General features: G+C 44.8%; 1 protein-coding gene and 1 long non-coding RNA gene across 2 annotated transcripts; one reads left to right on the forward strand and one right to left on the reverse strand.

Annotated features, from left to right (window-relative positions):
* Nucleotides 1-13,555: 13,555 nt before the first annotated feature.
* On the reverse strand, nt 13,556-17,758 carry LOC133440820 (uncharacterized). Its single transcript, XR_009782363.1, has 3 exons — nt 17,696-17,758; nt 13,764-13,965; nt 13,556-13,643 (listed from the first exon to the last, which is right to left on the reverse strand). It is a non-coding gene; the product is annotated as an uncharacterized LOC133440820 (long non-coding RNA).
* A 4,234-nt stretch (nt 17,759-21,992) lies between these two features.
* On the forward strand, nt 21,993-50,978 carry LOC133424587 (aldehyde dehydrogenase, mitochondrial-like). Its single transcript, XM_061715275.1, has 13 exons — nt 21,993-22,186; nt 32,365-32,469; nt 33,275-33,415; nt 34,690-34,769; nt 36,698-36,809; nt 37,679-37,807; nt 37,899-38,012; nt 41,454-41,556; nt 42,871-43,055; nt 43,867-44,031; nt 45,338-45,495; nt 47,533-47,647; nt 50,691-50,978. Exons 1-13 carry the CDS (start codon nt 22,058-22,060, stop codon nt 50,721-50,723), a joined length of 1,569 nt encoding a protein of 522 aa, XP_061571259.1. The 5' UTR covers nt 21,993-22,057; the 3' UTR covers nt 50,724-50,978.
* Nucleotides 50,979-72,089: the final 21,111 nt, after the last annotated feature.

A 72,089-nucleotide genomic window follows, 5' to 3' on the forward strand; every position in this document is an offset into this window, starting at 1 on the left:
AGCGGGAATGTTGATAGGTGTAGAGAGATGCTCACCTAGTTTCTGCGAAGTTGGGTTGTGCGGGCAGGCGGGGTGGGCGTGTCCGCCGCCGCAGTAGGAGCAGACGTGGAGGAAGCGGCACTGGGACATATTGCAGCCGGTGTCGTTAAAGTTGTTGCAAATGGAGCGGCCTCCTTGATGCATAATGGGCCTGCCTTTAGCATCGATGCCCTTGGTTATGGGAATGCTGACGGATGGGGTGGATGATGTGTGCGTTGGAAGTAAGGGTGCTGGCGGCGCTGCTGACGACAACCGGGAGAAAGCTGAAGGTCTCGCTCGGGTGGAATGAGGCCCGGCATGGGCAGGAATGGAGCAGGATGAAGCTGGGTGCGAAGCGGCACCGCACAAAGAACATGTTAGGGCTGTGCAGGCAGCGAAGATGCAGCAATACAGTTCGTTGTCTAGTGTGCCCCAGTATGTGGCTTCGTTGAACTGCTGAAGGCGAGCTGCAGCTTCTGAAGCGAAGTGGATGTGGTAAAGGTAGAAGCCGTTGCCTCCGAAGCGGAAGGCCAGATTGAGGATACTGGATAGATAGTCGTCCAGTTCCTGGCGACGTAAAGGAAAAGTGGAGCACATGACGTCTCTGCATACGCGTTCTCTCTTTACAAACTCGGTCGGTGTGAGCTCTTTGGAACGGGTGGATGACTTTCCTCTCAGGTGGAGGCACCCTTCATGGTCTTGCAGCTGTCTGTCTGCGGGTGGTTGGTGGAGGGAAGGCATGAGGAGGAGTGCGAGATTAATGTAGTTACCCTCTATTATTTGTTTGCGCAGGTTGGCCGGAACTGGAGAAGGGCGGGAAGCGAAAGCATTGGGATGACGGACGGCGGGATTTGCTGTGGACAGGGTGAAATGATTAGTTGCCTGTGGGGCCGGAACGGGTTGAGGAAGGAAACTGGGTTCAAATGCGGTGGGAGGGAGGCCGGGTACCAACATCCCGATGCCGGTGGCTCCAACCGAGGGAACCTGCTGGAACTGATGGAGCTGGGAGGCAGAGGATCCTGGCAATCCAGTGCCGAAAGCCCCTTCAGCCGCTGGCAGTTGAGGCTGCTGGAAGGGCATGGCAGGGGGTGCTAGCATCCCAGTGCTAGTGACCCTGGCCGAAGTTAGCTGTTGTAGGTTCTGGATGTGGGCTAGGTGCTGGAGGTGGGCAGCGGGGGGTGCGGGCATCCCGGTGCCAGAAACCCCGGGCGGATCTAGCTGCTGTAATTGCTGGAGGTGGACAGCGGGGAGCGTTGGCATCCCGGTGCCAGTAACCCCAGCTGAAGTTAGCTGTTGGAGGTGCTGGAGGTGGGCTAGGTGCTGGAGGCTGGCAGCGGGGGGTGCGGCAATCCCGTGCCAGTAACCCCGGCTGAAGTAAGCTGTTGTAGGTGCTGGAGGTGGGCTGAGGGGGGCAGTGGCATCCCGGTGCCAGAAACCCCAGCCGGATCTAGCTGCTGTAGTGGCATCCCGGTGCCAGGGACCTTGGGGAGGGAGGGAGGAGACTGCTGGTGTGGGTGGAAATCCGGATGGGAGGTGGAAGTTCCAGAAATGATGAGGCTGTGTGCTCCTGCTGAAGTAGGTGATTTACCTGTATTTCTTGTTCCGATGGCTATTTTTTGACCTTGCTTCCTTTTTATTGGTTTTTTGCTTTTGATCCGGAGGGTTTAGTTGGAGTGGCCCTTTAATGGGGGCGTTGACGTCACGGCGCGCCGTCGGAGTTGGCGTGATGACGTCATCCGGAAGTGAACTTGTGTCCGCAGGGCTGTTGGCATGGCAGGCTGACATGAGGTGGTTGAAAAGTTTGGCTTTGTTATCCGTGCGGAGAAAGGGGATTCTTTTATACCGGAGTGTTTTCTGGAGGGTGGCAACGGTCCAGTCCGAGATGTTTGCAGAAGGCCGGCCGTCGAGGTTTCTCGCTGGAGCGTGGTGACGCTGGGACCTCCGGCGCGTTGCGCAGCCTGTGTCGTCGGGACGATGGCGCAGAGCTTGAGTTAACCTCGTGGGAGAAGGAGTTGGGGACCTGCGACGACGGCTATGGGCTGATCCGGATTGTCCGTGTCCTCTTCCCTCCGATGGCGGAGGTGGGCTGGAAAGGCTGGAAGATGGTGAGGTGCTGTAATGCCGGATGTTCAGAAGGGATGAACCGGGTGGAATGTGGACGTCTGAAGAGAGAAGTTGGCCTTTCTGGGTGGCTGTCGAGCTCCGGAGAGCGGTGTTTCGGGCACGGCGGCGGCTGAGGAGTTTTCCTCCTCCGAAACTTGTTGGAGATCACCTGAAAACAGGTCGTCGTCTGATGGCGACAGCGAGACGAGATCCATGTCTGAAAGGTAAGAAGTTTTTCGAGATTCGAGATGCGAGTGCTGGTTTTGACGTTTTTTCGGCTCTGGTGCAAAGAACGAGAGCGAAGATGAACTGAGGTTTAGGTTAGTATTTGAAGGTATGCCGGAGAGGCGTGGTGCCGGAAGAGGCGTGGTTGAGGCGTGGTCCTGCTCCTGAAACTCGCTGGTTAAGCTCCAATCAAACTCTGATGCATTATTTCTCCCTGCTCAGCACAATTAGACAGTCATAATAACAACCAGGAATGCATATGCAGATGGAAATCAGACAATTAGGGGAGCTTAAATACCCCTCCCAAATTGGTCAGCTGATTGCCACTTGCAGTGTGTACGTGTCTTGTATAACACTAAATCCACATACTACAATGCAGTGTATTAACCTCTCAAGTGTATGCTCCCTGAACTAACGTAAACTACGAATCACTATCATACAAGTAAAAATGCATTATGTCCATGTGCTCACCCAGTTTGATTGTAGCATCATCTTTCGTCCAAGTAGTTTTGACATCTATTTGATGCAGAACCATAATTCAGGCTTTATGGATCCGCGTTAAACGCCATAGGCTCTGCGTCGGTGTAACGCAGAACCATAAATCAGCCTTTACGATAATAAAATGGTCGCATTGCGTAATTGGGCGCGCGGTACATTTAAAAAAAAAAATACGGTAGTTGTATGTGTGGCGAGGCGTAGTGCAGAGGGGGAAGTTGTCCAACAACGCCACCTGGGGAATTGCACCCCAGGAAATAATCTCGACTCGGTACTGGGTCTACTATGAGGTCACACAGATTCGTTACACCAAGGTTAAAAGAGGACATGAGACGGACTTCCAAAAATATATAACTTATTTTTATTCAACAATGGTTTACTAAAATTAACAGGTTTTCTACAACCCGAGTGTCTGCTAAAACCACAGTAGGTTAAGGGGGAAATTACACAAAAAAAAGGGGGAACAGGGCCACGCTCAGGGAGGCGGACAGAGTAAAGAAACTTAAAACACACAACACTACAAACCAAACCACCACGTGCCACAGCAACTTAAGGGATGTGAGTGGGGACCACCACCAGGGAGTCTGCCACGCACTACCCAGCTCCTGTCCAGGGGGAAAAGAAACAAATTTAGGTGAAGTGACACTCGAGGGTTGGGTTATACAAATATTTAAAAGGGCCTATTCTAAAACACTCCCACACAACATTCACACCCACATGCACACCAACATAAAGAATACAAATTAATTGTTTTAAAGTAAATACAAACACTTAAATAATAACTCAGCTATGGGTGGCTACCCATAGCTCAATAGACAAAATCAGAAATGTAACCAAAATAAAACTAAACAAAATAACCAGGGGCCTGTACTACGAAGCGGGATTTGGGGTTAGCGAGGTAACTTCAGGTTTAACCCTGGGTTTTCAGGACTACGACGGTGGTTCACTTCTTACCGGGGTACATCGCCATGGTAACTTATGCTGAACAGCTAACCTGCTCCGGAGCAGGTTATGTTCGAGATACAGATCGCCGGGTATAAAAGCACCGCCCACTGACCAATCAGCTCTCTTGGAAAATGGCATGCCCTTTCGAAGAGAATCCAGTGGAGCTCGGTGCGCGGATCGTGAGAGGATCCCTCCGAAGAGAACGCGTATTCAGGGACCACCAAAACCCCTTTGCTTTCCCTGATGAGTACCTGTATGAACGATCCAGTTTCTCCACCTCCAGTTTAACTTTCTTTATTTTGTATTTCTTGTACTCAATGTCAAGCTTTTTGTTTTCTATATCTAGCTCCAGTGTCCTTTTGTAAAGAGCTCTCACATTGTCTGCTCCAACCTGAAACAAATCAAACACATAATACAGTAGCTGTGACATTTAAGCATTGTCACTTTGCTATGGTAACTTGAAGAAAGGTGCAAATGTTACTCTTGACTACCCTATTTAAATGAAGGTTAATCCATTATCACTTGTGATCCCCTTGGCCTAGATGTGGAGGCCATAGGCTCAGGGGGAGGAAGATTTCCTTCTTCCTGCAAAATTAGGATCATAGCAATGGAAGCAATTGATTCATATTAGGATAGAGAGCACTTGAAGCAGTTTTTACTCCCATGTGCAGACCACCACCATTAGCAAGAAATTAAAGGGAAATCAATTACAGCCAAGTGTCCACACTCTCACCACCTGTGTTAAGATGGGCAAATTGACAACTGAATAAAATTGATTAAAAAAGACTTAAGTGTACCGCCAAAGCTCTCTCTGAACAAACAGACACCGTCTCATCATCCTCCACCTGAAAACACAGGACATGTAAATGGTCTATTTAATCCATGATCAGCAACCACAGATGACATGGCAGTGTATATGACAGGTTGTTTCCAGTGTTACCTCTGTATGGGACAGAGTGTATGTGGGTGGTGGCAGCAGCACCAATGTCTCCCCATCAACTGTAGAGAAAGTAAAACGATGTTACTTACTCCCACAATAATTTGTATATAATTTTGTTTTATTAGCAACTCAGTCTTTTAACATTGACACTTACCCTGTACAAATGTGGCCTGTTGGGAGCAGCTGCCACTGCCACCAGGGTCTGAAGAAACACCCCCTTCTACTCCATCCATTAAGGGGCGACCTTCATTGTTGGAGAGGGCCAGCTCCTCAGCAGGAGTGTACTCCTGCGTAGGAGGGCCCCCTCCTGTCTTCTTTTTGTCATTTTTCTTCTTGTTTGCTGCAAGTAATGTCAATGCTATTTCATTGTGCTTTTGTATACTGATATCATCCTAAAACAGAGAGTGATAGAAACACTAAAGCCTTGTACTTGTTGTACTTCTAAGATATGAAAGTGAGCCTACTTACCGCTTTGAATTATGTTTTTATATTTATTTTTTATTTGCTCCCATGTGCGTTTCACTCCGCTGGGGTTGCAGCTGAAGCAATGAGGCTACAATTGTCATACACGCCATACGAATACATCTAAGCAACACATGCATTTAACAGAATAGACAACTGTAATTATAGTCAGATCTACTTATGCCCTAATGATGGGGCAGTGATGTTTATATCCCTATGAACTTACGCATTTATACAGTCAGCGATCTTTTGCCAGCTGTCTTTCCTGCATTTTGCAGCTGCAACTGTGTTGCTTTTTGCCTGTATAATGTTCCTATACTCATCGTATTTCTGGAGAATTAAAGTTTGCTCTTCACTGCTGAAGTAAGCGGCTCTGACAGCGGACTTCTCCATGCTTGCGATTGGTCATGCGCTGAAAACACCGCCCCTTTTATGTGCACGCGCTCATATCCAGATTGGAGAAACCTGGGTTGATATACCGAGTTGATAACCACCGTCGTGTGACCGCTTAGCGTGATTGCAATTGTCCGGGTTAGTGAATCTGGATAAGGAAAAGATATCCTGGGTATGTTGAACTTGCTTCGTAGTACAGGCCCCTGATGCGACTCAAAAAAAGAAAATAAATAAACAGAAAGAAAAATGCTTTAAACAGCTGGCCCAAGGAGGAACCGGAAAGCAAATGAATAATTAACCAAAAATAAACAAAAGAAATAAACCAACAAACAAAGAAACAACGATTGCGGTGGGGCTTCCGTCTGATGCTGCGTGGAGAGCCGCAACCAGAATTAAAACAATGGCGTGGAAGACAGAGTGAAAACGGAGCGGCTGCACCAAAGCTGGAGGCCGCGGATGTTTAACTTAGATGGCCGTGATGGTCAGCAATAAGCTGTGCATCCTCAGAGCGCAGGAGGAGAGACAAAACCTCTGCAGATTCCGCAGCTACAGCAGGACAGAGAAGAGGGCAACAGCTGTTAGCATAGGGCTACTATAGCCAACAAAGATGAATAAAAAACGAGCATGCTTACTGATGGACAGCTTTAAAAGTCACGATCCAGTCCCAGTCTGCAAAACAGCAGAGAGGGGACACCACACTTCCTCCAGCTGCAACACACGGCCAACACTGAGAACAACAATAATCACGGCGGTTGTTAAACCATAATGTGCCAACGTTGCACAATGTTGGCACACCCACACTTACCTTGCGAACGACCACACAATAATCACACCAACACCAAGCGAACAGAGCACGACAAACAACCGGAGCACGCCGACACAGCCTTTCCAGTTCAAAGCCAGGGAGAGAATGCGCCCTGCAGGAGCGCAGTGTTTAACAGGTGATGCCAATCAAGCACCTGTGATGCCGATTGAGTGGGAGGGGGTGGAGCAGAGCAACACCCGACCTGCCACATTCTGACAATATTTATGAATTACACAGGCACATAAGACATACCTTAACGTGCACCTTGAGGTTTGACGGCGAGTTGCTGAACGCAGACAGTTCCTTGTTTGCAGGCGCACACAACTTGCATTTCAGTCGGTAGGAGGATTCTTCCCTCCGAATGAACTCAAACATCGTCGCGAGGTAAGGCCACGGGTGTATTTCACCTTCTTCACAATCAGTGATAGAAGTTGTTGCACTAGTGGCAATGACTTCTTCTGAAGAGGAATCCATGTCCAGGTCGGAATCTATTCTTTGCGGAGTTTGCTTTTCTTCTGAGAGCGTGTGTCGTTCCTCCTCCATTTTCAGCACTGCTTGTCTTCAAAGTAGCCACGCAGCAGAACTCCACCCAACTTGGAGTGCAGCCCCTTATCGACTACTCTATGAGCAGCCCCTTATAGGCTACTCTATGAGCGCAGCCCCTTGTAGGTTACTCTATGAGCAGCCCCTTATAGGCTACTCTATGAGCGCAGCCCCGCTGTGCTGTTCTCAAGGCAATAGCCTACATTTTCATTTAATGTAAGACTTTAATTTGTAGCGAGTAACGACGTGTCCAATTTTAAATATAGCGGATTAAAAGTACGATTTTTTTTTTTTTTTTTTTTTTTTTTTTTTTTTTTTTTTTTTTTTTCTTCCCTTGAAAATGTAACGAAGTAAAAGTACAGAAAAATAAAAGTATCTATAAAAGTACAAATTCTCAAAAATCTTACTTAAGTACAGTAACGAAGTACTTGTACTTCGTTACTTTACACCACTGAAACAGGACATAATCTTTCCTCTTCAGGAACAGAGTTATACCTGTTTCTATGGCCAGAGGGAGAATCCCAGTTCGCAATTGGGCACTTAATTATCTTTTTGATCTATCCAGGGGTAAAGTCGCATAAGGTTCAGGACAATAAATATTCTTCATCCACCGGTAAGTTCTGGTTTATGCCAAATGTCATTAGCCCATTTTTCTTTATACTCAAAGAATAAAATACGCTTCACATACTGAATATTACACCGCTGACCATTTATAAAAATATGTTGTAGATCGATTTCATTAAAAATAGCATTTATTCCCTGACACCAAGGATAGTTATGTGTTTTATCCCAATTAAAAACTTTTTGGGCTATTCTAGCCTCTGGCATAGAAGACAGACGATTCCAGAGTCTAAGCATTTCCCCCTTCTGCTTGTTTAAACACGCATATATTACCATATTACCTCGGAAAGCCAGCACAGGAGTAAATTTGTGCACGCCTAAAAAAACAACGAATAGCCCGATTTTGGATAGCATTCACTCTGGATAACTCTTTACCCCCTGTAGCAGGGCGAGTGCTACCGGGGCCGACCGAAGGATGGAGAGACACGGAGTTTCGTGCAGACCCTGTTTATTTGTCACCAAAACACCGCCAACACGTGCACAAGCATCACACAGCTGCACCGAACTCCTTGCTGCTGTCCTGCTCCGCCTTATAAGGCAGGGAGGGTGAAGAGAACCAGCCACTCAGGCGGATGGGACACAGGTGCGTGTCCCATCAACTTCTCCATCCTGCCTCCCCAGCCAACTCCGCCTCCGTCTCCCCCTCCGTCTCCGTCGCCGACTCCGTTCCAGGAGCCGTCGCCTGGCGGCCCGCAGCTTCTGCCTCCCGGCCTCTAAGCTGCGCCGCCAGCGCTGCCGCGGTGAACCTCAGGCGAGGTGCAGGGATGGGTCGCTCCGTTGGCCCCGCCGTCTCGGGAGCCGTCGCCTGGCGGCCCGCAGCTTCTGCCTCACGGCCTCTGAGCTGCGGCGCCACCACCAGCTCCTCCCGCGCTGCTGCGGCGAACCTTAAACGTGGCGCAGGGGTGGGTCGGCCCGCGGGCATCGAAGCCGCCAACACAGCGAGCTGATGCCCGCCCTGGTCCTGGCGCAGGGTGGCCAGGTCCGCCAAGACCTGGGCGAGCGCGTCCAGGGCCCGCTCCATGCCTCTCTCGTCCGTCCTTCGCGCCCCACGTTGGGCGCCAGATGTAGCAGGGCGAGTGCTACCGGGGCCGACCGAAGGATGGAGAGACACGGAGTTTCATGCAGACCCTGTTTATTTGTCACCTAAACACCGCCAACACGTGCACAAGCATCACACAGCTGCACCGAACTCCTTGCTGCTGTCCCGCTCCGCCTTATAAGGCAGGCAGGGTGGAGAGAACCAGCCACTCAGGCGGATGGGACACAGGTGCGTGTCCCATCAACTTCTCCACCCTGCCACACCCCCCCATACCCCAGCTGCATACAAAAGAATTGGAGAAACCAATTCACATACTAACCGCTCTTTATTTGCACAGTGGAGAGGGCAAGTTACCAACAGCAACAAATAATGCAATTATAAAAAGGAGCAGGGAATCAAACAACCTTAATGCAGAACTTAAAAAAAAAGTACACAATGTAAAAATGTTGGAAATGTAACTTGGAGACTGGTACTTAGGTTCATTGCCTTTGGTCATGCGTGATGCTACAAAGATACTGGTCGCTGTAGCACGGCAAGTGCGATGGGGCCAGACCGACCGGATAGAGAGGACACGGAGTTTAGTGCAGAACCCTTTTATTTCACCAGACACACCGCCACACGTGCACAAGCACAGCACCAGCCGACATCAGCAGATTCAGCTTTAGTCTCCCACCGACAGCTTCTCTGTCTCTCCCTTTATAAGGCTGGCAGGGTGGAGAGGTTGACGGGCCACACCTGTGTCCCGTCAGCCTGAGTGGCTGCACCTCCTCCTTCCTGCCACACACCCCCAACGCCAAACTCGCGCCAGGGTCCGTCCAGCCGAGCCTACTCCCCCCCGCCCCCTCGGAGCGGGAGAGGAAGCCCGGACGGCTGCCGGGACCCGTTGGGAGGCCGTCCTCGGCGTCCGGCCGACCAGCGGGAACGGTCGGGGGGTCGCCCTCGGCGCCGGGCCGACCAGCGGGAACGCCGCTCTCGGGACCCGGCCGATGGTGGCCTCGGGCCAGACGGTGTGTCCATGACCACCCCCTCCTCCGCGACGCGGCCCCGCGCCGGCCGCTGGTCCGCCTCCAGGACCGCCTCCTCCACGGCGCAGCCCTGCTCTGGAGCTGGTGTGTCCAGGACCGCCTCCTCCATAACACCGCCCTGCTCTGGCTGCTGGTCCGCCTCCACCTCTGCAGCCTCTCAGGCCCACGCTGTCATCCACCTTGCTACGGGGATTCCCCAGGTCAGCTTAGCCCAGTGGTGTCAAACTCCAGTCCTCGAGGGCCGGTGTCCTGCATGTTTTAGATGTCTCCTTGCATCAACACACCTGATTCAAATTAACGGTCGTCACCAGCTTGTCATCAAGGTCTGGACAGCTCTGTTGGTGTCACAGCTCCTTTTATCACGGTGTGCTGAAGCAGGGAAACATCTGAAACATGCAGGATTGCGGCATGTTAGCCCTGGCTTAGCCTGTTTATGTGACTTTTCTCAAATGTTCACTGCCAAATGTGTACTTTGTAGCCTTATGTCTGTATGCCGTCCTCTGGTTTTCATTTGAACCAGGGCTGGATTTAGTGAGGCCCACTAAGGTGGGCAGACTGAAATGTAGGGGGGACGACGCTGCCTGCGGCGAAGAAATTTTGGGGGGTCAAACCCCCGAAATGCATAGAAAACTATGCCATCATCATATCAGTTCATCTACCTTCTCCTTCTTTGACCAACAGTATGTTAACCCAATTGCCCTTCCTGACACTACCCTGCATTACCCCGGGCCTGGGACCGGCACTAATAGGACACTGGCTTGTGCCCTGTTGAGGCTGCATTTATTTTGTTTTTTGCTCTCTTCTTTCTTGATTTTTAATTTTTTTTTAAATCAATCAATCAATCAATCGTACCCTTTGGCGTAGGCTCTGCGTGGATTTAAAAGGTCCCGCGGCAGGCTGGCGTCTCCAAAGCCTGCACGGCACCGCAGCCACCGCCACCCGCACTGGCGCTCTCCACCCTCGCCGGGATGGAGAGAGGCGTCTCGGAGGCTTTTCCTTATAGGCTTAAAGAAACGATGCATGTCGGCGAATCGGCGATGTCGCTCTCTTTCTTGATACCAGCAGAGTGGGCAGACGAGAGCACCGAGGCAGTGATTATAAACTTTATTTTCTTTTAGACAAAAAAACACTGAAACGTATTTTCTCATTTTCTGTGTTTGAGCATGTAGAACTCCTGATTCGTGGACCTGTTGCTGGAGGCGTGGTTATGTGTAGGGGGTTTTCCACGCGGCTCATTCTCCCTCAAGGCTGATTTATTGTTCCGCGTTACACCAACGCAGAGCCTACGACGTAGGATACGCCGCGGTACCCTACGGCGTAGGCTCTGCGTCGACTTAACGCAGAACCATAAATCAGCCTTTAGTGCGTGCTCTGTGCGCTGTTCCGAACTCTGTTGTGCTCATTTTGCTGGGATGCCGGGTCCCTCCACCGAGACATAACTTAAACCAGCATGCTTACCACGTGAATCCACCCCCACCCTGGACTCACACCAGTTTTCATACCGGGCAAAACAAATCAACAGAAGACGCGATATCCATCGCACTCCACTCCGTGCTGAGTCACCTGGAGAAACGGGAGAGCTACGTCAGGATGCTCTTCGTCGACTTCAGCTCAGCCTTTAATACAATAATACCGGACATTCTAATCCCCAAGCTATCCACCCTGGGGCTTCCACCACCCACCTGCTCCTGGATTAAAGACTTTTTGGTGAACCGACTCCAGTGCGTGAAACTCGGTCCTCACCTCTCCTCCTCCCGCACTCTCAGCACTGGCTCTCCTCAGGGCTGTGTGCTGGGCCCACTACTGTACTCCCTCTACAGAGATGAGGTCCTAAAACTTGGTGAGTGGTGCGCACTGAACAACCTGGCACTGAACACCACCAAAACCAAGGAACTCATCCTGGATTTCAGGCGGAACAGAGCCGCCCCCGCCCCCCTGCACATCAACGGTGACTGTGTGGAGCAAGTGCAGTCCTTCAAGTTCCTGGGCGTCCACATCACTGCAGACCTCTCCTGGGCCCTCATTTATCAATCGTTCGTACGCACAGATCTGTGCGTAAAGCGTGCGTACGAGCTTTCCCACGCAAAGTATGGTATTTATCAACATGTACCTGTGCGCAGAAACACGTGTAAATATACGCACAGCTCCGACCATGCGTACACACAAAACCTAATGGTAGAACAGTGGAACTACAAATAGAACCCATTAAAAGAGTCAGTGTTCAGCGATCTCAAAGACATGTTCCCCGTTTCCTCTAATGTGTACAAGTACCATGGCATATCTCGTACTTTTGGATGATTTGGAGGAATTTGAGGATATGGAGGATTTGGATAACCGTGCGCTCCGCAGAGAGCGCGTATTCAAAGAGTGCGCTGACCTGTTCAGCGAGAGCACGGAGTGGCTTCTCAGCAGGTACTGCTTCCCAAAACATATTCTGATGGATCTATGCAGCGACTTGAAACCAATGTTGGAGCGAGAGACAAAACGCAGCAAAGCCATTCCTGTGCACATCCAGCTCCTGTCCACCCTGGGATTCTTGGCCACCGGGACATTTCAGAGAGAGATTGGAGACATATGCGGCATTTCGCAGCCGACGATTAGCAGGATCATGCCGGCAGTGTTGGATGCAATAATTTCTCTCGCCCCAACTTACATCCAGTTCCCATTCGCACATCAGCAACAAGTCGAGATCAAACGAGGATTTCATGCCATCGCCGGATTCCCAAACATAATTGGAGCCATAGATTGCACCCACATTGCCATAAAAGCACCATCACGCAATGAATTCAGTTACGTCAACAGGAAAGGATTTCATTCAATAAATACACAAATAATCTGCAATGCAAATATGTCTCTGACAAACGTTGTTTCCCGGTGGCCTCGAGGAACGCACGACTCGTTCATTCTGCAGAACAGCTGTTGGTTTGGACCTCCAAGCAGGAGCTGTTGAGGATGGCTGGCTTATCGGTGAGTGTTGCAACATTTCGAAATTATTTTCTGGGCGTCGTATGGCTTATTATAACATCTCTATAGGTGATCGGGGATATCCACTAAAGCCATGTCTGATGACCCCCGTACCCAACCCGAGGACCCCGCAGGAGCAGCACTACAACCGGGCCCATGCACGCTCAAGAACCGTTGTTGAACGCACAATAGGCCTGCTAAAAGGCTGATGGCTGTGCCTGTCCAGCGCGGGGGGGACACTGCAGTATAGGCCTGAAAAAGTCTGCAACATCATCTTGGCTTGCTCTGTGCTTCACAACGTAGCCATCAGACAAGGTGTCCCTCTGCAGGAACCCCCCAGAGCAGACGAGCCCATGCCCGACGCAGAGCCTTTCCCACCCCCTAATGCTGCTGCCATTCAAACGAGAGAGAGGATCATACAGGGATTTTAGGTAAGTCTGTATGGAGCCAGATCAAGGCCAAACGTTTTGTGATTGAAAAACTGAGATTTGAACCTGAGATTTGAACAAGTTTTGATCATGAACTTATGTTTCTACCGTTTCTTTTTTCAGTATCAGATCCTTTTTTCAGATCACAAAGAAAGGTACATGATCAAAACTTGAATTTTCAGGTTCAAATCTCAGTTTTTCAATTACAAACCTTTTTGCCTTGATTTGGCTGCATAGGTCTGCCTGTTAGCCGATCTTTGAAAAGTGAGAGATTTCGGATCGACGGTGTGCGTGGGAAAATAATGTCAACATCATTCAACATGTTTTACTTTATTTCTTCAACATCTGCGCTGCGCATGCAGCATCTGTTTCAGAGATTGGTTCATCTGAAGCAGGGTGTTAGATATGGTGCTCAGTTGATCCCTTATGTCATTGATGGATCTGGTGGTGTCCTCCTGATTCTGATTCACTGCCTCCGACAGCATCCTCACCCTCCCAGGGCGCACCCAATGGGTTCTGGATGGCCCTGGCTGCTCCTGTTCCTCCAGCTCCTCCTCCGCCTCCGGCTCCTCCTCCGCCTCCAGCTCCTCCTCCGCCTCCAGCTCCTCCTCCAGCTCCTGAGCGCAGGCTGGACTGGCTTGAGTGTCCGAGTTAAAGAAGCATCACATTGTTGTCACATTTATTTTGATTCAAATTCACACATTAAACAGTCTAAATAAATGTTTGTGAAACACCTCAGCTCAGCTTTTTATTTTACCTGCAGTGACTTGTTGATGGTACAGCTGGTGGGAGTGTGTTTGTGTCTCCTCCGGGAATTAGACCACACAGTGCTGTGTCCCCGATGATGCTGGCAACACGGGTATCCATCGCTGACAGCTGCATGGTAGCCTGTCCTCCTCCGGTTGCAGATGTCTCCTGTCGATGGGCTGCGACCCGTTTTTTGGCACCTATTTTGATGTCTGTGTGGATGTGAACAGGTCACACTTGAAAATGAGTCTTCGGACTCAAGTGTTTTATCTGTATAAATAAAGGATAAATAAAAAAAATAAAAATGTCAAACCACTTTTTTTTATCTCTGAGGGTGATCTTGCCTCTGACCCAACGGAATAAACGGCATCAGTGACCTTCTCCCACGCAGCACTCTTCTTTTTATTGGTCACACCTGCATTTAAGTTTCCAAAAAGTATTCTCTGGTTGCTCTCCACTCCTCCCACCAGAACCTCGATCTCAGCGTCGGTGTAATTCCTTTTCCTCGCCCTCTTTGCCATGATTTCGGTGAGGGGGAGGTGCTCGATTCACGCATTTTTGAAGGGAGTGTTGCTGCCATATATGGTTAATTGGAGGCGTTTCTGTATGCAAATGACCCTCACCCGGCGCAAGCACGGCAATTAAGAACAGGTGGGATTTATCATCACTGATGTGCGTACGACCAGCGTCCGCACGTTTAATAAATCCGGATCTTTTTGTACTTGCACACATTCTAAATTTCATTCCTACGACAGAATTTAGAACCTTTTCTACGAACGATTGATAAATCAGGGCCCTGGGGCCTTATGTACTAAGAGTGTGGCGCACAAAAAATGTGCGTTCGCCACTTTCTACGCTCACGGTCGGATGTACAAAGAATGACGTGAACGTAGAAAGTTGCGGTCTTTCACTCACACATTAAGGCTGGCGTACGCACTTTTCTGAGGTTTTGTCCATTAGCGACACTCACTGGTGATGCAGTGAAGTGCAGAATATGAGGAAACTTAACGTCAACAATAAATTCACGACCACACATGAAGGACACGACAGTCCCCACATCACCAAATAAGTGACACACAGGTGGAACTGCACCAATTACATAATTAACCACATGGTCTGAACATATAAAGGTCGCCGCAGGACAACGTAACCTGTGCAAATCTGCTCGTGGTAGATGACTGCAATATTGGCAGGATCAGGAGGGAGCGCGTCTTCAGAGACCACACTGATTTACTGGCCCACGATGATGACTGGCTGTTCAGCCGTTTCAGATTTCCAAGAGCAATCCTCTTGGAACTCTGTGCTGAGTTGGGTCCGAGTTTGGAGAGGGAACAAGGAGGAGCCACGCAATACCTGTCCCCCTGCAAGTGCTGACCACACTTGGTTTCCTGGCGACCGGGTCCTACCAGCGCGAGTTGGCAGACCGGTCAGGAATAAGCCAGTCTGCACTGAGCCGGGTAATGCCAGCTGTATGGGACGGGAATCACGGGATCATCGGCATTTTCGATTTCGATTTTCACAATTCGCAGCGATTGCCGGTTTCCCTAATGTAATCGGTGTGATTGACTGCACACACATTGCAATAAAGGCGCCATCGGTGGATGAATTGTCGTACGTCAATCGCAAAAACTTTCATTCCATCAACGTGCAGATCATATGTGACGCACAGATGCGCTTCACAAATGTTGTGGCAAGGTGGCCTGGCTCGATCCACGACTCCTTCATCCTCAACAACAGCCTGGTGGGGATGAGGCTCCAAGCTGGCAGGATGGATGGCTCCTTGGTGAGTGATCGCTTACAATGTCGACAATAAAGCCACTTCACAGTTCATAAGTGTCCATTGACAACCCGTCAGGTGACAGCGGCTATCCATTGAAGGGGTGGTTGTTGACCCCCCTCACCAACCCCCAGACTGCCCGAGAGCTCGCCTACAACCACGCTCATACCATCACTAAAGCTGTTGTAGAGCGAGCGATCGGGCAGCTGAAATGTCGGTGGTGCTGCCTGGACAGGAGCGGGGCGGGGGGATGCTGCTGTACCGCCCCAACCAGGGGGTGCTGTCTGGACAGGAGCGGGGGGATGCTGCTGTACCGCCCCAACCAGGGGGTGCTGTCTGGACAGGAGCGGGGGGATGCTGCTGTACCGCCCCAACCAGGGGGTGCTGTCTGGACAGGAGCGGGGGGATGCTGCTGTACCGCCGGACAAGGTGGTGCTGTCTGGACAGGAGCGGGGGGATGCTGCTGTACCGCCCTGACAAGGTGGGCCGCATCATTATTGCTTCTGCCACCTTGCACAATCTGGCACCGCCAGAGGTGAGGTGAGGTGAGAGCTGGCAGAGGTGGAGGAGCCAGCAAATGAGCCAGAGCCAGCACCCCCCCTTGTGCAACGCCATGCAGCTGCCATTCGGTCCCGACAACGTGTCATTGACTCACTATAGATGGAAAACTCAGGTTCATCAAGGTTCATTTTTTAACGTCTTTTATTATTTTACTGATCTGCTCAAGTGTGTCAGCCATGCGTGTCATGGTTCTATTTAGTTCCTCAATTCCCCGACTGATCCTGTCATGGATTTCCAGAACTGCCTGCGTCAACATGAGGCCGGTTGGACGGACCTCAGGACCGGAGGCACCGGTGGCGCGGGGTTCCTCAGATGGGAGGGAGGAGGCTGTGACCCCCGAGGTTCCCGGTTTGGCATCATCTGAATAAAATTGTCATATCACTTCAATCACTCGTATTATTTCAATGCAAGCATAAATACGTTTCCTTCACTGTGGGCTATGGTACACTTGGAGTTAATTTACCTTATGTGGATGCTCAAATGAGACGGTGTTGCCCTCACCGACAGGTAGTATGCCTGTGAGGACGGTCTCACCCACAATTGCGCACACGCGCTCCTCAAACGGCGTGAGCTCCTCCGTGCCTGCTCCACCACCCGTCATGGCCGCACTTTGCCGGTGTGCAGCCGCTCTCCTCTTCACCTCCACCTTCATGTCCGACCACTTCTTCTTGATCTCCTGTGTGCTGCGGTGTTCAGAGCCCACAGTGTTTACGGACGCAGCCACAAGCTCCCACTCGCCTTTTTTGCGTTTGGTGTTTATTCCAGAGGACAGGGAACCAAACAGGACGATCTTCCTGGCCTCCACCTCTGTCAGTAGTGTCTCCAGCTCACACTCCGTGTATTTACGCTTTTTAGTTGTTGCTTTCGCCATTTCCAACGTTTATTTGGATGATTTTCACTTGCTGTTTTATACTCTACTATGATCATGAGTCAGGGCGGAGTTTTGCGCTCCCGCATGTGCGCTCAATTCCACGCTGATTGGTACGTACAGAGCAACCTGCGTGGATTTGGGTGTACGCACAGCTTTGTACATCTGAATTGTTTGTTACGTGTAAATTCCACGCTCGGTTTCACGTTGAAATTCACGCACTCTTAGTACATAATCAGAATCAGAATCAGCTTTATTGGCCAGGTTCGAACATTGTCCAACAAGGAATTTGACTCCGGTAATTTCGCTCTTTGGTATTAAAAATAAACAATAAACAATAAACAAATGTATTTCTATGTACAGTATAAACATTTTAAAGGTGCAGCAGTTTGAGGTAGTGAGAATAAGTATAACCTGTTTACAATTTTAACAGACAAATTATACAAAAAATACAAGAAAAAAATTATACAAAAGAAATACAAAAGTGAAAGGTGCAGCAGAGTGAGGCAGACATGATTTAAAGAGGGTGCTAGATGATTTTTTTTTTTATTGCACGTGATTGGTTACTCTGAGACTGTTATTTGTGAGAGTTCATCAGAGCAACCGCTTGGGAGAAGAAACTGTGGTCGTTTCCGAATTCGCATACTGTACTACAAGTATACACTGATTTGGCCAAAGTGTAGTAAGTAGTATGCTGTATGTGAACAGAAGGAAATCTGCAGTGTGCGAAAAATACCTGGATGTTGTACTGATTTGGAAAAAAATCCTCAGCATGCTTCAGACCAGCGTACCTCGTTTACTATATCCCAGAATGCAATGCGGCCTCGGCCGGGCAGCGCTTTTTTCTTTTTTTTCTCAAAGCTTTATTGAGAAAACACGGCGACCGGACAGTGATGTCATGTGAAGGCAGAAAGGACTAATTGCACCGTGGAGAGGGAGAAGGAGGAATATAAATGTAAGTAACTTTAATATATAACCTTTTTAATTCAATTTAGTGTAAGGACAACGATTAAAAATTGTGGGTTTTTAATAGTATGTTAGGTTTTTGTTAGTTATCTTAGCGTGCTTGCTACGTAAATAAAAGTGAACTAAGTGTTATGACAACGTTATATATCGGTAGTTCGTTGTATTTTCATGAAATAACTACTTTTCATTGCTGTGTTTTGACAGAGAATTTGTCCGGGAGCTGAAATAAATAGATGCAGAGAGAGGGTTTGGACAAGGAGGAGAAGATGGAGAGAGAGCGACTCGACAGAGAGGAGAAGAACTTAATAATAATAATAATAAGTTAATAATAAAATGAAATGAAATTCAATAGACTGATATGTTCATTTCAATACATTTATTAAAATCCCTTTCCATCCCTTATGTCATTTCATCAATTAATGTGGTTTTACTGCTATTTCAACTTTTAAGATAAGATAATCCTTTATTAGTCCCACATCGGGGAGATTTGCAAAATATGGCCCGACTGGAATCAAACCCCCGTTCGCTGTACGAAAGTCGCCTACACAACCCGTTGAGCTATAGCTTTGTTTTGTCTTTAACAAAGCTTTAACTAGATAGATTATTAAGTTCTATCTATCTATCTATCTATCTATCTATCTATCTATCTATCTATCTATCTATCTATCTATCTATCTATCTATCTATCTATCTATCTATCTATCTATCTATCTATCTATCTATCTATCTATCTATCTATCTAGTAAAAACATGAAGCTTCACTTTATATTCAGACAAACTAACGTGAGAGCTACAACTGTTAGATTTCATCTATTAAACCAACATTTATTTTCCTAAATGATTTATTTCAGCCGGCGACAATTCTCCACAGAGCTGCAGTTTCTCCCCGGGACGACGCCGCAGTTTGACCCGGCGATCGCGTCTGTTCTCCGGCCGTGAGCTGCTGATGCGGCCGGACTGGCGGCTCTTTTGATCCCCGGAACATCGGATCAAATTACTTTTGTTACTTTTACGCCTGAAAAGATGTTAAAACGTAATAAAGTGGCATATTAACAGCGCTACAGCTGGAATTACAATCCTGTTCCTCGTGGGCCCCTGTCCTGCATGTTTTAGATGCTACCCTGCTTCAGCACACCGTGATAAAAGTACCTGTGTCATCAACAGAGTTGTGCAGACCTTGGTGACAAGTTAATGAGGACCTTTAATTAGAATCAGGTGTGTTGGTGCAGGGAAACATCTAAAACATGCAGGACAGGGGTCCACGAGGACCAGGATTGAGAAGCACTCTAGTCTGCTTTTAAATCTCATCTTTCGCTGACGTTTTGGTGCGAGATGCATTCTGGGATACACTGTAGCACACTGCTGTGTGAACGGTCTGCTGGAGCAGCGTACTGAATCCTTCATTCAGTAGACATGTAGTGCGGTAGTGTCCGAACGACCTGTCTCTGTGTCTGGAGGTTCTGGCGCACAGAGCTCTGTAGCGCCGTCTAGAGGAAAGGAGTTGGAACAGACTGTGTCCCGGGTGTGAGGGGTCTGCAGAGATTCGACCTGCCCGTTTCCTGGTCCTGGAGCGGTACAGATCCTGGATAGATGGGAGGATAGTCCCAACTATCCTCTCTGCAGACCTGATTGTCTGTTGCAGTCTGTGTCTGTCCAGTTTGGTGGCTGATCCTGATGGAAGAGCAGAGAACAGACTGGATGATGGCAGATGATGGATGAAGGCCCCTGGTCTGTCAACACCACTGCACTAGTGAAGAAGGCTCAGCAGCGGCTGCACTTCCTGAGGTGCTCAGGAAGGAGAACCTGAACACACAGCTGCTGGTGACCTTCTACCGGTCCACCATAGAGAGGCTGCTGACCTGCTGTGACAGTGTGGCACTCCAGCTGCACAGAAGCAGACAGGAAGAGGCTGCAGAGGGTGGCAAACACAGCACGGAAGATCATGGGCTGCCCTCTGCCCTCTCTGCCATCCCTGTCTGACATCTACAGTTCGCTGCCTCAGCAGGGCAAGGAACATTTTAAAGGACAACACCCACCCCGTTTTCCACTTCTTTGACCTGTTGCCCTCTGGCAGGAGCTTCAGGTCCATACGGACCCGCACAAACAGACTCAGGAACAGATTCTTCCCCAAAGCTGTGAACTTTCTGAACCAATAAGCTCCTCATACTGTGCAATATTCTCTATCCATTATGTGCAATATTCTTCCACCCATTCATGTGCATTATTATTCTCTCATTCACTCATTTTTATAGTGTGTATATATATTTGTTTCCTGTTTCTCATTTTGTTGTTTACACAGTCTTTGTTTACATAGTCTTTGCATGTGTGCACTTTTACAGAGCTGCTGCCTAATCTCATTGTACCATTATAATGATAATAAAGGCTTTCTATTTCTATTTCTATTCTATAAGCGTTGCCGGTTGCAAGAACAGGTTGACTATACGGTGGAAAATGGTATCGCTGAACAAAGCTGTAGCTCTTGGAGTTCACCATGCCTTTTTAGCTGGTAAATGGTAAATGGCTTACACTTATAGCGTTTTCCAGCTGTACTCCTACAGCCCCAAAGCGCTTTACACTGTAGACATTCACCCACCGGTTGTCGGCTGAGCTGCCACACAACGGTGCTGGCCTGACAACCGGGAGCTTTGGGGATTCCGTGTCTTCAGAGGTGTCAAGTAACCAAGTACAAATACTTTGTTACCTTACTTATGTAGAAATTTTGGTTATCTATACTTCACTGGAGTAATTATTTTTCAGACGACTTTTTACTTTTACTCCTTACATTTTCACGCAATTATCTGTACTTTTTACTCCTTACATTTTAAAAACAGCCTCGTTACTCTATTTCATTCCGGCCTTTAATAAAACTATCCAGTTAAATTGCTCCATCCGGATAGAGTGAATTTGGTTGTGGTTGTTTCAGATGTTCTTGTCCAGTTTTGTTCTTACATCCGTTCCCTCAGATTCCTGCAACTAAACTTGGATGTACATTCCAATAAAGGTTAGGATAAATGATAACATGAACATGAAGTTTGACTTTTTGCACCATTACAATACTTATAGGAACTAGTCATCATATCTCCTGCTCTCTGAAACACATGTTAATGCTCAATAGTACACATATATGCTTCTTTAATATATTTGCATTATACTAAGATACATTCATTTTCAATGGCTTTTGTCCTTAATTACTTTTTTCCCCCTTACATTACTTTTACTTTTATACTTTAAGTAGTTTTGAAACCAGTACTTTTATACTTTTACTTGAGTAAAAAACTTGAGTTGATACTTCAACTTCTACAGGAGTATTTTTAAACTCTAGTATCTATACTTCTACCTGAGTAATGAATGTGAATACTGAAGACACCTCTGAGTGTCTTGCCCAAGATCAGAGTCGTCATCAGAGTCACAAGTTGGAAAGAAACGTGTTTTTGCGGTGCGCCCGTTCGTCCAGCAGGTGGCGACATTACCCCGGATCGGCCGCTGGACAGGTGTTAAGCCTGAATTATGATCTGCATTAAACATACATACCGTACGGCATGTTAATATTTATTGCAAAAGCATTACTAGGTAAACTACCACTGTACATATCCAATTTATTAAAATATTACTCTAGTAGCTATAACACCAGATCATCAGAGAAAATTCTCCTCATGGTCCAAGCACTGGAACAGAGTTGGTAAATCAGCCTTTTCCTTTTATGCACCGCAACCTTGGAATGAGCTACAACACATACTCCACCTTAAATATTTACCGTCTCTTAACATGTTCAAACACATGTTAAAATCAGTTTTTACAGAACAATGTCATTGTTTTTAATCAAGTGTCATTCTTGTCATGAATTCTTTCTAAAGTTACTTGTCCTTGTATGTATTTTCTTTTATATGAAACTGAATTTATTTTTTGCTGCTATCTTGACCAGGACTCCCAATGGGACTTTCCTGAATAAATAAAGGATAAATAGGGCTGCGTCGGTGTAACGCTGAACCATAAATCAGCCTTTACGGGATCACGTGGTCCAGGGGGCGGGGCCACGTGGTCCAGGGGGCGGGGCCGGGGGGGACAGGAAGGGGCCGTGCAGCCTCGGATCACTCGGTTCACTCGTGTCCGTGTGTCTCCAGAACCGTCCACCATGCTCCGCTCCGCCGTGTGTGGGCTCGTTCCCCGGGTCGTGCGTCGCTCCGCGGGGCCGTCCGTGCGCCACCTGTCCGCCGCCGCCATCCCGGTGCCGTCCGCGCAGCCGGAGGTCCACTTCAACCAGGTAGGGGCGACGCACGGCTGGTTTATGGTTCCACGTTACACCGACGCAGTGCACTACTAGGGTGCATCGCCGCCGCGTCCCCTACGCCGTAGGCTACGCTGTCGTTTTAACGCAGAACCATAAATCCAGCTTCAGCTCTGTTCTGGCTGTGCGTAACAGTGTTGCGTAATACTGGTCCAGATCCAGGTGGAAGTGGAGCCAGCAGGTGTCAGGGGGCCGAGTTCAGGGGGATTTAGGGCAGAAAAGTATCAGCAAAGAGCAGATAAAGTTTTCCTGAGTGGATGTTCATGTTGACGTGACGGGGGCGTGTGTTCGTCCCTGCCTTTCTAATAATAAAGAGTAATAGTCGCTGTGTCGGTTCTGGAACCCTCGTCCAGAAACATGTTAGTTACCAGAGCTGGTAGAGGAGCCAAAGATTGTACTCAAGTAAAAGTACTGTTACTTCAGAATAATATGACTCAAGTAGAAGTAAAAAGTAGTCATCCAAATAATTACTTGAGTAAAAGTAAAAAACTACTAAAGTACTGAGTAACTGTTGAGTAACGTCTGATTTATTTTTTTAACACAACCATTCAAACAGACAAAAGTACAAAATAATCATCTTCAGGCAAATTAAATCAATAAAATAATACAATAAATTAAAATTAATAAAAAAATTGCTTAAATTAAAATAATCTTAAAGTAAATTCAAGTACTTTGATAAATAATAAATAAAATAATAACAGAATAAAAAAATAAATTAAGCACAAGTAGCACAAAATTTCAAGCCTTTGTACTTTTCTTTTTTAACCAGGCAGAACTAGAACAAACATGAACTCATAGAAACTCTGTGTGTGTTTGAGTCTGTGTAAATGTGACAAAACATGCAAAAACAAACATTTTTCCCAAAGAATCACCCAGTGATGTCATGAGATTGACGCGTACGTGGATAAAAGGGATAAAAGAAAAGTAACAGCTCAACGTAGCCTAATGTAGCGGAGTAAGAGGAACAGTTTCTTCTTCACAAATCTACTCAAGTAAAAGTAAAAAGTATAGTGATTCAAAACTACTCCTAAAAGTACAACATTTCCCAAAACTTACTCAAGTAAATGTAACAGAGTAAATGTAACTCGTTACAACCACCTCTGAGTATTTCACTGGAGTAAAGAGAAGGATCAGCTGGTACAGGTACTAAGAACTTTTACTGGTTCCACAGGAGTTCTACACTGCAAAAACTCAACATCTTACCAGGAATATTTGTCTTATTTCTAGTTAAAATGTTTCATTTTTATTCAAAACATTTTCATTACACTTAAAACAAGAGTCATTACCAGAAAAATAACTTGTTATTTGACAATTTTCACCTGTTTCAAGTAAATTTTCACTTGAAATAAGTAGAAAAATCTGCCAGTGGAACAAGATTTATCTTCTTATTACAAGCAATAACATCTTGTTCCACTGGCAGATTTTTTTACTTATTTCAAGTGAAAATCTACTTGAAACAGGTGAAAATTGTTGTTTTTTCCAGTGATGAGTCTTGTTTTAAGTGTAATGATATTTTTTTACTAAAATGAGACATTTTAACTAGAAATAAGACAAATATTCTTGTTAAGATTGTGAGTTTTTGCAGTGATCCATGTTACTTATCCTGTGAAGGACAGAGTCATATTGATAAGTTCAGAAAAGTGTTTTTTATTGTTGTGTTTTGATGTATTTGATGTAAGCCCAGTGGATATTTAAAGCTTACAGAAGGCTGCATTTAACTGCTGCTATGTCATTCCTGCAGTATTTCTGCAGCTGTTTTGGTCACTGCTATTATTTGTAATATATTATATTATTTGTAATCGGCACAAATTATCTGTCCCCATATGATAAAATCCACCATCCCCCCTGATTGTTTTTTTTTTACAACTCGAGTACTGGTTCTACTAGATGCTGCTGCTGGATGATGGGCTGGTCGGCAGGCGTGCCCTTAGAAAAGCAGGTGTTTTGCTGTTTTGCTATCTGCCAGTAAAGGGTCATAAAACCAACTGGGAACTATTTGGAGTTTTATGTTCTATGATGACAAAGATAATTCACAAAAAGAAAACATGCTACACAATTGTTAATCTTCCAAAAACATTATCATTAGGGCCCGAGCACTTACAGTTCGAAAGGCCCTATTGTATCTGTAGGAATTATTTTCCTTATTTTTATTTTTCTGACGAAATTAGGGCCTTTTTTCCCCCTAAACGTGCCCCAAAAGTCACCAAATTTTGCACCAAGCCAGGCCTGGTGAAAAATGTGATATTTAATGGTTTGCATTAATGGGCGTGGCAAAATGGCTCAACAGCGCCCCCTAGAAAACTTTGTGCCTCAAGCCCCACCATACGGTTTGACGTACATGCACGAAAATCGGTACACACCTGTATCATGTCACAACTTAAAGAAAAGGCTTCTTCGCCCGAACCGTAACGTGCACCCGGGTGTGTTATACATCAAAATGTGCGTCTCCATCCTGCACGATACACGCCAAAAAGCGCGCCCCCCCCCTCTTCTGATTGGTCGATATTTGACAGTCCGTTTTTTTCTGCCATAACCTTTGAATGGTTTGACATAGAGAGTCGTGGGTGGGGTCATCGGACTCAGTATATTTGTATGTGAATTAAACCAATTTGACAATTCTATGCCACAATGCCTGTTTCCAGGTAAAGGTAAATGAATCAAGGTTCTGGAATGATATTTCTGAGTTGGTACAGGAATCCTAGCTTTAAGAGGGAGGATTAACTTTGTGGCATGTGTAAACACTAATGTGTGTAGAAGTTGATCTCTGGGACTGTGTGTTTATGTATTTATGTGTAATGGGTACGACAGTAATAGAGAAGGTCTGTTTTTCTTGGTTAGTTAACGTAGGGTCAACGTAGAATCAGATGGATTTATTCTTTGATGGAAAGAGGGGAACAGGACGAGTCAAAACCATACTGAGTCTGCTAGCGGCACTACACTAGACACACACACACGTACCACCTGGGGACGGGAATGTGTTGCTAAACACGGTCAAACTGAAACTGGCTCAGCTCAGGTCTTATCAGCGGCTGCACCAGGGTGTGTGTGTTTGTCCTTGGTGGATAGGAGTGTGCCAGGAGCCCACGTTCCTCTAGATCAGGAGTCTGCAACCTTTATTATCTAAAGAGACATTTTACCTCCACTTCTACCAAAAAAAATGGTCAGGAGCTGCAAAAAATAACAGATTTTAAAAGTTTTCATGTTCTATTTATTTTAGCTGTTATAACCAATAAATATAACAGAAGTGCAGTGTGCATTTGTAGGCGTACTTTGAAATAAATGAAACTGTGAACTGTAGGCCTATTTAAGTCTATATTTGTGTAAAAGCAAAATAAAAACTACCCCAACTTTAATATGAATAAAAAATGTAGCTGCAGCTTTAAAAATAAATATGAAATAATAGAATAAAAGAATAGATGCTCTGGTATTTGTATTAATGAATCTTTCATATATTCCCTGTCTTTACGACCTCCAGAGCTGCTGCAGAACTGTTGGGAGGTTAATCCACTTCTTGAAAGATGGTTAGCTCTCTTCAGATTTTCATAGCAGTTCCGGTTCAGTCTGATATTTTTCAGCAAATGCAGAGTTTGTTTTGGAAATGTCTTTCAACGTTACATTTTTTTGTTGCACGAAGGGAAGCCGGCAACGTTGGCGATGAAGGCAAATGATTATGGCTGATGACGTTATGGGACTGACGTATATTTTAGTTGACAAATTAGAAATTAAAAAATAGTTCTTTTAAAATTAGATGGCATCAACTCAAACTCCAAGTTCCCAACAAAATAAACTAATAATATGAATAAAAATGCATTCGGAAAAATATAATTTATTTATGTTCAGGTTTTTTTTCCAAGGCCAAAGGGAGCCGCTACCGTGAGGACGAAGAGCAACATGCGGCTCCGGAGCCGCATGTTGCAGATCCTGCTCTAGATGAGGAAACAACCCACTCATTCATCTGCACTTCCACACCCTAGCCATTACTAGCTGAGTCATGCCGCGGTTCAATAAAAGGAGCAAAGGTCAGCGCAGGAAGCCTTGTGGCAGCGCAGGGGCTAAACGTTATCCAGTCATGGAGGTGACTGGTCAAACTGGAACTGGGCCGGCCTGCAGGTGTGTGAGCTCGGAACCGTCACACATGTACAGGGGACGGGGCCCAGCGGGCAGCAGTGTTGGGCTTTAACCAGTTCAAATGAACACGTTCATTGAACACGTTCATTTCTGTGAGAACGTTGAACTGAATGCAACATATTTGCAAATAAAGAACTTGAACTTGTTCAAGTTCTTTATGTGCCCAGGGTCCGTGCAGGACCAGGTACCAGGTCCTGCTGTAGCGGTTCTGAACGCCGTGAACCCAGGCTCGGTCGCCGCCCTGACACCACGTTTTAAGCCGAGAAAGAGGGGAACAGGACGAGTCAAAACGATCCTGCGTCTGCTAGCAGCACTACACCAGACGGGAACGTGTTGGTAAACACGGTCAAACCCAAACTGGCTCAGCTCAGGTCTTATCAGCGGCTGCACCAGGGTTTGTCCTTGATGGATAGGAGTGTGCCAGGAGTCCAGCCCAGGTTCCTCTAGATGAGGAAACAAGCCACTCATTCATTTGCACTTCCACACCCTAGCCATTACTCAGCTGAGTCATGACACTCAGTACGTTTACATGCAGCAGTTCAATCGGATTTCTGATCGTATAAAGGCTGAATTACAGTTCTGCGTCACACACCCGCAGAGCACACGGCGCAGTCGTGACGCCGTCACGAACCGTTCAGAGTTCTCCGTCTCTCCGTTTGGTCGCGGTGCAGTACCCCCCGCGGCCACTAGTTAGCGATCTTTTTCTGAATGGTTTATCCGACTTTTTCCGGTCACAGTAAATCAAAGAGATAAGGACAACTATTGTGCAAAAAACAAAAACAAAAAAAATCACATATAAACGAAGAAAAGAGCCCTGGAAGTTCACTACTGATTCAAACCGGAAATGCTTCGCTTTCAAACGAACCAATCACAGCCCTCTCGGTCTGCGTGTGGTCGGCGTCTCCTCGACGCGTAGTTACAATTTTCGGGAGGTGCACGTCACTGACGGCGCATGTGACGGCGTGTCCTCTGCGTGTACAAAAACCACACGCCGTAGACACGGCGTCGTTTTGACGCAGAAGCATACTGACACCTTCAGACATCGTTCTGACTTTGCATGTAAACACCTCAATCCGATCTACTTAGGACCTATTTCGGACATTTAATAATCGGAAAGCAACACCTAAATAACCCGTTCACAGTCTGAATATTAACTCCATGTATACAGAGACATCGGATATTACAGTCTGAGCAGCCTGCAGAATTTCCTCTGGGGAATTCACCCAGAAGTGAAAGGAGACGGCGCGTGTTACATAGTCGTTTAAACACAAACATGAAGATGGTGAAACAGATGCAGAAGCTTCATCAGGACACCGGAGCAGATCAAAATAAAGTGGAAAAATATACTGAAGGCGTAACATTGGCGCCAAACAAAACAACCGTCAACTCCGTGGCTCTTTGTTGAAATGGTTACCATGGTTACCATGGTTACAGCGCCACATAGCGTCACAGAGTCAGTCATGCTCTGGACATTTATCCCATTCTCTGAACAGCATGTAAACTCAGACCAGTGATTGGGTCTTCTGGATGTTTATCTGATACCATCAGAAATCACATCTCTTTGCTGCATGTAAACGCACAATAAATTCAATAAAAGTTCAATAAAAGGAGCAAAGGTCAGCGCATGAAGCCTTGTGGTAGCTAATGTGGCTAAACGTTATCCAGTCATGGAGGTGAGCTGTTCAAACTGAAACTGGGCCGTGCTATCAGTTCCCCGGGAGAACAGGAGTGTGAGCTGGGGAGGCTCGGCCGGCGGTTCAGGGTCAGCGGCTGCTCCTACCGGAGGGCTGCTGGAGCAGAACTGGGGTCCTTGCTAGGGATGGGCCGTATGGACTAAACAATTTATCACCATAATTTCTGGCATTTATCCCGATAATGATAAAACTGACGATAAAAAAAATATCAATTCAACTTCACCTTTGTAACTATAAATCTATCTCCACATTCAGTCTTTGGAGCCCCCAAATCACTGCTCTAAAAGATACTAAATACTACTAAACTACACCAATTACATTGAATTAATAAAAACCAATTAAATTAGTTACACCGGTACTGCAAAACTGTAACGACTCAAATGAAACAAGTTTGAAATGTAAGAACAGATTCAACATTTATTCAAACTGCATGGCTTAAACAGTGGGATAACAGTGCAAACATCAAAAGTACCTTGTCCTTCAAGTTTTCTTAGCTTCTAAAATCACAAAGTAGAAAAAAATACAACCTGATAAATAAAGAAACAGGACAAATAAATAAAAGTTCACTGAAAATAAAATCCAATCAGTGATGGATATAATCTAATATAAATAAAATGTGCAAATTAACCTGTGTTTGGAACATCCCACAAATTAGATACTATTGCAATTTTTTTTTCGTAATAGTCAAACGTTATTTCATAATGTTACACCATTTCCTTCTGTTTTTGTTCCTTCTGTTGCATAATAGATGATGTTTGCTCCTCGTCACTCTTTTTAAATCCAAACCAGTTCCAGATAACGGAGCTGGAGCCTCGTTTAACAACGAGCTCCTCGCTCTCAGATCCGCCTTCAAACATGTTTGTTACACAAAAACCTCATCAACGGGAATTTGTCGTTCCACGTGACAAAAACGTTGGTGTTTTCATGCGTTTTGTTCGTTCGTTTACACAAAAACGAAGCTCAAAGTCTCCAAAAACCATCATTTCTGAAAACTCCGGCCAAAGTGGAGATTTTTAAAAACTCCGTCTTCACGTTTGCTTGTAAACAGAGAGAAACTGATATTTAGTCTTCAGAACGTCACATTATGAGACAGAAACGTCACCAGCGTCATGAGTGCGACCTGTGGTTACAATTTTTTTGGCCACCGTCAATATTTTCTTGTATTTTACCTGTTTTATATTCTAAAGTTACACTTAAAAGTAACTCCACTTCTCTGTCACTCCAAACCAAAGACTCTCGTTCATCTTGGAAGTAACTGGAAGTTACTCGTGTCATTTGTGGATGTTTTTTTCCAGGATTCTGATTGGCTAGCATGACTTTATCTTCTCGTTACACTGCCCCCTGCAGGTTTGGCTGCTCATAGCACCTTAACAGTATTTATGCAGGTTCCTGGAAATGATGGGATTTTTCAAAACGTAGGGGGGGAAATATCCGTTTTTTTTAAATAAAAATGTGTAAACGTGGCCTCAGTTTCAGTGTTTAGGTCCAATTATTACGGAATATATTTCACCGGCTTGCGGCGCGGACATTTAAAATACTCGACGAGGCGACGACTTCACACTACATTACCCACAATGCAGTGTACACTAGCATAACAACGGGCACCAGCTCCATGGCAATGGTGGTCTGAGCCCGGTGCATCTTTACATGATCAGTGAAGAGAGAGACGTTGCAGACGCAGCGTCAGCGAGAATTAGATGATGATCCTTATCATTATCTGCAGGAATTTTACACATCGTCTCCCAAAGAGTCCGACGGTAAAATTAAATCTAACCTTTCTGTGACAATTATGTCCACCTGCACTGAGAAAACAAGTCCTAACATCTGCCTCGTCAACTTCACATTGTAAACGTCATGTGGAGTTAAAGCATCCGTCCAGTGTTCAGGGGTTGATTTACCTGCAACAGGTACACCAGGGGTCGGAAACCAAAAAGGTTTTAGAGCCATATTGGACCCAAAACACAAAAAACTAATATGTCTGGAGCCGCAAAAAATGAAAAGTCTCGAATAAGCCTTACGATGAAGGCAACACATGCTGCATGTTTCTATATTAGTTATAACTGAGGGAAGATTTTTTTTTTCATTATGCACTTCGAGAAAAAAGAAAAAAAAAGTCAATGTCGAGAAAAAAGTCGAAATGTTGAGATTTAAAAAGGAAAGGAAAAAGGAAGAAAAAAAGATGAAATAAAGGAAAAAACGAATAAAAAAAAGAAGAAAAAAAAGGTCAAACCTTTTTGAAAAAGCTCCAGGAGCCACTAGGGCGGCGCTAAAGAGCCTCGGGCTGACGACCCCTGAGCTAGACAAACTGATAATGGACTACATTGTTGGAGATTTACAGTCTCTGAGTAAAGTTGAAAAGCCACTAGGACAATAATGATTGTATAGTGAACAGTTTTTGGATAGGGGGTGTTTCATTCGTACTTCTCACCTAAACATATTGAAATGAACTGAATTTGAACTAGTTCAAAATCAAAATGGTGAACTATGAACGTGAACTGTTCATTTTTGAACTGTGTGAACTGAACTTTGAAACAGTTCATGAGAAATAGGAAGTTGCACAACAGTGTGGGGCAGTGACCTTGTTTGGGGCGGAGCAGACGGGCTGCAGCCTGAAGGAAACCCCCCCTGAGATCAACCAGCCTGGCTGTTCTCTGGCCAAATCCAGGAGGGATCATTAGTGGCCAGCACAAACCATCCAGAACAGAACACGGGACTGGAGAAACGGAGGTCCAGAGCTCCAGGAATGTCTTGAGCACAGTTTTTGATGTATAACTCACTCATAGTTCCATACATGACTAGTGAGTGAGTTAGGTTTAGGGTGTGGAGGTTTAGGGTAATACCTATAAAACAAATACAAACCCTATTTTCCTATTTCAGAAAGGAGCTTTAAGGATAATTGATAGATCTGATTATTATAAACCAACAAATAATCTCTTTATTAAATATAATACTCTAAGATTCCATGACATAATAGAGCAGAAAACTGTTCTATTTGCCTTTTAAAGCAGGAACTGCTACCAAACTACATTCAGGACCTGTTCCAGATAAAAGCTCTGACCTGAGGGAGAAACTCATGTTTGAGACGACGACAGAAAGAACCAATATTAAAAAGAGATGTACATCAATTAAGGCTAGAGAAATATGGAATAGTTGACCTAAAAATGTGCAGTTCTATCTTCAAGTTTAAGGAAATGTTTAAAGAAAATATTGTCAATAAATATAAAACACTATAACTATAAAGTATAGTAACAAAAACATTCTAGAATGTGAAATGTCAATTTTATATTTTGTCTTATTTACTTGTTTCCACGGATTAATGCTAATGTTCCTGATTTAAGTTGATCACAAAATAAAAAGGGTCGAAGCTTCGGCTTCAGCTACACCTTTTCAGCAAAAGCAATGTTTATTTTACTTTCTCATTTTGTTTTGTAAAATAACTTGTACTTGTCGAAATAAATATCATTCATTCATTCATTCTTCTGGTGTTTCTGTTGTTAGACGTGATCTCCCGAGACTAAAGCCTGGCAGATATAAATCAACATGCGTTCAAAAAGCAAATAAAATAAGCATAGTTAAGCTTCTGTTTACATGAAATCATATTAATTTCACAAGGATATTGACCACATTACCACATGAACGCTTAACACTGACAGTGAAACTGAACTAGTATCTTCATGAATGGAATAATAAAAGACTCCCTGAAACTGGGACGTCTCCCTCACATGACCAGGCCGTCGTGGAGACGGTTCCAGCTCTGAAAGAGGGAATTAAAGAAGTTTGTGTTCATCTAAGCCGGGGGGGCGGGAACCTAAGATGTTGAAAGAGCTGTATTGGACCAAAAATACAAAAAACAAATATGTCTGGAGCCACAAAAAATGAAAAGTCTTGTATCAGCCTTAGAATGAAGACAACACATGCTGCATGTTTCTATATTAGTTAGAACTGGGGGAAGATTTTTTTTTCATTATGCACTTCGAGAAAAATGTCGAAATGTCGAGAAAAAAGTAAAAATGTTGAGATTAATGTTGAAGTACAATCTTGAGAAAAAAGTCTAAATGTCGAGATTAAAAAGGAAGAAAAAATGAAAAAATAAAAGGGAAAAACAATCTCCAGGAGCCACTAGGGCGGCGCTAAAGAGACACATGCGTTTCTAGAGCCGCGGGTTGCTGATCCCTGGTCTAAGCAGATGCAAAGGTTTGGAAATGTCCTATTTAATCAACAATGGCGTCCAGGTGAAGCAGGAGCGCTTGTGAACGACGCCTGTTGCCGTTAGAGCATTGAAGTGTTTGTATGAGAAGTGTTGCTTATGTAACACTGTGGTTCCTGTTCCAGCTGTTCATCAACAACGAGTGGGTGGACGCGCAGAGCAGGAAGACCTTCCCCACCATCAACCCGGCCACCGGGGAGGTCATCTGTCAGGTCGCTGAGGCCGACCAGGTAAACCAGGAAAACCACACACAATCTGGAGTTTCACTTGAAGTCTTGTTTGCTTCTCCAGAGAAACCTCAGCTCACCCTGCAGGCTTTCATTTCACGTGTGCTTGAATCACAGGATGGATTTTTATGATTTCAAAACAAAAGAAAAGGTTTCACATTTCAACAGCTGAGCCCTCGTCCAGAGCTCTTGAGACATTTTAACTCCACATAATTAGCCCCAATTAAAAGTTTGAATCACTCGACAGCACAAATCAATACATCAATACAACAGTAGCTACACAGCCACTGTAGGCCTGTGACAGCACTGGTGCGTGCGTGTATACACACACACAATACACAATATTGTGATAAAGTTCTTTATTTTCTGTAATGCAATTTAAAAAAACAAAAATGTCATACATTCTGGATTCATTACAAATCAACTGAAATATTGCAAGCCTTTTATTATTTTAATATTGCTGATTATGGTTTAAAGTTTAAGATTCCCAGAATATTCTAATTTTTTTAGATATGATATTTGAGTTTTCTTAAACTGTAAGCCATGATCAGCAATATTAAAATAATAAAAGGCTTGCAATATTTCAGTTGATTTGTAATGAATCCAGAATGTATGACAGTTTTGTTTTTGTAATTTGCATTACAGAAAATCACAATATTGTAATTTTCTGAGACAGTCCTGTGTATATATAGTTACTGAGATGTTCTCCTTATGCTGCTCAGTTAGATGCTGTGTGCTTATCAATAAACAGATATTACCCCTGGATCATTCTCCACGTTAATGCCAGTATCTCTAACTGCATTTCCAGGCAGATGTGAACAGGGCAGTGAAGGCAGCACGCGATGCCTTCAGGCTGGGGTCGCCGTGGCGACGCATGGACGCCTCCCAGCGCGGTCTGCTGCTGAGCCGTCTGGCCGACGCCATCGAGAGAGACGCCGCCTACCTGGCTGTAAGTGGGAGCACCGGGGGGCGGGGTCTCCTCAGTTATTGATCTGGAGGAAAGGGGATGGAGTGGTCGCCTAGGTTACCCAGGGGGGCTCGGGTCTGGAGGACCCAGGGTCAAGGTGCTGTGAGCAGGGCCCTTAGGTAAACCTTCTCCCAGTCCTCTCTCCCAGTCCTCTCTCCCAGTCCTCTCTCCCAGTCCTCTCTCCCAGTCCTCTCCCAGTCCTCTCCCAGTCCTCTCCCAGTCCTCTCCCAGTCCTCTCCCAGTCCTCTCCCAGTCCTCTCCCAGTCCTCTGGTCCAACTAGTAATGGACCCATTACTAGGTGTTCAGTGAGATGGATGCTGGCCACGGTTACATGATGTTTTTTAATTCGGAATTAATTATTCCGAATTAAACTATTTTTTACATATCTGTCCAAACTGGCAGCGAGCAACGCAGCGCGCCGTTTTAAGCTGAACATTTGTTCAGCTTAAAACGCCCTGCTTCTATTCTCTTCCTGCCGCTCGTGTTGAAAGCGCTGTAGGAAACAGTCATGATGAGGAACGGCTGATCCCGTTAGTTGAAATGAGAAGTTATCTCTATGATTCCTCCTCATTTCACTACAAAAACCTCAATAAAGTGGCAGAAAGAAATATTATCCTATTATATATTATTTTATTATTATATCTTATCAGAAACTTCCAGCCTGGCGATCTCCCTCCAGCAGCTGCCACTTTATTGAGGTTCTTGTATTGAAATGACTGTTTCCTACAGCGCTTTCAACACGAGCGGCAGGAAGAAAATAGAAGCAGGGCGTCTGACAAATGTTCAGATCAAAACGGCACGCCGTATCGCTCATGGACAGTTTGGACAGTGCAATAAAAAATAAAGCATTGGAATTGTTTTTGTTGCTGACGCTCGCTCGCGTCGCATGCAGTTATGACACAGTGTTAGAACCTCGGCAGAATAGTTACAGTCGGCACGTTAGACCCCTTGTGGAAAAGCTCCATAAATGTTTCAGCAGAGCAGTTTTCCCAGAGAGAAATGGTTCTAGGTACAAACTAATGCCTTCAGTCATCTGGACGGATCTGTAGCAGCTGGGAGAACCGTCCCTGGGTCCGTCCACCTTCCCACCAGTGGACAGAAACAGATTGTCCACTAATACACAGCAGTGCTGTTGTATTAGTCCCATTTCCTCAGCCTGTCTCTGCGTCCGTGTTCTGTCCGGCGTTGGCCTGTAGTTGATGCAGTAGCTCCGTTTCACCAACGTTGAGCAGACATGATTGTGTTGTTGTTGCAGGAGCTGGAGACTCTGGACAACGGGAAACCGTATGCCATTTCCTACATGGTGGACATCCCCACCGTGGTGAAATGCCTGAGGTAACAAACAGAACACTGTGGGATTAGAGGAATGTTCCCCCTCTTCCAGCCAGGAATATGATCACCCTTCAACCCGTTAGACGTCTAATGCCAATGAACTCGTTCCACAGTTTTTGAGCTGTTGCAACCATTCAGATATCAACATATTCAGCTCGTTCAGTGTGTCACTGAGATGACATTTGGTCCTTTTAAATCAGGGATTGTCAACCGGTGGTCCGTGACCCTCTGGTGGTCCGTGGCGGTATTGCAGTTGGTCCGTGAAATTGTAAATGGAAAACAATAATAATTTAAAAAATATATATTTATTCTTTAGACTCAATTTATTTTCCATTTACTAAACATTTTTGTGAATAATTTACCCATCCAAATGATGTCAAATGAGTGAGAGTGAACTGTAATATTATAAGCCCTCTTGGCTTCCTATTGTTCATTTTTCATTGACTGTCTTGTTTTATTTTTATAGCAAAAGGTGCAAATAAAAATAGACACTGATGCAAATAAATAGCCTATATAGGCCCATACTCTTATTTAAAAGCAAAGTGCAAAATAAAACAAACATCCCCAAAAGCAGTTGGTCCCCGAGTTGCTTCTTGGTTATAATGGTGGGACTGGGACAAAACCAGTTGAAAACCTCTGCTTTAAATCCTTCAACTTCCAGGATTTCCAAGGACTTTTGAAATATAATGGGGAAATATTCAAATCCTTGAAAAAGCTCCACCCTTTTCAGACCTTATTACTTCAGCATACTTTCAGCTACAGACACCGCTCAAACTCTGAACTACTCACTAGACTTTAAACTCTTATCAGTTCATCAGTTTATTAAAATATTGTATTGGTTTTTTTTTAAATACAGGATTCTCTCAGAAAATTTGAATATTGTGATTTTCTGTAATGCAATTACAAAAACAAAAATGTCATACATTCTGGATTTATTACAAATCAACTGAAATATTGCAAGCCTTTTATTATTTTATTATTGCTGATCATGGCTTACAGTTTAAGAAAACTCAAATATCCTATTTAAAAACATTAGAATATTCTGGGAATCTTAATCTTAAACTGTAAACCATAATCAGCAATATTAAAATAATAAAAGGCTTGCAATATTTCAGTTGATTTGTAATGAATCCAGAATGTATGACATTTTTGTTTTTTTGATTGCATTACAGAAAATAAAGAACTTTATCACAATATTCTAATTTTCTGAGACAGTCCTGTACTGACTCAAAGTTTGAGAGCCACTTGTCGGGGTTAAGGTTGCTCTTTCTTTAGTGTCAGGAGGAGTCATAGCTGTATGTAATGTAATGTATGACATTTTATTTATTTTTTAATTGCATTACAGAAAATAAAGAACTTTATCACAATATTCTAATTTTCTGAGACAGTCCTGTATTCCTTTATGAAAAGATCTGTTTTTATAATGTATTTCAATTGTGGGGCCTTCAGGCATCCTTGAAAACTTTCTTTGAGAGCTCAATACATCAGTGAGATGGGTGGAACGCAGGTGGAAAGAAGATAAATTACATGTATCTTTTGACATTTTTAAGGAAACATGGCTCAGATATAAAAAAACTGTTAAATCTGAAAAAACTAAACATTTTTCTGATATTGTTGCACGCAATTGTAACAAACCTCATGTTCTTTTTAATACTATTAACTAGTGCTGTCAGGCGATTAAAATGAATCTAATTTAAAAAGCTGTAAACCATAATCAGCAATATTAAAATAATAAAAGGCTTGCAATATTTCTGTTGATTTGTAATGAATCGAGAATGTATGACATTTTAGTTTTTTTAATTGCATTACAGAAAATAAAGAACTTTATCACAATATTCTAATTTTCTGAGACAGTCCTGTGTCTCAATCTCATTGTGGGTTGTGTTTCTACCAGGAGCAGTTTATCAGTTTGATCATGTTTCCTGTGTCAGGTACTACGCAGGGTGGGCTGACAAGTGGGAGGGGAAGACCATCCCCATCGACGGAGACTATTTCTGCTACACCAGACATGAACCCGTCGGCGTCTGTGGACAAATAATACCGGTACTTTTTTTCTTCTGTCTTTAATGTCGTTCCTACGGAAGAGTATCAGGGCCATGCAGGAGAAAAAATGTTTGAGAGGGGAAGATTTTATTTTATTGTGCACTTCGAGAAAAAAGACTAAGTGTTGAGATTGTTGAAATACAATTTCGAGAAAAAGTCGAAATTTCGTGAATAAAGTCGAAATTTCACCTTTTTTCCTCAACATTTCAACTTTTTTTTTGACATTTCGACTCTTTTCTCGAAATTATACTTCAACATTAATCTCAACTTTTTTCTCGAAATTATACTTCAACATTAATCTCGACTTTTTTCTCGACATTTCGACTTTTTTCTTAAAATTTCGACATTTTTCTCGACATTTCGACTTTTTTCCTCAACATTTCGACTTTATTCACGAAAGTTTGACTTCTTTCTCAACATTTCGCCTTTTTTCTCGAAGTGCATAATGAAAAGAAAATCTTCCTCTAAAATATTATTTTAATTTTTCTCCTTCATGGCCCTAATACTCTTCCGTAGAAGAGTATTAGGGCCATGAATGAGAAAAAATATTTGAGAGGGGAAGATTTTTATTTTTTTTTTTTAATACAATTTTGAGAAAAAAGTCGAAATGTCGAGAATAATGTTGAAATACAATTTCAAGAATAAAGTCGAAATTTCGCCTTTTTTTTCTCAACATTTCGACTTTTTTCTCTACATTTTTACTTTTTTATCGACGTAATAATGACATAATGAAAAAAAATCTTCCTCCTCTAAAACATTAGTATTTTTCTCCTGCCTGGCCCTAATACTCTTCGTCCGTTCCAGACGTGGACGTGTTTATTATGTTAGTTGGAAGTTGTTGTCAGACAGAGCGGTTGTTTGTCCTGCAGTGGAACTTCCCCCTGCTGATGCAGGCCTGGAAGTTGGGCCCCGCCCTGGCCACGGGCAACACCGTGGTCATGAAGGTTGCCGAGCAGACGCCGCTCACAGCGCTCTACGTAGCCAATCTCATCAAAGAGGTACGTCAGTTAGTTAGTTAGTACGTGTAGTTTTTGTCTTCTTTTTTTCAGTCTTCAACATAACCGTGGCTTTTCCTTGGTTGTGTTCCAGGTGGGTTTTCCTGAAGGTGTAGTGAACATCCTCCCTGGGATGGGGCCGACGGCCGGCGCTGCCATCGCGGGACACATGGACGTGGACAAGGTGGCCTTCACCGGGTCCACAGAGGTAGGACGGCTGGAAACGGCCTGCATCCCTACATGTACCAGTTACACGAACAGGGCTGAAGTAGAGGAGTCCCAACATTTACCGTATTGGCCCCAATATAAGAGGGTGTTTTTTGCATTGAAATAAGACTGAAAAAGTGGAGGTCCTCCATTCAGGGTCTAGACGTTATACCCATTCACAACGCTAGATGGCGCCAGATATCTTTAAATGCTGAACTTAACCCTTGTGATGTCTTTGGGTCAAGGGAGGGTGAAGGGAGAAAAGAAGGAATGAAGGAAGAGAGAAAAGAAGGAAGGAAGGAAAGAAGGAAGGAAGTAGGAAAGGGAGTAAGGAAGGGAGAAAAGATGGAAGGGAGAAAGGAAGGAAAGAATGGAGAAAAGGAAAGAAAGAAGGGAGGGGAGAAGGAAGGAATGGAGAAAATAAGGAAAGAAGGAAGGAAAAGCAAAGAAGGTAATAAAGGAACGAATGACGAAAGGGAGGTAGGAAGAAAAAGGAGGAAAAGAGGAAAGAAAGAAGGAAGGAGCATGGCAGGAGGAAAGAAGAATTGGGTCATTTTGACCCAAAGACAGTACAAGGGTTAAAGGGGACCTATTATGGCATCTATTACCTATTTCAAACAGGCCTTGAATGTCTTAAAAACAAGCTTTTGATTGTTTTTGCTAAATAAATTAGAAATTCAGTCTCTGATCCATGTCTTTATCTTCCCATTCTCTAACCTCATTATCTATGCAGGATTCTGAGTGGGCGGGGCTATGATAATGAGGCTCTGTGCTGATTGGCTGTCTGAATGACACGATACACCGCTACGGAAAAATGGTGGAAGCTCTGGCCGGTGGAGTTAGTTGTGGGTGTGGTTTCACACATCGGGGGCCAACCGATGTAAATCACAGAGGGGGTCATCTTATAATCAGGGTCGTCTTATATCCGGGCCAGTACGGTAAATGTTGACCCAAATGAACGCACAGATGAAACATCCGTCCCAGAGAAGACGCTCGCCTCTGTTGGATGGAAAAACGTTGGATTTGAAGATTGAGATGTGCACAAAACCAAACGTGAACCGTTACCAAATTGAAGAGCCAGAAGGCGATAACCCTCTCAATAATAATGACCAGATGACAAACTAACATGGCTGTAACTAGACTGGGCGATATGGCCTTTTGTTAATATCTCCATATTTTTAGGCCATGTCACGATACACGATATACAGGACTTTCTCAGAAAATTTGAATATTGTGATTTTCTGTAATGCAGTTACAAAAAAAAAATGTCATACATTCTGGATTCATTACAAATCAACTGAAATATTGCAAGCCTTTTATTATTTTAATATTGCTGATCATGGTTTACAGCTTAAAGGAGCATGAGGCAGGATTGAGGCAGGATTTATGAAAAAAATTCGTATACGTTTTAAGTTTTCTAGTAATAATGTCAGATGAAGCGTTCCAAACCAAAAAGAATGATTCCTCTAGTGTATCTCTCCGTTGCCTTGAACAGGCTGTGTGCTGCAAAATGTGCTGCAATTCGGGCCCAAATTTCCCGCTTTGTCCTGTGGATGTGACGTCACATGATGCTGCATGCACGTTCTCCCCGTTCTCCCGTGCCGGCTTCGCTGTTGGCTGCAGTACCCCCGACGGCCGTCGTGGTGAAGGGTGGCGCTAGAGAGTCTCATTTCTTAAAAGGAGCCTCATGCTCCTTTAAGAAAACTCAAATATCCTATCTCAAAATATTAGAATATTCTGGGAATCTTAATCTTAAACTGTAAACCATAACCAGCAATATTAAAATAATAAAAGGCTTGCAATATTTCAGTTGATTTGTAATGAATCCAGAATGTATGACATTTTTGTTTTTTTTTAATTGTATTACAGAAAATAAAAAACTTTATCACAATATTCTAATTTTCTGAGACAGTCCTGTATAACTTGATATTTTGCCTTAGCCTTGAATTAACACTTTGATGCCTACAATCACACCAGTATGATGATTCTATATGTCTACATTCAATTTTAAACTTTCATGCAAAAAGGGGGAAATCACAACTAAGTCAAATTGACCAAAACTGTATTTATTTAACAGTTACTAAGCAGTGAGCGGCACAAACATAAAACTTGAAGTGAAGGAGAGACGAGAGGGTGAGAAAAGCCTGTAATTTAATGCCCGCGGCTAAAAGCAAATGTGTGACAATGTATACTTGAATATTCACGATATAGTCATTTTTTACATCGCACAGAGTAGAAGCCGAGATACATCGAATATAAAATCTTTTAGTTGTGTTCTTGCTTTCAGAATTTAAACTTTTTTTTTAATGTTTTATTTTTTGACGTACAGCATTCTTGTTTCCCTCTTTAATAATGTTTTTCCAGTTAACGTACTTGACTGGTTTGAGAGGCCGTCGGCCAGTAAACTGATGTATCAAATCAATCTATATCTGTATAGCGCTTTTCATACAAATAAAAAATGCAGCACAAAGCGATTTACATAAAACCTAAAACTTAATAATGCTATCTATATAATGTATATAATCTTGCAGTTTTAGTAAAGGTTTCTCTCTCTTGGCTTCAGGACCAATAATTAAAACTTCTGTTTTGTCCTGGTTTAGCTGTAGAAAGTTCTCCATCACCCATGACTTGATATCTAAAACACAGTTAACCCTTGTGCTGTCTTAGGGTCAAGGAAGGAAGGAAGGGAAGAAGGGAGGAAAGAAGGAAGGAAGGAAAGAAGGAAGGGAAGAAGGGAGGAAAGAAGGAAGGAAGAAGGGAGAAAAGAAGGAAGGAAAGAAGGGAAAGAGAAGGAAGGAAGGAAGGGAGAAAAGAAGGAAGGAAGGAAGGGAGAAAGGAAGGAAGGGAGAAAAGAAGGAAGGAAGGAAGGAAGGGAGAAAAGAAGGAAGGAAGGAAGGGAGAAAGGAAGGAAGGGAGAAAAGAAGGAAGGGAGAAAAGAAGGAAGGAAGGAAGGAAGGGAGAAAAGAAGGATGGAGGAAGGAAGGAAGGAAGGAATGGAGAAAAGAAGGAAGGAATGGAGAAAAGAAGGAACGAATGAAGGAAGGAAGGAATGGAGAAAAGAAGGAAGGAAGGAAGGAAGGAAGGGAGAAAAGAAGGAAAGAATGTACGAGGGGAGTAAAGAAGGAAGGAATGGAGAAAAGAGGAAGGGAGAAGGAAGGAGAGAGCAGGAGGAAAGAAGGAACAGGAGAATGAGGTCATTTTGACCCGAAGACAGTACAGGGTTAAGAAGGGTATCATGGTTTTGTGTCTCCAGGAGACAGTGATGTACAGATGTACAATGTTAGCATAACTATGAACACTGATTCCGTGCTCCTGGTGACGTCCCCAAGCGGAAGCACATATAAATTAAAAAATATTGGTCCTAAAAGTGAACCCTGGGGCACCAGTATGAGGTGGTTTCCGGTGACCTGCAGGGGGCGCTTACTCCTGTCTCTGTCCTCAGGTGGGCCAGCTGATCCAGCAGGCTGCAGGAACCAGCAACCTGAAGAAGGTGACCCTGGAGCTGGGGGGGAAGAGCCCCAACATCATCCTGTCTGACTCCAACAGTGAGTGTTCCAGCAGCCGGGGGGGCGGGGGGTCTTTGCTCCATCAGAACCAAGAGAATGGAGCTTTTCCACCAGTACCTACTCAGCCCGATTAGACTCGTCTCCACTCGCCTTGCCCTCGTTTCTTTTCAACACCCAGATCAGCAGTAGGAGGTTGGAGTGAAGCTGCTGTGACGTATTTGATTGTGTATCTAAACGGAGAAGACAACAACACTACACTGCAAAAACTCAAAGTCTTAACAAGAATATTTGTCTTATTTCTAGTTAAAATGCCTCACTTTTTGTCAAACAAATCTCATTACACTTAAAACAAGAGTCATCACCAGAAAAATAACTTATTTGACAATTTTCACCTGTTTCAAGTAAATTTTCACTTAAAATAAGTAGAAAAATCTGCTTTCTACTTATTTCATGGACATGAAATAAGTAGGACATATGAATCAATTATTAGGAATATGAATTGATTATTAGGAATTAATGAGAATAGATTTTTTTCAACACGGGCCTAAATGAGATGAACCTGCTGTACTCTACTGCCTTTACTTTTTAACAACTTGTGCTTTTTATTATTTAACCTTTTTTCTTATCATTTTATTTGTTATTTACTGTTTAATTGTGTCTTGTTGCTTTTAATGTTGATGTAAAGCACTTTGAATTACCTTGTGTTTAATTGTGCTAGATCAGGGGTCGGCAACCCAAAATGTTGAAAGAGCCATATTGGACCAAAAACACAGAAAACTAATATGTCTGGAGCCGCAAAACATGAAAAGTCTTGTATAAGCCTTAGAATGAAGACAACACATGCTGCATGTATCTATAAGTTATAACTGGGGGAAGATTTTTTTTTTCATTGTGCACTTCGAGAAAAAAGTCGAAATGTCGAGAAAAAAGTTGAAATGTCGAGGAAAAAAGTAAAGATTTCGAGAAAAAAGTCGAAATTGAGAGAAAAAAGTCGAAACGTCGAGATTAATGTTGAAGTACAATCTCGAGAAAAAAGTCGAAATGTCAAAGTAAACATTTCGAGAAAAAAGGTGTAATGTTGAGAAAAAAGTCAAAATGTTGAGGAAAAAGTCAAAATTTCAAGAAAAAAGTCGAAATGTCGAGATTAAAAGGAAAGGAAAAAGGAAGACAGAGGAAAAAAAGAAGGAAAAGGAAAAAAAAAAGGGAAAAAAAGGTCAAACATTTTTGAACAAGCTCCAGGAGCCACTAGGGTGGCGCTAAAGAGCCGCATGCGGCTCTGGAGCCACGGGTTGCCGACCGCTGTGCTATACAAACAAACTTGCCTTGCTGAAGTTTTTTCCTTTCCTTGTCCAGTGGAGGAGGCCGTGGAGCAGTCCCACTTTGCTCTGTTCTTCAACCAAGGCCAGTGCTGCTGCGCCGGCTCTCGCACGTACGTCCAGGCCGACATCTACGACGAGTTCCTGGAGCGCAGCGCGGAGCGCGCCCGGAAGAGGGTGGTGGGGAACCCCTTCGACCTGAAGACGGAGCAGGGGCCTCAGGTAACCAACGCAGAACCCTACGGTGTCCGACAAGGGCCAAACGCACTGCAACGGTCTGATGCGTCTCCGTTAAGGAAAACGGCTTCAAGTACAGAAACGATTCAAATTCACAAACTCAAAACGAGGAACAAAAAGAGGAACGTGGTGCAAATGAAAAAACCTGCTGCAAATAGAGAAACGATGCAAAGCACAAAACGATATAAAACAAGAAACCATCTTCAAAAGAAAAACGCTTCATAACCAGTTACCAAACCTGCAGGGGGCGCTCTCAGCGTAACAGAGACCGAACAGCTGACTGAACCACAGTGTTTACATCCATGGTTTAAACATACAGCGGGAACGGTAATGTGATATAATGTGATTTATATCACTGTACAACGTTTCTTTATTATATTTTAACGTTACAGTCAGCTGTTCGGTCACTCTCTACATCCGTGTGTCTGTCCATTGAGCTGTTACGCTGAGAGAGAGCGCCCCCTGCAGGTTTGGTAACCGGATATGAAGTGTTTTTCTTTTGAAGATGGTTTCTTGTTTTATATGGTTTTGTGCTTTGCATCGTTTCTCTATTTGCAGCGTTTGATGATGCTGCTTTTGTCTTTGTTTTTTGCACGTTTTTTCATTTGCACCACGTTCCTCTTTTTCTACCTCCTTTTGAGTTTGTGAAATCGTTTCTGTACTTGAAGCCGTTTTCCTTAACTGAGACGCATTAGGCCGTTGCAGTGCGTTTGGCCCTTGTCGGCCACCGTAGAACCCGGTCCCGGTCTCTGTTTGGGGTGAGTTGAGACGCCAGTCCGTTCCCTCTGTGATGCAGGTGGACCAGGAGCAGTTCAACAAGATCCTGGGCTACATCAGCACCGGGAAGAAGGAAGGAGCCAAACTGATGTGTGGGGGAGGAGTGGCTGCAGACCGAGGATACTACATCCAGCCCACCGTGTTCGGAGACGTGCAGGACAACATGACCATCGCCCGGGAGGAGGTGGGGGAACGGGGCCGTGTCAGGGGCTGCTTTGGGCCTGAGGGGTTCACATGATTCTTTGTACTGTTGTAGAGATGTACGGTCCTGGTTCTCTTGAGGTGTCAGTCAGTACGTTTACATGCAGCAAAGAGATCAGATTTCTGATCGTATCAGATTTCTGATCGTATCAGATAACGACATGCAGAAGTCCGGATCACTTGTCTTGAGTTTACATGCTGTTCAGAGATCGGATAAATGGCCAGAGCATGGCTGACTCAGTGATGCTAGGTGGCGCTGTAACCATGGTAACCATTTTAACAAAGAGCCACCTCCGGTTGACCTCCACTTAACAACAACAAGAAAAGATGTCGTACGACGACCTGGTCTGATTTGTTGTTCTAGTTTGTTCCCTTTGCTGCCACTAACCTTGTGAGAGGCGCAAAAGGCACAATAACCCTTTTTAAAAATGATTATATTATAAAACGGGAAATTTACAGGAAAATACTAATACGGGAGGACGGCGGGAAAGAGGGGTGAAATACGGTAGTTTCCCAGCCAAAACGGGAGACTTGACTTGAGTGGAAACAAGTCACAAGTTTCTACTGGACAATTGTGTCGTTATTAGGGAAAGAGGACTGGACTGGAGACACAAGTTAGGAGGGCCAGCCAGGTTCTTTCCTCTCTCTTATTGTTCAACTGTTGCACTGTAGGTGTTTTGTAAATAGTGTTGTTGTCTTCTTCGTTTAGATACACAATCAAATACATCACAGCAGCTTCACTCCAACCTCCTACTTCTGCTCCAGGTGCTGGATTGTAGTGGAAAAGAAACCAGACCGAGTTGAGATGAGTAGGTGCTGGTGGAAAAGTGCCAATAGTGTCCAGCTTTGTGTCGGCTGTCACAATGAGCATTTTTAAATTCGTCATAGATCTGATGTCGTTTCTCATTGAAGTTCCTCCTTTTGGCGGTATCTCCCTACCAGCTGTTTAACCCGCGTGCCTAGTGCGTTGCAGCGGTGCGTTAATAACAAATAACCCAACAGTCTAACGTTCAACCAGTCAGCAAAGCCTGCTCCAGTGGGCTTCCTCTTTAAATGCTCGGCATCGCCGTCAGACCAGTGTGATCATGAAAGATCATGAAAGAAAGAATATCTCCACCCTTCAGAAGACGGCGTGCAGCTGGCGTGCTGCTCCAGAGTCACAGAGCCGGGACAAACTGACTTGTCGTTGGCCTACAAGTCAGCAACAAGTCAGCTCGTCACGGCTCTTCAGCGCTTGTTAAAGTTGTCCTAGTTTATGAAGTCTTTGTCTTTCCTGTTCTGTCTTCCAGATCTTTGGTCCAGTCATGCAGATCCTGAAGTTTAACACGTTGGAGGAGGTGATAACGAGAGCCAACGACAGTAAATACGGCCTAGCCGCCGGCATCTTCACCAAGGACATCGATAAGGCCCACTACGTGGCCAACGGGCTGCGTGCCGGGACCGTCTGGTGAGTGCTGCATCATGGGTAATAGTTGAGCTGTGGTCTGATGCTGGGAGAACATCAGGGGTTCAAACCCTCACATCTATAGCTCACATCAGCACATTTCTTTGGGCAAGACACTGCATCCCAACATGCCCCCAACACATTAATGAATATCTTGGTAGATGCATGGCTCGTGCACAGAAGCACTGGAGATGTGCGTCTGCAGCGGGGACCTCATGGGGCAACACATATAACACACATTCCACGTATTTACACATGATGCATCCCTCACATTACGGAAGATTTTTTTTCATTGTGCACTTCGAGAAAAAAGTTAAAAAAAGTTAAAATGTTGAGAAAAAAAGATTTTGTGAATAAAGTATAATATGAATAATCTATATGAATAAAGAAATGTATTGAAGAGTATTAGGGCCATGCAGGAGAAAAAATATGAGAGGGGGAGATTTTTTTTTTCATTGTGCACTTCGAGAAAAAAGTCGAAATGTCGAGATAAATGTTGAAATACAATTTCAAGAATAAAGTCGAAATTTCGTGAATAAAGTCGAAATTTTGAGAATAAAGTTGAAATTTCAACTTTATTCACAAACTTTGGACTTTTCTATACTTTACTGCAACACAATTCACCACAGTAATCTCCACACCCCACACACCACACCCATCACTGTCTGCTCGTTCCACCAGCCTTGTCCTTTCACTGGTTAGCACTAGCTAAGTCAGGCAAGTTAAATTACTTTGATTGACATCGTGGGAGTTCCACACGCTTTGCAGGACATAAATGTTCTAGTCCTACTATGGCCATGCTAAGCCCCTCCCTGCTCCGTCTGATAGGCCGGCTGTGTGCGGCATGTTGTATTGTGAGTATTGTATTGTAGATGAAGGATTTTGCCAATAGTGATTTTCCTGATTTATTTTTATATTTTGTATGTGATTTGAGCAGAGCCATGTTTTTACAAAGGGACAGTTAGATAAACTGTTTAAGCTCCGCTACCGCACCGCAGTAGCAGAGTTGACTGGGGCTGTAACAATATATCGTGCCACGAAATTTCGCGATACAAAAACGTCACGATACGTGTCGTGGAGGTGACAAACTGTAGCTGATATTGGGACAAATTTATCCAGTCAATACAAGCAGACGCTGATTTCTTTTTCAATGTAGTGATTTTGTTTTAACACAAGAGGGTGCTCTGAGCTGGTGGTGACTAATCTGCGCCGCTCCCCCCTCTCCCATCTTTCCAATGCTTTTGTTGCAGCAGAGTGTGTAGCGTAGGATTTACAAGTAGAATGGAGAACAGCGTAGCAATAGAAGACGCTCCCGCCACATTTAAGTCACCGGTACGGCGGCATTTTGGATTTCCAATTGTGGATAGAAACGGCGACCGAGTGGCTGACAAGGAGCAAACATTGTAAGCTCTTAGCTCTGCCATAAGATAAATAATAGTCATGTTGCATTCTGAGTTTGGGACTTTTCATAGTTTATTTATTTATTTATTTAATTTTAGTTGGTAAATTTCTGGAAAAGAAAAAAGTCAAATCATACATGAGAGAAACTATTCAGTTTGTGGCTAAATATTTGTACTTGTCTGAAACTGAAGATGCATAATGCAAACCTGACATTTACTTTTAGTTCAGTTTGTGGAAAATGGTTGGCCTGGCTTTCTCTTTAAAACTTAAACAGTTATAAAGCATTACAAACTGGAACAATAGGGCACATGTACAGCATTGTTTTGTATTTTGTGTCTTTCAAATAAAAGACCATTTTTTCCAGTCATATGTTCCTCATTCAAGGTTGTTAAAAAAATACTGCTATAATATCGTATCATATCGTTATCGTGACCTCAATATCATGTACCGTATGGTGAGATTAGTGTATCGTTACACCCCTAGAGTTGACCAATCAGAGACGGGAAGGTAAAGGATTGGTAAAGTTCCTGAAGCATCTTGGGATGTGTAGTTGGACAGTTCAGCACCAACATCATCTAGTGCTTGTTCCTCCCTGTTAGTGTTTAACCTGACTGTGTGTGTGTGTGTGTGTCTCTGCAGGATCAACTGCTACGACGTGTTTGGAGCTCAGGCTCCGTTCGGAGGCTACAAGTCTTCAGGGATCGGCAGAGAGCTGGGAGAGTACGGCCTGGAGAACTACACGGAAGTGAAAACGGTAACTACACGTCGTGTAGTTGTGTAGTTCCGTGTGCGGTTCTGCTGTTGGTGTCAGGTTTGGGGGGTCCAGATTGTGTTTCCTGCTGAAGATCACGGCTCCATGAGGCTCCGTGAGGCTCCGTGAGGCTCCGTGAGGCTCCATGAGGCTCCATGAGGCTCCACGAGGCTCCACGAGGCTCCACGAGGCTCCATGAGGCTCCATGAGGCTCCATGAGGCTCCATGAGGCTCCACGAGGCTCCACGAGGCTCCACGAGGCTCCACGAGGCTCCATGAGGCTCCACGAGGCTCCACGAGGCTCCACGAGGCTCCATGAGGCTCCACGAGGCTCCACGAGGCCAACAGGAGGAATCAGAGATAAACCCTCCATCACTGGGCTGCTGTTCTGAATGACTGACAGGTTCCAACTCCCACCTGAAACCAGTCTGACTTGCTGCCAGCACCGCTGCCCCAGTCCCGCTGCGTCTGTACGGAGACCCAGCCCCCCGTACTGGGAGCCCCCCGTACTGGGAGCCCCCCGTACTGGGAGCCCCCCGTACTGGGAGCCCCCCGTACTGGGAGCCCCCCCCCCCCGTACTGGGAGCCCCCCCTCCAGGAAGGCCTTCTCCCAGCCCCCCAAACAAGCGTCCCGGGTCCAGGGAGGGTCCAGAGTACAGCAATCCCTGGCTACACTGCAAAAACTCCAAATATTACCAGGAATATTTGTCTTATTTCTAGTTAAAATATCTCATTACATTTAACCCTGGTACTGTGTTTGGGTCAAAATCACCTAATTCTCCTGTTCCTTCTTTCCTCCTGCTCTCTCCTTCCTCCTTCCTTCCTTCCTTTTCTTCCTTCCTTCCTTCCTTCCTTCCTTCCTTCCTTCCTTCCTTCCTTCCTTCCTTCCTTCCTTCCTTCCTTCCTTCCTTCCTTCCTTCCTTCCTTCCTTCCTTCCTTCCTTCCTTCCTTCCTTCCTTCCTTCCTTCCTTCCTTCCTTCCTTCCTTCCTTCCTTCCTTCTCCCTTCCTCTTTTCTTCCTTCCTTCCTTCCTTCCTTCCTTCCTTCCTTCCTTCCTTCCTTCTTTTCTCCCTTCTTTCCTCGCTTCCTTCTTTCTTTTCTCCCTTCCTTCCTTCTTTTCTTCCCTTCCTCCTTCCTTGAGCTGAAGACAGCACAAGGGTTAAAACAAGAGTCATCACCAGATAAATAACTTATTTTACAATTTTCACCCGTTTCAAGTAAATTTTCACTTAAAATAAGTAGTAAAATCAAGCCTTGTATAATAATTGTAAAAAAGAAAAAGGTTGCTACTACACTAATTACTGTGGTTAAAATATGACACGTGGAGCACCGGAGCTGATGCAGCTTCTCCATGTCTGTTCTGACTCTGGGAACTGATAAAAAACCAGATCCAGATGAGCTGAGGGGTCTAAGAGGTTCATACTGGGCCAGGATGTCCCTGATGTGTTCTGGTCCTGGACCATTCACATCTTTATAGAGCAGCATCAGAACTTTAGAGTCTGTCCTCTGATGGACAGACAGCGGAGTAAAGACCTCAGAGCTGGACTGATGTGTCCACTTTGTTGGTCCTAGTGAGGACTGGAGCAGCAGAGTTCTGTATGACTACGTTTACATGCAGTAAAAATTTGGGTTATTGCTAATATTCCGGTTACTGAAACATTCGGAATATTCCTTTTCCATGGTAATTAATCATTGGGGATATCTGGATCAAACCAGCGACGCACGGAGAACATCATGACACAATTCCCGTCATTTCTGCTTCTTCTTCCTGTATCCAAATTCAAAACAAATGCTGCTTCACACAACTTTTCTCTCACCTTCTTGTAAATCTTCTATCCCGGTACTTTCTACCGTCTACAAATGCAGAAATGTTCATATCCTTCATTACATTTATGAAGTGATTAGTCTCCTCCTGGTCTTGTTTCTCCGTGTTTATAAGAACTTCCTGGACTCAAAAGACCAGGATTCCTTGTGAACAGAACATGTGCAGAAAACAAATTCCTGTTCCGTTTGATGGGGATATTCTGTTTGGCGTTTACATGACCCAATATTCAGGTTTTAAAAGGAGTAACCCAGGAAATTCGGGTTATTCAAAGGGGTTATTGGTGTTTACATGGCCGTGCAAATTCGGGTTATTGATAATATTCTGGTTTTAAAAGGGTTTTTGATGCATGGAAACGTAGTCAGTGAGCTGCAGTTGTCTAACTGACTTTTAAAGTGGACTGTAAAGATGCTGTTCCAATAATCCAGCTACTAAAGATGAACGCTGGGGGATTCAGATTTCACACCAACAGGAAGTGGTTGGATACCTGCTGCTGGAACTTCTGCACGTTTGTGGTCTTTGGTCGGTTTTATCAACATGTCTGGATGTTCTGATTTAAAGTTTCAGACTTTTTTCACAACAGAAACAAACATTGGATGTCCAGCTGTGATTAACAGAGCTGGATTAAATAAATGGACTACACTAGGCAGACTCCCCTCCATGTTATTTATGAATTGAAATCTTAAACTTACCAAAGTTACTAATAAAAGTTAATTCACATTTTACATAGCATAGTCAAGTTGGTTCTTTGTATTCCAAAATAAGTCATGTGTTGTAAATTAAACAGTCTATCAGACTATTTTTAGATTTTTATTATTTATAGGTTATTACACCGCTCTATTAAATGCTATTAAATTATCCTTATCTTATCGATTGAGTGTCATTGTTAAGGTATTAGTACCAGTAAATGACCAATAGGTGTCAGCATTGCTATGTAAACAGAGCAAATAAGATAAATGTTTTAAGCTATTGCATTTTGCAGAAAATCTTAATTAAATGTGTTGATAAAATTGAATTAGTAAGATTGAATAGTTAAATAAGAATTCAAATATACAAAGACTAATAAAATCTGCAGTAAGACAAAGCGTGCTGTAGTGGTAAAGATGTTTATTAATCAGTGATTAATAATCAGCAAAGCACATGTTCCTGGTTGAGCTCCTGATAAACGAGGAAACGGTCCTGCCTCCATGATCTCTGTCTGAATCCGGTTTGTTCTGGTTTCCAGGTGACCATCAAGGTACCGCAGAAGAACTCCTAGCTGAGAGACGGCACTTCTGCTGGAGGAGGCGCCAGGGGACGGGACCCCCGGGGACCGGGTCTGCAGACGCAGGACTGCACCCCCAGCCCGGATCAAGGACTCTTCATAACAGCTGAATTAAACAATACAGAGTACTCTGGATCGCTGCTGAAACGTTGTACGATTAGACGCTTGTTCTCCATTAAACGACTGTAACTGCAGATACAGCCGGTCTGACTGTTTCCTTGATGTTTGATAAAGCTGCTTTAGATACTCTCCTGTCTGCCCTGGTCTGATTTGGGAGGAGTTGAGTGGTGTTGACAACATTCAAACAGAATTCAAACAAAACGTCCATCTTCCTGCTCATCCCTCCAGTACTCCAAAATCCTGAAGGTTTATTCAACAAAAAAAAAGATTTAACTAACGCGATTTCAATCCTTTCATCACGCTCTTACAAAGAAAACATGTTCCCACAAATAAATAAATACAACTATTCCCTATAATCCCATTTAGTCCATCCAGCTGCCACTTAACATGAGCTCGCTGTATTTCAGACGCAACAAAAGTCCAATTTAAAAAGCATCACAGGCTCTGTGTGCGTTCCCTTTAAACTGACAAAAAAATCAAAAAGCAGATATTTTAGTGGAATTTATTTGAAATTGATTTTTTTTATATATATAAATATATACAATGGGTTGCAAAAGTATTCACCCCCCTTGAACTTTGTGACCTTTTGCCACATTTCAGGCTTCAAACATAAAGATATAAAACTAATTTTTTGTGAAGAATCAACATCAAATAGGACACAATCATGAAGTGGAACGAAATGTATTGGAAATTTCAAACTTTTTTAACAAATAAAAAACTGAAAAATTTGGTGTGCAAAATTATTCACCCCCTTTACTTTCAGTGCAGTACACTCTGTCCAGAAGTTCAGTGAGGATTCTGAATGATCCAGTGTTGACCTAAATGACTAATGATGATAAATGGAATCCACCTGTGTGTAAACATGTCTCCGTATAAATGCACCTGCACCATGATCGTCTCAGAGGTCCGTTTAAAGCGCAGAGAGCATCATGAAGAACAAGGAACACACCAGGCAGGTCCAAGATATTGTTGTGGAGAAGTTTAAAGCTGGATTTGGATACAAAATATTTCCCAAGCTTTAAACATCCCAAGGAGCACTGTGCAAGTGATAATATTGAAATGGAAGGAGTATCAGACCAAGACCTGGCCGTCCCTCTACACTCTCAGCTCATACAAGGAGAAAGCTGATCAGAGATGCAGCCAAGAGGCCCATGATCACTCTGGATGAACTGCAGAGGTCAGAGGTCAGAGGTCATGATCACTCTGGATGAACTGCAGAGCTCTACAGCTGAGGTGGGAGACTCTGTCCATACGACAACAATCAGTCGTATACTGCACAATTCTGGCCTTTATGGAAGAGTGGCAAGAAGAAAGCCATTTCTTAAAGATATCCATATAAAGTGTTGTTTAAAGTTTGCCACAAGCCACCTGGGAGACACACCAAACGTGGAAGAAGGTGCTCTGGTCAGATGAGACCAAAATCCAACTTTTTGGCAACAATGCAAGACGTTATGTTTGGCGTAAAAGCAACCCAGCTCATCCTCCTCAACACACCATCCCCACTGTCAAACATGGTGGTGGCAGCATCATGGTTTGGGCCTGCTTTTTTCCAGCAGGGACAGGGAAGATGTTTAAAATTGATGGGAAGATGGATGGAGCCAAATACAGGACCATTCTGGAAGAAAACCTGATGGAGTCTGCAAAAGACCTGAGACTGGGACGGAGACAATGATCCAACAAGACAATGATCCAAAACATAAAACAAAATCTACAATGGAATGGTTCACAAAAAACATATCCAGGTGTTAGAATGGCCAAGTCAAAGTCCAGACCTGAATCCAATGGAGAATTTGTGGAAAGAACTGAAAACTGCTGTTCACAAACGCTCTCCATCCAACCTCACTGAGCTCCAGCTGTTTTGCAAGGAGGAATGGGCAAAAATTCAGTCTCTCGATGAGCAAAACTGATAGAGACATAACCCAAGAGACTTACAGCTGTAATCACAGCAAAAGGTGGTGCTACAAAGTATTAACTTAAGGGGGGTGAATAATTTTGCACGCCCAATTTTTCAGTTTTTTATTTGTTAAAAAAGTTTGAAATATCCAATACATTTCATTCCACTTCATGATTGTGTCCCACTTGATGTTGATTCTTCACAAAAAATTACAGTTTTATATCTTTATGTTTGAAGCCCCGCGTCGAGGCAAACCCAGATGATGATGAGGCAGGGGAAGGTATCCAGTATTTTGTTAATTGGAGAGTTAAAATTGCGCATATAGACACCCGATCCGACCCGAAAAACCCAAAAATTTCGCACGCGCGCTCGCTACGCTCACGCGTAAAAAATAGTCTGATAGACTGTTTAGTATACAACACATGACTTATTTTGGAATACAAAGAACCAACTTGACTATGACTATGCTATGTAAAATGTGAATTAACTTTTATTAGTAACTTTGGTAAGTTTAAGATTTCAATTCATAAATAACATCGATGGAGGGGGGCCCAAAAATCACAGTCTGCCTAGTGTAGTCCATTTATTTAGTCCGGCTCTGGATGCATCAGACAACTTTTTAGCTTGGTCACGTTGCCTCATCATTGATTTGAGATCAATGTCAATCCAGGGGGCGCCATTAGCCCTGACAGTCGTTTTTCTGACAGGAGCATGTTTGTCTACAATCTGTAAGAATGATTTCATAAACATACTCAAAGCCACTACTGGATCCTCCTCAAGACACAGTTGACCAGTTAACTGGCAAGAGACAAGGACCACTTGGGGGGAAAGGAAGTGATTTAGGGAGTAAAACAGTAAAAGGTAGAAAACCATTAAGGAACTTTTTCTGATAGGGTAGCAAAACTCGACAGATAGGCGCTATCGGTTAATGCTGTGGTAGCATTTTTCGACGAAGCAGCAGAAATCGACAGAACAGCGGCTCGGTCTGCGCTTTGCGCCCAGAGCAGACGCTTCCCCACCGAGCTCGGCGGCGGGAGACGGCACCTGCCGCGGTGTTTGCGCCCCAATTGAACATTTAGACCAGACGATTTTTTTTGTTTTTTCAGATCCGGGCACTTGCGCCGTCTCTGCGCCGAGTCTGCGCCCAACCCGGCGGCGTGCGCCCTGTTGCGCGCCGCCGACCTCGGCGACAGACCCTGCGCTCTTGCGCGGAGGCAGCACATACACAATGAATGGGAAAGCCGGCAGCGGCTACCGTGTGCTACTGTGGGCTACTGTGCGCCCTCTGTGTGAAAACCGCTTTTGCCAATCAGTGATTGTTGACATGGGGGCTCGCATGCTCGGCCCTCCCCGTGGGTGCTCGGCCATCTCCGTGGGCGCTCGGGCCCCTAAGCACCCACGGTTCCGGAGCCTATGGATCCGGGGCTTTTGGAAAAACATTCGGGGCTTGAGCCCAAGTAGCCACCCCCTAGATCCGTCTCTGAGTAATGGGCTGCAGCACCGTTACACTGCCCCCCCTCCCCTACCCTGTTGTCTCAGGGAAGAAGGCCCCTCAGAAGCAGAGCTCCATCTTCACCTTCCTTCCCCCACATCCTCCGGGATGCGGGAAAGGAAATCTGCTCCTCTATTTGAAGCACCAGTATGATATTTCACAGTGAAGGTGTATGGCTGGAGAGACAGGTACCAGCTGGTGAGCCTGGAGTTGGTATCCCACATCCTCTCCAACCATTGACGCGCCCTGTGGTCAGTCTCCAGCTCAAACGGTCTCCCCAGAAGGTAGTATCGCAGGGACTCAATGGCCCAATTAATGGCTAGGCACTCTAACTCCACAGGCGAGTACTTCTCTCTCTGGAACAGCTTCTTGCTGATGAATGCCACAGGCCTCCGATCTCCATCCACCTCATGAAGCAGGACTGCCCCGAGCCCTACTCCAGAGGCATCCGTCTGGGCAATGAAGGGCCTGTCGAAGTCCGGGCTCAGCAATACTGAGCCACTGCACACTGTCCCCTTCAGGTCCTGGAAGGCCGGCTCGCACTGCTCTGTCCAGACCACTCTGTTTGGTGCTGCATTCCTGGTGAAATCAGAAAGGGGAGACGCCCTTTCCAAGAAATTGGGGATAAATCTCCTCATCTCACTAATCACAGAAAAGATCTCACCTTTTTCTTTGTGGTTGGATGACTGCAGCTGCGGATCGCCTTGATCTTCTCAAACTGAGGACGGATGAGTCCATTGCCGATCACGTACCCCAGGTAGCTGACCTCTCTCCTTCCCAGGGCACATTTCTTTGGATTGATGGTAAGGCATGCTTCTTCGATCCAACCGAAGACCACCCTGAGGTGGTGTAGATGGTCCCGCCAGCTACCAGTGTAAATCACCACATCATCCAGGTAAGCCGCAGAGAACTCCTGGATGCCTGCTAGCACGCCATCCATGAGCCTCTGAAAGCTCGCTGGGGCCCCCTGCAGCCCGAACTACATTACCTGAAAGGGATATAGTCCAAATGGTGTCCGAAAGGCGGTCACTTCTTTTGCCGGGTTCACTCAGAGGCACTTGACAATAGCCCCTTGATAGATCGATCGTGGAGATGTATTTTGCTTTTCCACACGCCACTCCCTCGTCAATCCGGGGCATTGGGTATGGGTCCACTTTGCTGAGGGCATTAACCTGCCAAAAGTCAATACAGAACCTGATGGTGTGATCACGTTTTGGCACTAACACGACCGGACTACACCAATCCTAGCCAGGGTTTTATCCTTCCCTAGGTGCCCTGACCATGGAATAGAATGAGCCAACATCATCACTTTGTCTCAGGGATGTTGGTACTACTAACCTCTCACTCTCTCCTTTTACCTGATACAGAATGCCCTCCTTCACCATATATCACTCCTCCTCCATGAAACTCCGTATGCCCTGTGATTCTATACCGCCTTCTGGTGCTTTCCAAAACCATGGCTCAAGTGTCCCGTCTTGTTTCTGAAGCTCCACAATGTTTGTGGGTATGTCCTCTCTGGCTGTGGCCACTCTTCTGCCTGCATGTCACAAACTCCTACTCTTACTTTCTGTCTGCGTTTCTCCTGCCTTGACAAGCGCTTCTTCTCTGATCTGTTCTCCACATCAGTCTCTAATGGAGCTTTTCCACCAGTGCCTACTCGGACTCGACTCGCCTCAGTGCTTTCTCACTAGGGGTCTAACGTACCGAGTAGATACTTTTCTGTAACTATTCTGCCGAGGTTCTAAGCTGCTGAGTGGGCTGTATCTGACATCATCACACTACAGGCCACCGATTGGTCGGGGGGTTGGAGTCAGACGTCTGAGTCAGGAGGAGGAAATCAGAGAAAGAGACTCTGACGGATTCTTCTTCATTTCACTCCAGGCCTGGCTCTGTGGGGCCATGACAGGGCCCTGGGTGGTGGTCGGGGGCAGGTGTGGGTCAACCCCATCTCTCTCTCTCTCTCAAAAAAAGGGGGGGGGGACAAATAAATAAATAATTAAATAAAATAAATGAATAATGAAAAATTGGAAAGCTTCTCTCCTCAGCGGGCAGACCCCCCCCTCAGGGTCTGGGAGTTGCCCAGACTAGGAAAAGGAGGTCAGATCCACAACGGGCCGGCAGCCTCCTTTGGGTCAGGTTGGTCCAAGATGCGATCCCTCCTGACTCTAAATCACATTACACAGAATTAAACAAAATTAATCAGGAGGGGAGGTGGGGCAAGGGGAATAGGGGAAAAAAATGTGTATATATAATGTGTGTGTGTGTGTGTATATATATATATATATATATATATATATATACACATATATATATATATATATATATATACACACATATATATATATATATATATATACACACATATATATACACACACACACACACACACACCGTAAATATATATTTACTGTAAATACAGTCAGTCCGGAAAGTATTCAGAACGCTTAACTTTTCCCACATTCTTTTATGTTACAGCCCTATTGATAATAGGAATAAATTCTTTTTTTTTTCTCAGAATTCTACACAAAACACCCCATAATGACAACATGAAAGACGTTTTGATGCAACTTTTGTAAATTGTAAAAATAAAAATAACAAGAAATCATATGAGCATAAGTATTCAGAACGTTTGCTTAATACTTTGTAGAAGCTCCTCTGGCAGCAATTACAGCCTCAAGTCTTTTTGAATAGGTTGCTACAAGTTTGGCACACCTATTCTTGGGCAGTTTTGCCCATTCTTCCTTACAGACCCTCTCAAGCTCCATCAGGTTGGATGGGGAGCGTCGGTGTACAGCCAGAGATGTTGGATGGGATTCAGGTCTGGGCTCTGGCTGGGCCGCTCAAGGACATTGACATGGTTGTTCTGAAGCCACTCCTTTGATATTTTGGCTGTGTGCTTTGTGTCGTTGTCCTGCTGAAAGATGAAGCGTCGTCCTAGTCTGAGGTCAACAGCACTCTGGATCAGGTTTTCAATTCAATTCAATTTTATTTATATAGCGTCTAATACAACAGAGTTGTCTCTAGACGCTTTCCAGAGACCCATACCCAGAACATGACCCCCGAGCAGTTATTACATAAACAATGGCAGGTAAAAACTCCCCTAGTGGGAGAAAAACCTTAAGCCAAACAGTGGCAAGGAAAAACTCCCCTTTAGGAGGGACGAAACCTTGAGCAGGACCAGGCTCATAAGGGGGGACCCTCCTGCCGAGGGCCAGACTGGTTTTCATCCAAGATGTCTCCGTATGGCTGCATTCATCTTTCCCTCAATCCTGACTAGTCGCCCAGGTCCTGCTGATGAAAAACACCCCCACAGCATGATGCTGCCACCACCATGCTTCACTGTAGGGATGGTGTTCTCCAGGTGATGAGCGGTGCCTGGTCTCCTCCAAACACGATGCGTGGAATTCATGCCAAATAGTTCAATCTTTGTCTCATCAGACCAGAGGATTTGTTTTCTCATGGTCTGAGAGTCCTCCAGGGGCCTTTTGGCAAACTCCAGTCGGGCTGCCATGTGCTTTTTAGTAAGGAGGGGCTTGCGCCTGGCCACTCTACCATACAAGCCTGATTGGTGGATTGCTGCAGAGATGGTTGTCCTTCTTGAAGTTTCTCCTCTCTCCACAGAGGAACGCTGGAGTTCTGACAGAGTGACCGTCAGGTCCTTGGTCACCTCTCTGACTAAGGCCCTTCTCCCCCGATTGCTCAGCTTAGGCGGGCGGCCAGCTCTAGGGAGATTCCTGGTGGTTCCAAACTTCTTCCATTTAAGGATGATGCAGCCCACAGTGCTCACTGGGACCTTCAAAGCAGCAGAAATGTTTCTGTACCCTTCCCCAGATTTGTGCCTCGAAACAATCCTGTTTGGGAGGTCTGAAGACAATTCTTTTGACTTCATGTTTGGTTTGTGTTGCAACATGCACTGCCAACTGTGAGAGCTTATGTAGACAGGTGTGTGTCTTTCCAAATCAAGTCCAATCAACTGAATTCACCACAGGTGGACTCCGATTAAGCTGTAGAAACAACTTGAGAGATCAGTGGAAACAGAATGAACCAGAGCTCAATTTTGAGCTTCATGGCAAAAGTTCTGAATACTTATGCCCAGGTGATATTTATAGTTTTTTATACATTTACAAAAATCTTCACAATTTTCTTTCATGTTGTCATTATGGGGTGTTTTGTGTAGAATTCTGAGAAAAAAAAGGAATTTATTCCTATTATCAATAGGGCTGTAACATAAAAGAATGTGGGAAAAGTGAAGCGTTCTGAATACTTTCCGGACTGACTGTATATATTAACAGAGTCTCCGTTAACAAGAACCTGGACCAAATGCTCTGAGATTTTTGGTACGTGCATGTGTGTATGTGTGTATCTAATGTATCTGGCCTGGGTGTATAGCAAATGCTACTGTTCTGAGTTTTCCTGACGTTACAGTAAGGCTTAGTGTGACCAAGTTTCCCACAATTATAGCACTTCACATCCTGTCTATTGGATTTAGCATAAATTTTGTTAGGTTTCTAAATCATCAACATACATTAATTAACTTAGAAAAAGACACCGGAGACTATGGAATGATTTTTCAGGTGCTCCTGCAGGAGGGGAAAGCAATACTGACAGAGGCAGCCCCCTGACAGCAAATGCTTCCCAAAGACCCTCCCTTGCAGGAAGCTTTTTATTGGTAAAACGGACAGGAAACTTGACCATATTTGGAACAGTGAATGTATAGATGGACAATTGACAAAAACAGGAAACAGATGGTCACACAGACATGGTATCAGATGATAGTTGAAAAGTCACACCTTATGACTTTTCAGTTAGTAAGTAACTTATCTGTGGTGTGCAGAGCAACAGACATCCTTTTAAGAAATGTCCAAGGGGGTTTTGTTGTCATGAGATGGTCAACTTAAAGACAATGAGATGGCTGTCAGTCGACCCCCCTGACAAAACCTCCTTAAACCTTAAAAATACAATGGGACAGTTGTTGGACAGCCCAAACCCTTAACGGAACACAGGAAAGGCAGCCCTCATCTGTTAACATATGATAAGAATGTGACACCTAGCAGTCAGCTTCTCTGAGCTGACCTAATTAAGCCTATTCCGATAGTTTTATATTTTCATAATGACAATCTTAATTCAAAAACGTTGATTAACTTCACAAATTTGACCATGACTGTCCCATGGGGGCACCATGGACTCCTGGCTGACTGGAACACTTCAGCCCACCCGCTACCTCCTCAGCAGTTTTGGGGTCATGCTCCCGGATCCAGATTGCCATCTCTGGGTTCAGCATGTCCATAAACTGTTCCAAGATGAGCATTTCCATAATTTGATGGACCGAATGCTTGGTCCAATCCACTTGGTAAAATGTTCTTTGAGTCACACATATAGTTCCTTTGGTGTCTCTCCCGACAGGATCTGAGATGTGCGAAACTTTATGCGGTACGTTTCTGGGCTGATGTTATACTTTTTCAAGATGGCCTCCTTCATTAGGATGTAGTTATCTGCATCCTCCATTTCTATGGCGGCGTAGGACCCATGGACCTTCCAGGTGAGGCCTGTATCAGCGGTACCAGCCGTATGGCCCACATTGACTCTGGCCATTTGCAAGTTTCTGCAACCCTCTCAAATGTTGCCAGAATGTGCTCAAGGTCATCATCCTTGGACGGCTGGTGCAGCTTGGGCTCCTTAAATCTTGGCTCCCGGGCCTCCTCCATTGACTGTAGGATGGCGGACCTGGATGCCTCGCTGCCCTCACGCAGGTCCCCCACCTGGCTTTGCAGTTGGACGAATTGGTGTTGCATTGTTTTCCAGCGTTGGTCTTGGGACAGCACCACCTTCTCCCATCTCTCCTCTCGAACCTCCTGTGCCTTTAACATGGACCGCATCAGACTGGCCAGCTCCCCCACGGCCCCTTCTGCTAGATCTGCTGCAGCTGTTGAAGTTGCTGATGAGGATGAGCTGCTTTCATCACCTGGCTCATTGCTGGGTCCTGCCTCCTGTTCTTCCTCTAGTGAAGGGAGTTGTTGGCCTTTCTTGGTCCTACTCAACATCTTTAAGACTGCCCTCAGTTGAAGCCCTCCAGTCTCTCCTGACACCAAATGTGGCCAAGTTAGCCAAGCGTTGATAAACTGGAGGGAGTGGTAGGGTTTTTTTTATATATGGCAAGGTTTATTTATTAATTCGTAGTTCTTAGCCGCAAGAATTTCCAGCCAGGAGAAAAAGAAAACCACAAGAACAAAAAAACTACTTCAAATCTAATCAATCACTAATTAAACTTAAACTGCAAGTTAACTTCAATAATTAAACTGAATTCATAACCCTCAATTCTGGCATTCCATGGTTTCTCTGGCTTATTAATAGGTGTTGCCTCATGCTCACCTCAGACCAAACAAAAAAGAAAATTAAAGCTGCAAGCAGCAATGAACGGGCCCTCGCACTCATAGCCACGGCCCCCCGTTGCACCAATTATGTTCAAGGACTCAACACCGAGTCCGATGACACCACCCACGACTCTTTATGTCAAACCATTCAAAAGTTATTGCAGAAAGTAGGAACGATCAAATATTGACCAACCAGTTGCCACGGTAACGCCTTTGACTGAGAAAAGTAATGCGCGTCGTCACAGGATGGAGACGCACATTTTGATGTATAACACACGTGGGTGCACGTTACGGTTCGGGCCGTATTAACTGCCAAAGGAATGCCATAAATTGCGCCAAAATTACACGATTAATTCAAAATGGCCGACTTCCTGTTCGGTTTCGGCCATGGGGCCAAGAGACTTTTCTTTAAGTTGCGACATGATACAGGTGTGTACCGATTTTCGTGCATGTACGTCAAACCGTATCTAGGGGGCGCTGTTGAGCCATTAGGCCACGCCCATTAATGCAAACCATGAAATATCAAATTTTTCACCAGGCCTGGCGCAAAATTTGGTGACTTTTGGGGCACGTTTAGGGGGAAAAAAAGGCCCTCATTCCGTCAGAAGAATAAAAACAAGAAACATTCCTACAGATACAATAGGGCCTTTGCACTGTGAGTGCCACCCACATTGGAGATGATGCTACAACAAGTCACGATGAAATGACTAAAAATACACCACTCGAAAAATAGCCTCCTATCCGTACTCTGCTACAGCGAGAAAAGACACACACGCCTCAGAAAAATCTCTGATCTAGACAAACACTCATTGGAAATCAAGATTGTTCATCACAAACATGAGAACTTACTAAATATCAAGCATGTGTGTAATGATTTTACATCCATTCACACCCAGATGTCTGCAAATGAACCAAGTTGGCACTTTTATCCACGATGGAGAAAAAAAAAGAAAGAAAAAAGCTATTTTTTTTGTGCAAGAAATGTAAGCTTTAATCACATTTTTGCTGTGCAGATCTGCAGAAAAGTAACATGGTTAAAAAGCTTGAGCAACACTCCTCTTACTCTTCACCATGATGGTTCGACAAAAACAAAACAAGATGATATCACTGCACAACATTGCCATCGTAAGCGCCTGACCAGAGATTCAGCATTTCTACTACGAACAGACTTGACTCACCACTTTACAGCATTCTTGTGCAAGGCCTGCCACATTCACAACAATATTGTGTAACTGCACTTCATCGGTAGGAAGCAGTAACATCTACTCACAGACTATAACCCCAAAATATGAACCTACTGGTTCAATTTCAATTCAATTTTATTTATATAGCGTCTAATACAACAGATGTTGTCTCTAGACGCTTTCCAGAGACCCAGAACATAAACCCCCGAGAAATTATTACATAAACAATGGCAGGTAAAAACTCCCCTAGTGGGAGAAAAACCTTAAACCAAACAGTGGCAAGAAAAACTCCCCTTTAGGAGGAAGAAACCTGGACCAGGACCATAAGGGAGGACCCTCCTGCCGAGGGCCAGACTGGGGGGGGTCGGGGACGTCAGCATCCACACATCAGGCAGGCGGAAGCAGCAGCGGGATGACCAGAGGGGGGGGGGACGTCAGCAGCACACAGCAGACATCCACTTAGGCAGGTGGAAGGCAGGTGGAAGGCAGACAATGGAGGCAGAGAACATGGTCCACTCGGACTCGATGTCCCCCGCCTCCCCCGGGATCTGAGAGAAGCTCTCCCGGAGGTGGGAGTTGAAGATGTCCCTGACAGAGGGCTCAGCCAGACGTTCCCAACAGACCCTCACAATCCGTTTGGGTCTGCCCGGTCTGTCCAACCTCCTCCTCTGCCAGCGCATCCAACTCACCACCAGGTGGTGATCAGTTGACAGCTCAGCCCCTCTCTTCACCCGAGTGTCCAAGACATGCGGCCGAAGGTCAGATGAAACGACAACAAGGGACTCCAGGGACTCCAAGAAGTCCGGGTACTCCACACTGCTGTTCGGCCCGTAGGCACAAACAACAGTGAGAGACCTTTTCCCGACCCGAAGGCGCAGGGAAGCGACCCTCTCGTTCACCGGGGTGACATGGCGACTGAGCTGAGGGGCGATAACCAAGCCCACACCAGCCCGCCGCCTCTCACCCTGGGCAACTCCAGAGTAGTGGAGGGTCCAGCCCCCTTCAAGGAACTGGGTTCCAGAGCCCAAGCTATGTGTGGAGGTGAGCCCGACTATCTCTAGCCGGTATCTCTCAACCTCACGCACAAGCTCCGGCTCCTTCCCCCCCAGCGAGGTGACATTCCATGTCCCCACTGAGAAGGTTTTGGTCCAGAGATTGGGTCGTCGAGGCACCCCTCATGACACCGGGCAAAGAGCCGCCTGACACCGGGCAAAGAGCCGCATGACACCGGGCAAAGAGCCGCATGCAGCTCGCGAGCCGTGGGTTGCACACCCCTGATCTAGTGAGTGATATTTGCACCATTTTAAGATATACTGCCAAACTTATTGGCTAAGAACTAGTACTGGAAGTTGGGTAAGACTAAACCTCCACAGTCTGGTTTTTTGTCACATATTTAAGCTAATATGTGGTGTTTTATTTTTCCATAGAAATCTTGATACGTATGAGTCCAGTGACTTAAACCAAGAGGAAGGGGTTTGAAGGGTGTCAATGAAAAAAGATAATTTATTTTTGGTAAAACCATAATTTTGATGGTAGGAATTCACCCCATGATTGAAATGGGTAGAGAATTCCATCGGGTAAGATCATCCTCTATTTTATCTATTAAGAGCTGAACATTAAACTAAATTGTGAGCTCTGACAGCCTAGGGGAGGTGTTTATGCCTAAATATCTGATGTTTGCTGATCGTAATTTAGTAGTGGGTGTATTCTGGAAATTGCAGCTGATACACAAAACTGTGGATTTGGACCAGTTGAGTAGTCAGATAGGATTTTATTTTTCTTAAGGTACATGCTGTTCAAACGTGTTCAGGTGTGGGAACTCCGAGGTTTCTGGCGCGGTATGAGACTCATGAAGACACCAGGAACTCCAGGAGCTGTAGAGTTTTATTAAAATCCTGGAAGCTGGCTGCTGCTCAGAAACGGCCTGATTTCCCAAAACGTATCAAGAGACGCTAAAATGACCCTGAGCTCCATGTTCCTCGTCTGGAAAATCAGTCTCAATGAAGCACTCTTTGGGGTTACTGTTAACCTGGAGGCTGAGATTGATTAGATTGCATCATTTCATTCCACTCGTCAACAAAAACAGTTTATGGGATGAGTTCAGGTCTCCAGGTCGTCCCACCAGCAGCCTGTCCTTGATGCTTCCTAGGTGTCTTCTGCCGTTTAACCTGAGAGAAGTGCCGGCTCCCTCTCGGCTGGCCCGGCCTGCACCCACGGCCCCCCCGCCTGGTCCTGGTCGGAGGTGGCTGTCACCACGGCCGAGTGGCTGGGAAGTCCCTCGTGGACGGGACGTCCCTCATGGCTGGGACGTCCCTCGTGGACGGGACGTCCCTCATGGCTGGGACGTCCCTCGTGGACGGGCTCTGAAGTGGCCGATGCAGAGCTCTGAAGCCTCACATCCCCGGACGCTTCCTCCTCCACTCCTCCGGTAAACCTGCAGAGTTGCAGCGGCCCGTCTTCACTTCCAGACTCTGACTCTGCGTCTACACAGGTCAGATCTCTGAAAGCAGCTGGGTCCAGCGCTCCGACCTGAAGCTTGTTTCCATCACGAGCTTCAGCCGGATCCAGCACGGGCAGGATCTGGGCCGCGCTGCTCGTGGATTTATTCCCCTCTTTGGACCAGGGGAGGTCGTCCAGCTCGTTCCACTCCAGCCCACCCTTCCCCGTCACTCTGGGCTCAGGAACAACCCCTTCATACTTTTTGGTGGCAGAATGGATCCCCACATCTTCTGTATCGGGAGAACCTCTCCCATCATCGGGGGTGAAGCTCCGCGGAGCCGCCTCTTTGGTGCCGCGGCAGCCGACGCCGTCATCCCCGTCAGGACAGACTCTCAGGACATCCCCGGCGCTAACGCTGGGCTCGTACTCCACACCGAACTCCAGGGCCGTGCTCGAGTTGTCCCCGGAGGTCTTAAAATCATCTCTAAAATACGGGACCTTCTCCCCGACTGGAAAGCTGTCATTTCCAGCAGATGCCGCGCTGCCACGTGCTTCCTTCCTCCCTGCCTCGTCCTCGCCGGGCTCCGGTTCTCCTCGTCCCCGCGGGCCAACGACGCCCAGCTTCCACCCTTTCTTTTCCCCCTCCACAGTCTTGGACTCCCGGTCTTCTTTGTGAACCACGTCCACCTCGTCGTCCTGCTCCTCTCTCGCATAGTCTTTTCCTTCCTCGGCTTGGAAATGGATGGCGTCCATGTCCGGGTTCTTCTCCTCCGGCCCAACGAGCCAGCCCGGACTTCTGACCTTGGCCTTGAAAGCTGAGAAGAAAACAGACTTTAGAAAAGTATTAAATTATAGACATCTTTAAGAAACACGGATTACGCCAGACTACACAAATGTCTGCACTGACTGGTCAGTGTTGGACCACATCCAGTGATCATGTGGACTGTTATAAATGTTAATGAACATTTTGTGAATGTATATTCAAACTTGGAAACCCTGGTTAACCCCCCCCAGCCTGAAACCAGCTTTAATGTGCCTCCTAAAATGGCCGCCGTGCCATGAACTACAAGCCCAGCGTGCCTTGCGAGTGGGGGCGGCGCCTAAAAGCGGCGCGCATCCAATCACAAGCGAGGTGCCAGTCACGTCATTGCAGCGTGCGGAAAGACAAAACTCCGTGCTGCACAGAGACTTCGCTCTTTTTTTTTTTCTTTCAGCCAGCGAGCCGGGACGGATGCGTTTTGCTGTCCAGCAGCTTTTTAAGAGCTGTGGGGGGTCGGAGGAGCCGTCGGGGCCCGCACTAACCGGGCCGGGCGTAAGATCCGATACCAGAGCGCTGCGCTCTCGACTCTCCCATACCAGGGACCGTGCTGCCCGGGACGACCGCTCCGGGAGCCAGAACCCGCCAGGAGCTCCAGCCTTGGACCGCAAGGCCTTCCCGCAGCCCGGCGACACACACACGGGACGAGCCGACGTTCCGAAGGGAGGAACCGGCCCCCGTGCGCAGCGAGGCAGCTGTTGAGGCCGCGATCAGGACCCAGAGCCGGCGTGGGGTTGCTCCAGCCACTGTTCACTTTTTCTTTGAAGTTAGGAGCAGGAGAGAGACTGAGCGGCCGCTGAAACTGAGGATCCCCGCCAGAAAAGCGATCGGCGGGGGGATCAAAAGCTGACCCGACGTGAGCCGGGAGACCGACTGGGAAACTCCTGCAGGACCGCGCCTGCAGCCGACGGAGCCTGCAGCTTCAGATCCGGACTCCCGAGGACGCGTGAGGCTGCGTTCTGGGCGATCAGTCATTTAGAACGGTGTAGACCTGAATTTATGCTTAATGAAATTACTGTGTGCATATTACGGTTATTTGTTCATTTGGTGGCGCCGTTTCGCCGGTTGATCACGGTTTAAAACACCGGGATCACCATCCGGTCTGAGTGCACGTGGCTTAAAGAGGTTTCCACCATCTTTAAATACCACAGAAGCCCCGCCATCTTTAAATACCACAGCCATCTTTAGCAGCCATATTTTGAACTGTAGACGTTCTTGATATCATCTTTATTATTGCGTTCGATTTCTTTTACAATCCATGCATTTAACTTTCATTTCATTGATTGTTGTTTTTCTTATTAGTTAATGGTTTTATGTTAATGTAGTGGGCCATCAGGATTTATTTGGGGTGTTGCGTTACCATCTTTTTGACACCTGTATGTGAATAAATTCTGATTGATTTTTAATGAGTGGTTTGTGTTGTTTCATACAATTTTGGTCACATTGATTGTTTGAACAGAGCCAGTGCTCGAACTCTTTAAGAGCCTTCAACATTATTCACCAGTAATAACAGCTCTTACTGTATTCTGGTGGAATAATCCTAATATCTGAGACTGATTTTCTGCTGTTAAAAGTTATCATTTCCCTGCTTAAGGAACAGGGCGGTGCCCTGAGGATTTTTTAACATTTTGATCAATTTGATAAATAGTCGACTTTATTAATTATTAATAATTCTTGAATAAAATTATTAATAACCTTCCGATAACTGATCAGCAAAGCTCCGCTGTGGCACAACATCAGTATCACTTTGTACATCCCAAAAATCTAACAAATGAGGGTTTTGTGGAATGATTCACTTCCTTTGACATTTGCCGCTAAAGACAGTAGGGGTGGGTTAAAAATATCGATATATCGAGATTTTATCGATATACAGGACTCAGAAAATTAGAATATTGTGATAAAGTTCTTTATTTTCTGTAATGCAATTAAAAAAAACAAAAATGTCATACATTCTGGATTCATTACAAATCAACTGAAATATTTCAAGCCTTTTATTATTTTAATATTGCTGATTATGGCTTACAGTTTAAGATTCCCAGAATATTCTAATTTTTTGAGATAGGATATTTGAGTTTTCTTACCGATACTGTACTCGCAAAAATTCTCCGATACCACGCACCGATACTTCATTGTTGTTGTAGTTACTGGTTAGCCCCGCTAGGGGGAGATGTTGAGCCGCCACGCGGCTCCCCGGGCCTGGCAGCCTGGCTGAACAGCAGCAGCAGAGCTGCTGCTCTGTGGCTGTAGCAGCTGTTCCATGTTTCAGTAAATTCTATCTTCCTTAATTATACAAACTGGACAAACCTTACTCACAGGGAACTTTATTAAAACACTCCACGTAACTCACAGTACAACATAAACAATCCCATTGTTACATTCCGGTTAGCCGTTAGCCGCGCCGACAGTCTTGCTTCTGTCGTCCTTTATTTTGAAACATGTCCAACTGCTGACGTACTGCTTGCATTAATTGTCACTATCTTGCCTGAAACGGCACTGCCAGTCTCACTCACGGATATCACTCTCCTCCCACCACCACGCCTAGCGGCTAACCGGACTGTAACAATGGGACTGTTTGTTCTTCTTCTGTTTTATTGGCGGATCGCAATCAACTTTAAGGTGCATACCGCCACCTACTGTACAAGACTGTGTAACATAATTTCATTTGGCCTGTTTTTTAAAATTCTATTTGATTGTTTATGTTGTTTCACACGGACGGCTTCAGGTGAAGCACCGCACATGCTCAGTTGATGTTCCTGCGACGAGACTAAAGCGTGGAGGAAAGCCCCGCCGGCTGAGTTTGTTTAAAATTGAATTTTTGTTGCAAATAAAACCTGTCTTCTAATTCATTGTATTTTTCATAGCATTTTTAGCCTAGTTATTTTTGTGGTAGAAGTATCGGAACTCCGTATCGGCGAGTACACAAATTAAAATACTCGTATTCGGTGTGAAAAAAATGATATCGTGGCATCCCTAGTTTAAATGGTAGAGAACGCCGGCGCCTGTGGAAACCGTGGTCAACCCCACACCAAAGACTCTTCACTGATGAACCCAAACCTCCCTGTGGAGTAGAGAAGCCCCATGTTAACCTCGTCTGGACCCCCCCCCACCCAGACCAAACATCTGCTCCACACACGGGGAAATCATTCTGGTTCTTTTCACCTGTTAAACATGGAGGGTCTGGAGTTTCTACCGTCCGTCAGGAATCCAGTCAGAAGGAACTTTTGAGAGTCAGCTCACCGTTAAATGTTTTGCTGTGTGGTGGGAACGTCTGCCCTCGTGTGAGGACAGACCCTCTAAACACCGGCTGGGGTGTAGTTGGGTTAAAGTGAGCTGTTTCAGGACTTACAGTGGTCCACGTGGCTGCAGACTGAAGCGCAGCAGGAACACACTGAAGGTGGCGCTGTCAGCTCCTCCCACCTGCACACAAACCAACAACACTGGTTATTTCCAACCAATGAAACGCCTCCGAGGGTCTTCTCCCTGGGCAGAGATGGACCTCTCCAGGCTGTAGATCAGGGAGCTGGCAGCTGTTTCACACACAGCTGTTGTCTAGGCCTGGGATGTTTCCTCTCATCATCACTTTACAACCGTTTGGAGCAGTTGTTCCGAAACAGGGAGTGTTTCCCCCTAAAGATCGGTTGGTTTGGTACATGTGAACACAGCAATCGCGCTGGGATGTGGGACAATAAACGTTTTTGTGGTACTCATGTGTTGACATTAAACACGTCATTTTGTTCCCTTTAAGAAAGTTTAGCGTCGGTTTTACCCACTCCATTCTTAAAAATTAACCTTCTGGAGTTAAATTTCAACCTGAGGTCGAGCCAAAGAAAGGACGCACCATTTATGATTCTGGATTCCACTGGTTTTCCCACACATACACTGATATGGTTAACTTCTTCTCACATCAGCAGTTCATACACTTGAGTTTTTGCTGACCTTGCAGCAGCCTGGTTGTAGTTGCAGGACTTTGCGATGGGGGAGGTTTTGAGACTGATGGACAAAGAACAGTGGAGGTACTGCACCTGCAACACAAACATTTAAATAGCATTTTACTAAACTAATTCCTTGATTTACATTTTATCTTTCTGGTGAGCTTTGTTTCCTCCTGTCCAGCACTATTTCCCCCTGGTGTGAATGCTGCTGCTGGTGTTGGGCTGGTGGTGCACACGTCTCTCTGGAAGGCTTGGTTTTTAAGTTTTATTGTTTGCACTCGTAAAAAGGAACATTACACAGAGAAAAAAGTTAAACGATGAGCAGGAGAGGTCATAAAAACCTGATGGGCTTATAAGCGATTTTTCCCTCCTAAAAACAAGAAAAAATTAAAAATATTCACAAAACCATATAAGCACAATACATAGGCCTATACAGTATAACTGATAACTCAGTTATGCGATACTTCAGAATACAATTAAATAGATTAGAAATATATTTGAATAATGGTTAATGAGAAACGCACATTAAAAATCTATAAACTTTTTTTTCAGCTCTTTTGAATGCAGATAATGTTGAGCATGTTTCACTTAGATGTTTTAAACTGTTCCACACACAACACCTTGATACTAGGGCTGTAACGATACACTAATCTCACGATACGGTACGATACACGATACTGAGGTCACGATAACGATACGATATTATAGCAGTATTTTTTTAACAACCTTGAATGAGGAACATATGACTGGAAAAAATGGTCTTTTATTTGAAAGACACAAAATACAAAGCTGTACATTTGCCCTATTGTTACAGTTTGTAATGCTTTATAGTTTATAGTTTAAGTTTTAAAGAGAAAGCCAGGCCAACCATTTTCCACAAACTGAACTAAAAGTAAATGTCAGGTTTGCATTATGATCTTCAGTTTCATACGAGTACAAATATTTAGACACAAACTGAATAGTTTCTCTCATGTATGATTTTACTTTTTTCTTTTCCAGAAATGTAATAACTAAAACTAAATAAAAGTAGATAAATACATACACTTTTACATCATAAAAAGATTGATTCATTCTCACCTTATAAGTGTAAGAGGAGATTTATTTTTGTTAAGGTTATTTTGGTAATTCAGGGTTGATTATTTTATAAATATATTCTTTATATTCTGATGTAAATCAGGGACTATAATGACACTAGTCAGTTTATCTGTAGTGATTAGTCTGTTTTAGATTGGGCGGAGTGATACGCCACAGTACGGCACTAGGTGCTGTGTTGATGTTCTAAAATCCTACACTGTTGAGGGACATTAAAGTACACTGGAACTCAGCAGAAGTTTCCCCGTGTTTATCCTACTCACCACCCCAAAAAGGTTTAATTTAATAAGGTAAGGCTTAACTCTACACCAGCCTTACATCAGTAAAAGTTCAGAGCTCAAAACCTGCAAGAGTCCTGTGATCGGGAACAAAACGGTACTAGTTTCTTCTGAGCGGAGGAAGATTTTGGTCCGCGGGTCGAGGCGCGGTCGGCACCAATACACTGCACGTTACTAGTCAACACAATAGATTAATATTAATAACCCAATATCAGATACACTTTGTCACCTCCACGACACGTTTCGTGATGTTTTTGTATCGTGAAATTTCATAGCACGATATATTGTTACAGCCCTACTTGATACATAAATTAAAATGTAGCAACTGTGGTTCTACAGAAGGGGAAGTGCAAATCATTCCTTCTTGTGGAGTAGGAATGATAATAAGAATTAAACTCAAAATAATTATGAAAATGTCTGGGTAAAGTTAACGGAGAGCATATGACTTTATACATCAGGATTCCTGTTTGATACTTATTCACATCATAGATTGTTGGTACCGTATTTTCTGGACTATAAGCCGCTACTTTTTTATACAAAGGTGCAGCTATTCTGTGGATTTTTCTTCCACCACTCGGGGCGCTCTAACCGGAATTAGAATCATAACTAAGACAAAATAAATGCAAAGAAGAATACACTACTACTTCTTTAGCAGATAGAAGTAGGTAGAAGCAGATTTCAAACAGATAAATAGATAAATAAATACTGGTTATTTTCTCTTGGTTCTGTCCCGTTTTAATCAGCAAAGTTGCTGCCGTGTTAAAAGACACTGTTACACTGCAAAAACTCAAAATCTTCCCAGGAATATTTGTCTTATTTTTAGTTAAAATGTCTAATTTTTAGTCAAAAAATATCATTACACTTAAAACAAGAGTCATTACCAGAAAAATAACTTATTTGACAATTTTCACCTGTTTCAAGTAAATTTTCACTTGAAATAAGTAGAAAAATCTGCCAGTGGGACAAGATTTATCTTCTTATTACAAGCAAAAAAATCTTGTTCCACTGGCAGATTTTTCTACTTATTTTAAGTGAAAATCTACTTGAAACAGGTGAAAATTGTTGTTTTTTCCCCGGAGATGTTGTTTTAATTGTAATGAGATTTTTTTTACTAAAAATTAGACATTTTAACTAGAAATAAGAAATATTCTTGTTAAGATTTTGAGTTTTTGCAGTGTAGGAAAGGATCTATTTAGGTACAAACATGTACATCATTTACAGTTCAAATACGTCACATCAGCTTCTTCAACCTCCTACTTCTGCTCCAGGTGCTGGATTGTAGTGGAAAAGAAACAAAAATCCTGAGTAATTCCTAGGGGAAGTGAACAGAAAGGGGACCAGCGCTCCTTACTTGTGAGACTCCTCTGAACAGGAAGGCATCCACCGAGAACTTCACCACACTGCCCCCTCCTGACACAAACTGGGAACTGCTGCCCTCCCTGCTGCTGTCCGTCATGCAGCTGAAATGAAAAGTAATAAGTGAAGATGTGCACAGTGACCCAGTGTACGACGTACTGCTGCTGCTGCTCCTTACACACCCGTAGTTGCTGATGATATCCTCTCTGTCTGCACTGCTGGGATCTTCAGAGCTTGCAGCGTAACAGGCGTCCACGTGCAGCGTCTCCCCGGCCAGCAGCTCGGCTGCCTGGGCCACGAAGTGGAGCGACTCCCCCAGGAAGAACCGGTGTTCTGGAGGCAGGGGCTCCCAGCGGGCTGGAGCACGCACAAAACACTCAGATTA

This window comes from Cololabis saira, chromosome 3, assembly GCF_033807715.1.
Source record: "Cololabis saira isolate AMF1-May2022 chromosome 3, fColSai1.1, whole genome shotgun sequence".
Lineage (NCBI taxonomy): Eukaryota > Metazoa > Chordata > Actinopteri > Beloniformes > Belonidae > Cololabis > Cololabis saira.

Coding starts and splice junctions, on each gene's coding strand:
- LOC133424587 (XM_061715275.1), top strand. CDS start 22,058: ATGCTCCGCTCCGCCGTGTGTGGGCTCGTTCCCCGGGTCGTGCGTCGC. Junction 32,470..33,274: donor AGGTCGCTGAGGCCGACCAG/GTAAACCAGGAA, acceptor CTGCATTTCCAG/GCAGATGTGAACAGGGCAGT. Junction 37,808..37,898: donor TAGCCAATCTCATCAAAGAG/GTACGTCAGTTA, acceptor GTTGTGTTCCAG/GTGGGTTTTCCTGAAGGTGT.